At 44.1% G+C, this 64,325-nt stretch overlaps 1 protein-coding gene across 3 annotated transcripts; it reads left to right on the top strand.

The window, feature by feature from the left end:
- Positions 1 to 28,969: 28,969 nt before the first annotated feature.
- Positions 28,970 to 43,428, top strand: LOC124043710 (sodium channel subunit beta-1-like). 3 transcript variants are annotated; one of them, XM_046362585.1, is made up of 8 exons: positions 28,970 to 29,350; positions 30,716 to 31,062; positions 31,210 to 31,431; positions 31,591 to 31,757; positions 36,938 to 37,175; positions 37,368 to 37,509; positions 39,019 to 39,093; positions 43,059 to 43,428. In XM_046362585.1, exons 3-7 carry the CDS (start codon positions 31,383 to 31,385, stop codon positions 39,086 to 39,088), a joined length of 666 nt encoding a protein of 221 aa, XP_046218541.1. In that variant the 5' UTR covers positions 28,970 to 29,350; positions 30,716 to 31,062; positions 31,210 to 31,382; the 3' UTR covers positions 39,089 to 39,093; positions 43,059 to 43,428. The 3 variants fall into 3 exon arrangements, with proteins under 3 accessions (XP_046218541.1, XP_046218543.1, XP_046218542.1); XM_046362587.1 differs by having other exon boundaries at positions 30,716 to 31,051; XM_046362586.1 differs by lacking the exon at positions 30,716 to 31,062.
- Positions 43,429 to 64,325: the final 20,897 nt, after the last annotated feature.

The following is a 64,325-nucleotide window of genomic DNA, read 5'->3' on the forward strand; positions in this document are numbered from 1 at the left end:
AACACAAAATTGACCCAAAATAGTTTTTCCCATGTTGTAAAGGTGCTTTGCAGTCCACCCATAGACTTAGATAGACATCACTCCATTGTATCTGTCTGTCCCATTATGGGGCAGGCATGCTCTTGTGGGGTCAGCATGCTCATGCTCTCTATTACGGGCAGCATACTCTTGAGGCATCTTAATTTTGAAGTAGTCAATTTTTTTCTTCTACTACTTCTATGAGATGGAAAGCAAACCTGCAGTGTAAAGGTATAAAGCAAAATGTTGCAGATTTACTGCCACCTGCAGTTATGGAATGTTTACTCATGAGTATAAAGACTCCTAAAATGTTCCCGTGGTTCCTCAACTTCCTAGTTAATTAAAGTTTACATGATTAGTTTCATCACGTAAGGGATAATTACACATAGAGAATTGATTTGAAAATATAATAGCCTTCACATTTAATGATAGTCATGCTACGACACAGCTTGGGCACCATAAGCCACTTTGTTCTAGTCCAACAGGCTACTATCTCTATCTTGAGTCACACACACACCACATCTTATCTATGAATGCAGGCTCAGTCAGACCGGAGACATATGTCTCACATGCACCACTAATCATAGAATGGAATGTGGCTGTAAAATATTTTATCACCAAGCCATCACTTAATCAGTTGCCAACTCAAACTTCAAAAGACTCCTCAGTTCACTCAGAATGAAAAGAAAGAGTTCTAAGAACCCTACTTTATGTCACATGGAATGACGCTGGAGAGACGAAGCAGGTACGGAGAGTCAAACATTTAATAAAGAACGGACATGGAATTAGACAGGAACAGCGTCAGCAAACAGGTAACATAAACAAAAGACAATCAATACAGTAGCGGGGAACAGAGCAAGGGAACTGACAAATATAGGGGAGGATAAAAATAAACAGATGAGTGAGTCCAGGTGAGTCCAATATCGCTGATGCACGTGATGAGGGAAGGCAAGCGGGCATAATGGATGGAAGGAGTGTGGGCAGCCTGCAGGGCAGCCTGGTGCCCTCAAGCACCGGGGGGGGGGATAGCGGGAGCAGACGTGACAGTACCCCACCTCTTTGGGTGCCACCCGACGTTCCACCTGGGTGAACCGGCCGAGACATGGGTGCTGGGCAAGCCGGTTGGGGCGTGGGAGCCCAACGAACCGGCAGGAGTGTGAGAGCCTCGCGAGCCGGCTGAGGCATGGAAGCCAGACAATCCAACTGAGTCAAGACGCCTGTCGATCCTACTGCAGCGAGGAAGCCCGATGATCCGGTGGAGAGTGATGTGGGATGGGAAGCCACTGAGGCAAGGAAACCTCTTAAGCCAGCCAGGGCGTGAAAGCCCGACGGACTTGGCTTATAGGTACCCCCGGTTCCATCGGCGGCGACCCAGAGCCGATGCCACCATATCAACCGGAACACCAGTACTCCCCGATGCTTCCTGTGATGGTCTTCTGTATTCTGTCACATGGAATGACGCTGGAGAGACGAAGCAGGTACCGGGAGTCAAGCATTTAATAAAGAACAGACATGGAATGAGACAAGAACAGTGTCAGCAAACTAATAATACAAATAAATAATTAAGCCAATTTGTATATTGCTGATTCATGATTTATGTAAGGGTTTGCGACATTCAGGAATGAGACTGATGGGGTAATAATGCATTAATAGAAGACTGTAATCGACAAGATATGAAAATATCTGAAGAGTTCATTCGGGAAATAGAGTCTTTAAATATTTTCCTGTGGTGCCCTGACTTCCTAGTTAATTAAAGTTTACATGATTAGTATAGTCACGTAAGGAATAATTACAGATAGAGAATTGATTTGATAATATAACAGTTGTGAGCGTACCAAGTAATTAGGCGTCACTCTAAAGGGGAAGGTGGAATAAACGAGTCAGGAGTAGGTTCTTCTGATTGAACACGGTTCTCTATTGAGGGTATTTTGTCAACAAAAACATTCTAACATAATCAATGAAAAATCTTCCAAGGAAAAAAACACATCTTCTTCTCCAGATGAAACAAGAACACAATAGGATAATCTTTAAACTACAACAAACATAAATCACGGGTTTGTCACCAACTTTGTGGTTCTTTCAGCACAGCTTCTCTCTCTCGGTGGCCATCTTCCAGAGATAGTTTTCTCCCTCTCTGCTGGTTCCATTCTCTCTTTTATAGGGGAAGGAGAGTATCTCATTAGTACCGTCAGCTGTGCTTAATTGACTCTGGTTACCTTGTCTCCCATGCTTTGTTGGGCTACTATCCATGAGCCCAGTCTGCCCTCTAGTGGTCCTTCCACATACCTTCCCCCCCAGGACCGAACCGGAGGGTCGGTGCGCCAGACGCACCGTCTTGGTCGCGTCGGGACAGCGCGTCTGCATTCCCGTTCCTCGATCCGGCCCTGTGGATGACATGGAAAGAGAACGGTTGTAAAGACAAAAACCATCTGGCTATTCTGTTGTTATTGTTTCTCTTACCACCCATCCACGTGAGGGGCGCATGGTCAGTAACTAATGCAAACCTCCGACCCAGTAGGTAGTACCGGAGATAATCGAGGGCCCACTTGATGGCTAAGGCCTCTTTCTCTACGGTCGCATACCTCTGTTCCCGATCGCTGAGTTTCCTACTAATGAAGAGACTCTGCTTCTCTGCTTCACCTTCACCCTGAGCTAGTACGGCCCCGAGCCCTGTATCCAAGGGGTCGACCTGCACAATGAACTCTTGTGAGAAGTCCGGAGCCTGTAGAATGGGATCAGAACACAGGCCATCTTTTAACAATTGAAAGGCCTCTTCCGTCTCGTCTTTCCACTCTACCTGGTTTGGCAGGTTTTTCCTGATGAGGTTTGTGAGGGGGTTGGCAATGGTTGCATATCCCGGGATAAAACGGCGATAATATCCTGTTATCCCTAAGAAGGCCCGAACGTCTCGCTTGGTCCGGGGTCGAGGCCAGTCACGAATTGCCCTGGTCTTCTCTGCCTGTGGGCGTATTTTCCCATTCCCCACGGTATACCCCAGGTATTCCGCTTCGGACAGGCCCAGGCAGCATTTATTTGAATTGGCTGTCAACCCTGTGGCTTCCAAACTCACGAGCACCGCCCGTAATCGCAGGAGGTGACTATCCCAGTCCTCGCTGTGGATGACCACATCGTCTATGTACGCCGCTGCATACTCTTGATGGGGCCGTAGAATGGCATCCATGAGGCGTTGGAAGGTTGCAGCGGCTCCGTGCAGTCCGAAGGGCATGATCACATACTGGAAAAGCCCCTCTGGGGTGGCGAAGGCAGTCTTTGGGCGATCCTCCGGAGCCACCGGCACTTGCCAATATCCCTTCGTCAAATCCAGGGTAGTGATGAACTTGGCCTTTCCTAAGCGCTCCAAGAGTTCATCCACGCGGGGCATGGGGTACGCATCGAATGTAGAGATGGCATTCACGCCCCTAAAGTCGTTGCAGAGTCTCATACTACCATCGGCTTTGGGGACCAGGACTATGGGACTGGACCACTCGCTCGTCGAGGGCTCTATCACGCCCATCCTCAACATCTCCCTCACCTCTTACTTAGCGATGACTCGGCGAGCCTCAGGAATCCCGTAAGGGCGGATATGCACTTTCTTGCCGGGTTCAGTGTGGATATGGTGGAACAGGACATCTGTTTGTCCTGGGAATGGAGAGAATATTCGACCAAAGTTCATAATCAGCTTGTCTAGCTGTCTTGACTGCTCCGGTAGGAGAGTTTGGCCACGGCGCACCTGTGGTAGAGCCTCTTTTTTTTCTTTGCCCTCCAGGGCCATCAAAGCCACCTCCTCCTCTCGTCCATGGTACGTCTTCAGCAGGTTTATGTGATAGAGTTGGACCTTCTTCCTCCTGTCAGGTTGCTTGATGAGGTAATTGACCGGTGAGACCCTTTTCATTACCTCGTAGGGCCCCCTCCACTGCGCCAGCAAGCGATGTTCGGCCGTGGGCACAAGCACCATCACTTTCTCTCCCACGGTGAACTCACGGGGGGGGGGGGGTCGCAGATTTATCATAGGCCTGGCCTTGGGTCCTTTGGGCCTTCTCCATATGCTCCTTGACTATGGGCCACACTGCTGACAGGCGGTCTCTCATCAGGGTAACGTGTTCTATTGTGGATCGAAAGGGGCATGGTTGGGTCTCCCAGGTCTCCTTGGCTAAGTCGAGGATTCCTCGACAGGGTCTGCCATAGAGCAATTCAAATGGAGAGAATCCAGTGGATGCCTGGGGTACTTCTCGCAGGGCAAACATTAAGTGTGGGAGAAGCATGTCCCAGTTTTTCCCGTCTCGGGACACCACTCTTCTCAACATGCTTTTAATTGTTTTGTTCAAGCGTTCACACAACCCATCTGTTTGAGGGTGGAATATGCTTGTACGTATCTGTTGAACCTGATATAACCGACACAAGTCCTTCATCAACCGGGACATGAACGGGGTTCCTTGATCAGTTAAGATAGTCTTGGGAAGGCCCACACGAGAGAACATCAGGAATAACTCCTTGGCAATTCCCTTTGACGACATGTTACGCAGGGGTATGGCCTCCGGGAACTTGGTAGCATAATCTATAACCACTAGGATGTACTCGTGTCCTCTGGCGGATTTTGGGAGGGGTCCTACGAGGTCCATAGCTATGCGTTCAAAGGGAGTCTCTATGATGGAGAGAGGAATCAAAGGGTTACGTAGGTGTGGCCGTGGGGCTGTACGTTGACATTGATCACACGTCTTACAATACCTGGCCACATCTCGGGTGACACGGGGCCAATAGAATCTCTGCATGATTCTGTCAATAGTCTTGTCTCGTGCCAGGTGTCCTCCTAGGACGTGGGAATGGGCTAACTGTAGAACTGTATCCCTGTATGGTCTAGGCACCATTAGTAATTCCTGGTTTTCCCCCCTTCGTCGTACGACCCAGTATAAGAGACCCCGCCTGATTGCATAGTAAGGAAGAGGGGGCTCACCTAATCCGTCGACGTTCCTCCCGTCGATCACCTTCACCTTCCTCATGGCCTCCCTTAGCTCTGGGTCTCTATGCTGCGAGGTGCCGAACTGTCCCTTTAATTCCTGGGGCAGGTCAACCTCAGTAGAGGGATGTGGAGGTTGTTCCCCATCCCCATCAGGGGAGACCGAGGAGAATCCCTTCCAGGTTCCCTCCTCGGATGGAGCTTAAAATATATCCCTTAGTGCCTGCATCCTCCACCAATGTGAGCGTACCAAGTAATTAGGCGTCACTCTAAAGGGGAAGGTGGAATAAACGAGTCAGGAGTAGGTTCTTCTGATTGAACACGGTTCTCTATTGAGGGTATTTTGTCAACAAAAACATTCTAACATAATCAATGAAAAATCTTCCAAGGAAAAAACACACATCTTCTTCTCCAGATGAAACAAGAACACAATAGGATAATCTTTAAACTACAACAAACATAAATCACGGGTTTGTCACAGTCTTCGTGGTTCTTTCTGCACAGCTTCTCTCTCTCGGTGGCCATCTTCCAGAGATAGTTTTCTCCCTCTCTGCTGGTTCCATTCTCTCTTTTATAGGGGAAGGAGAGTATCTCATTAGTACCGTCAGCTGTGCTTAATTGACTCTGGTTACCTTGTCTCCCATGCTTTGTTGGGCTACTATCCATGAGCCCAGTCTGCCCTCTAGTGGTCCTTCCACACAGTCTTCACATTTAATGATAGTCATGCAACGAGACAAGGCTGGGGCATCATAAGCCACTTTGGGTTCATCGTGTGGTCATCTGCCTCTGGTGTTATTTCCCAGAAGCAAGGATGAGAATAAACAATGAAATGTTTGTCCTATTCATTCAGGCTACTATCTCTATCTCGAGTCACACACACCCCACATCTTATCTATGAATGCAGGCTCAGTCAGACCGGAGACATATGTCTCACAAGCACCACTAATCATAGAATGGAAATTGGCTGTAAAGTTTTTTAGCACCAAGCCATCACTTAATCAGTTGCCAAACCAAGCTTCAAAATAATCCCCTCAGTTCACTCAGAATGAAGACAGAGTCCTAAGAACCCTACTCTATCGCATGAAAACAACCTTTCGGTAAAAAACAGCATCATAACATAATCTTGTAATTTTCAAGTCAGTTCGTCAAATTTCTGCCCATCTAGAGCTGCCCCGGTCAACTGTAAGTGTTGTTATTGTGAAGTGGAAACGTCTCGAAACAATAGGCCACACAAGCTTACAGAATGTAACTGCTGAGTTCTGAAGCCAGTAAAAATCATCGGTCCTCGGTTACCCCCGTGCACAAAGTGAGGTCCATACAGAAATGATTTGTTGATCCGTGTGGAAGAACTTTACTGGCCCGTGCAGAGCCCTAACCCTAACCCCATCGAACACCTTTGGGTTAATTGGAACGCCGACTGCGAGCCAGGCCTAATCGCCCAACATCAGTGCCCGTCCTCACTAATGTTCTTGTGGCTGAATGGAAGCAAGTCCATACAGCAATTTTCCAACATCTAGTGGAAAGCACTGTCCACAGGCATGTGCTGAAATAACATCAAATCTTGAATCGTGCCATAGATATGCTCTCCAAGGTTGTGAATGTCTTTTGCTGCGTTCCCAGGCACAACAAAGATATCATTCAGGCCACTTTAGACGTCCTTATTTACAAATAGTTAGGTCTGTAGGTCTGCATTAGGCTCATGGTCATATCCCTATATATGCCATATAGTGCTGGCACATCGATAGGCAGTGCATATGAAATAATTTTACTTTTCAACCACGTTTTAGTTTTCTCCTTTCATCCAGCAGACGGATTGGCTGGTCAGAATAACACTGGCCTAGACTGAGGCTATGTTCCTATGACCATTATGGTATCCAGTAGTAGGCTCCCCCCCCCCCCAAATAACACACAAACATCCCCACACACCCACCCCTTCATTCTTTACATCCGTCACACCCACCCCCGCCCACTAACAGGCACCACTCTCTGCCTTACTGAACAGGCCTAAAAACATCATGTCAAAGTTCACTTTTTTTTCAATCATTAAATATAAAAAAATACACATTAAAACATTATGAAAATGTAATACATCATTGCATTGTAGGTGCCAATAGTACACCATGCATCACTCCCTGTCTGGTGTTATTTTTACTCCAGTGCAGCTGACTGCAGCAACCAAGCTCAGTCTTTCCTGTTTCATACATCTTTAAGGGTTTGTTTGAACCATCATTAAATGTGAAGACTGTTATATTATCGAACCAATTCTCTATGTGTAATTATTCCTTACGTGATTAAACTAATCATGTAAACTTGATTTAACTAGGAAGTCAGGGGCACCATGGGAAAATGTTTAAAGAGTCTCTATTTCCCGAATGAACTCTTCAGATATTTTCATATCTTATCGATTACAGTCATCTATTAATGTATTATTACCTCATCAGTCTCATTCCTGAATGTCGCAAACCCTTGGATATCTGCACGAACCCTAAATTAAATCATGAATCAGCGATATACAAATTGGCTTATTTATTTATTAACTAACTAATCAATCACAGAATTACATAAACACACACATGATAGTTATACATTGGTTAGTCACATGATACACTGAAAAGTCCCTAGTGGGCTAAACTGAAAAGACTGCTTGGTAGACAAAGGAAAGGGGTGGGGACAGTTCAAGAGCGGGAAACTCAGAGTAGACCCACGTACATATAGTTCACTACACTTATGGAAATGCTAATACTTTGAACATGCACAGCCGCTCATTTGAAAATAAATTGCAATTTACATATTTACGAGTGTATGCCTTTGTTGTCTCTCTCTGTGATAGCTGGATCCGTCTGCTGGAAAGTCAGTCGACAGAAAGTCTCTGGTTTATCCACCAGAGATCAAAGTCTTTCGTAGTTGTAGCTTGTTCTAATGGATACGTCAGGCATATCATTTGGTTGTTCGATCAGTTGCGTTTACCAGACTAAAGTACTTAAACAGCTACAGACTGAATAATTGGTCTTTAGTTTGTAGATTTCTTAACCATTTCAGCGTGGGGATGATCCCCACGTTCTCTGGTCTTGTCCTTCGGTAGAGTTGTTTGCAACATCTGGCTCACACCGTAGTCTGCTTGGTCTATAGAATCAAATCAAATCAAATTTGATTTGTCACATGTGCCGAATAAAACAATGCGGTTTTAAGAAAATAAACAAACAAAAAAAACAGATAAGAATAGCAAATAATTAAAGAGCAGCAATAAATAACAATAGCGGGGCAATATACAGGGGGTAACGATACATGCGAGGGCACAGGTGTCAAGGTAATTGAGGTAATATGTACATGTATGTACAGTTATTAAAGTGACTATGCATAGATAGTACCAGAGGGTAGCAGTAGCATAGAAGGGGGGGAGGCAATCCAAATAGTCTGGGTAGCCATTTGATTAGCTGTTCATGAGTCTTATGGCTTGGGGGTAGAAGCTGTTCAGATGCCTCTTGGACCTAGATATGGCACTCCGGTACCGCTTGCCCTGCGGTAGCAGAGAAAACAGTCTATGACTAGGGTGGCTGGAGTCTTTGACAATTTTTAGGGCCTTCCTCTGACACCGAATGGTATAGAGGTCCTGGATGGCCGGAAGCTTGGCCCCGATGATGTACTGGGCCGTACGCACTACCCTCTATAGTGCCTTGTGGTCGGAGGCTGAGCAGTTGCCATACCAGGCAGTGATGCAACACGTCAGGATGTGCTTGATGGTGCAGATGTAAAACGGATGTAAAACAGATGTAAAACGGGGGGGGGGTGAGCATGCACCCCTGATGGGCCTCCGTGTTGAGGATCAGTGTGGCCGATGTGTTGTTACCTACCCTCACCACCTGGTGGCGGCCTGTCAGGAAATCCAGGATCCAGTTGCAGAAGGGGGTGTTTAGTCCCAGGGTCCTTAGCTTAGTGATGAGCTTTGAGGGCATAAAGGTGTTGAAATCTGAGCTCTAGTCAATGAATAGCAATCTCTCATAGGTGTTCCTTTTGTCCAGGTGTGAAAGAGCAGTGTGGAATGCAATAGAGATTGCATCATCTGTGGATCTGTTGGTGCAGCATGTTAATTAGAGTGGATCTAGCATTTCTGGGATAATGGTGTTGATGTGAGCCATGACCACCTTTTCAAAGCATTTCATGGCTACAGATATGAGAGTCCGGGTTGGTAGTCATTTAGACAGGTTACCTTAGTGTACTTGGGCACAGGGACTGTGGTCTGCTGTGAAGGGAGTAGTACACAGCGTTGTAAGAGATCTTCAGTTTCTTGGCAATTTCTCGCATGGAATAGCCTTCATTTCTCAGAACAAGAATAGACTGAAGAGTTTCAGAAAAAAGTATTTGTTTCTGGCCATTTTGAGCCTGTAATTGAACCCACAAATGCTCCAGATACTCAACTAGTCTAAAGAAGGCCAGTTCTATTGCTTCTTTAAGCAGCATAATAGTTTTAAGCTGTGATAACTCTTTTGCAATTATGTTTTCTAATGTTCAATTAACCTTTAAAAAGTATAAACTTAGATTAGCTAACACCATTGGAACACAGGAGTGATGGTTGCTGATAATGGGCCTCTACTCTACATGTAGATATTACATAAAAAATCTGCCGTTTCCATCTAAATAGTCATTTACAACATTAACAATGTCTACACTTTATTTCTGATCAATTTGATGTTATTTTAATTTGCAAAAAATGTGATTTCTTTCAGAAAGAAGGACATTTCTAAGTGACCCCAAACTTTTGAAAGGTAATATATATATATATATATATATATAAATTTATATATATATTTATATATACATTTATAAATTTATATATATATAAATTCCTGCCTCACACAGGAAGCGGCGCAGGTCCTAATCCAGGCACTTGTCATCTCCCGTCTGGATTACTGCAACTCGCTGTTGGCTGGGCTCCCTGCCTGTGCCATTAAACCCCTACAACTCATCCAGAACGCCGCAGCCCGTCTAGTGTTCAACCTTCCCAAGTTCTCTCACGTCACCCCGCTCCTCCGCTCTCTCCACTGGCTTCCAGTTGAAGCTCGCATCCGCTACAAGACCATGGTGCTTGCCTACAGAGCTGTGAGGGGAACGGCACCTCAGTACCTCCAGGCTCTGATCAGGCCCTACACCCAAATAAGGGCACTGCGTTCATCCACCTCTGGCCTGCTCGCTTCCCTACCACTGAGGAAGTACAGTTCCCGCTCAGCCCAGTCAAAACTGTTCGCTGCTCTGGCTCCCCAATGGTGGAACAAACTCCCTCACGACGCCAGGACAGCGGAGTCAATCACCACCTTCCGGAGACACCTGAAACCCCACCTCTTTAAGGAATACCTAGGATAGGATAAAGTAATCCTTCTCACCCCCCCCTTAAAATATTTAGATGCACTATTGTAAAGTGGCTGTTCCACTGGATGTCATAAGGTGAATGCACCAATTTGTAAGTCGCTCTGGATAAGAGCGTCTGCTAAATGACTTAAATGTAAATGTAAATGTAAATATACACACATACGTATATATACACACATACGTATATATACACACATACGTATATACACACATACGTATATATACACACATACGTATATACACACATACGTATATATATACACATACGTATATATACACATACGTATATATACACATACGTATATATACACATACGTATATATATATATATATATATATATATATGTACATACGTATATACATACATATATATACGTATATATATATATATATATATATATATATATATATATATATATATATACATACGTATATACATACATATATATACGTATATATATATATATATATATATATATATATATATATACATACATATATATACGTATATATATATATACATATATATACATATATATATATATACATACATACATACATACATACATACATACATACATACATACATACATACATACATACATACATACATACATACATACATACATACATATATATATATATACATATATATATATATATATACATACATATATACATATATATATATACACACACATACATACATATACATACATACATACATACATACATACATACATACATACATACATACATACATACATACATACATGTATACATACATACATACATGTATACATACATACATACATACATGTATACATACATACATACATACATGTATACATACATACATATATGTGTACATGTATACATACATACATATATGTGTACATGTATACATACATACATATATGTGTATATGTATACATACATACATACATACATACATGTATACATACATACATATATGTGTACATGTATACATACATACATATATGTGTATATGTATACATACATACATATATGTGTATATGTATACATACATACATATATGTGTATATGTATACATACATACATATATGTGTATATGTATACATACATACATATATGTGTATATGTATACATACATACATATATGTGTATATGTATACATACATACATATATGTGTATATGTATACATACATACATGTGTATATGTATACATACATACATATATGTGTATATGTATACATACATACATATATGTGTATATGTATACATACATACATATATGTGTATATGTGTATATGTATACATACATATACATACATACGTATATGTGTATATGTATACATACATACATACATACATACATACATACATACATACATACATACATACATACATACATACATACATACATACATACATACATACATACATACATACATACATACATACATACATACATACATACATACATACATACATATATATATGTTCAAAATGGCGCCAAAGAACATGGCTGGCGTTTTACATTCTCCCAACCAATTGTGATATTTTGTTAATTTTATGCATTTTGTGTATCTTATTTTTTTACTTATTGTGTACATAAGGCTGCTGCTCCCATCTCGTGACCGAAAATAACTTTGGACGATTACTCACCACGGACTGGAAGAAACTTTTTCCTTTAACGAGTCCGATGATATCCTGCTTTCACTGGAACAGGCCCAGATCCATGCCTTTTGCGTGAAGAAAAGACGCAGGAAAAGGGGCCGCAGATCGTGCAGCCGTCTGAGAATCCGAGCGAGTAAACTCCCACTGCCATCTGTTCTTCGGGCTAACGTGCAATCATTGGAAAATAAAATTGATGACCAACAATTAAGATTATCCTACCAACGGGACATCAAAAACTGTAACATCTTATGTTTCACCGAGACGTGGCTGAGTGACGTTATGGACAATAGAGTTAGCGGGATTTTCCATGCACCGGCAGAACAGAGATGCTACCTCTGATAAGACGAGGGGTGGGGGTGTGTTGCTATTTGTCAATAACAGCTAGTGCACAATGTCTAATTTTAAAGAAGTCTCGAGGTATTGCTCGCCTGAGGTAGAGTACCTTATGATAAGCTGTAGACCACATAATCTACCAAGAGAGTCTCATCTACATTATTCGTAACCGTCTATTTACCACCACAGAATGAAGCTGGCACTAACAGCTCTCAGGCAACATCCGCATCGGGCTAAAGTCTAGAGCTGCCGCTTTCAAGGAGCGGGAGACTAACCGGATGCATATAACAAATCCCGCTAAACCGTCAGATGAACCATCAAACAAGCAAAACGTCAATACAGGACTAAGATTGTATTCTAATCTCTGATGCTCATCGGATGTGACAGGGCTTGAAAACTATTACGGGCTACAAAGGAAACCAGGACGCGAGCTGCCCAGTGCCTACCAGACGAGCTAAATGCCTTTCATGCTCGCTTCGAGGCAAGCAACATTGAAGCATGCACGAGAACACCGGCTGTTCTGGATGACTGTGTGATAACACTCTCGGTAGCCGACGTGAACAAAACCTTTAAACAGGTCAATATTCAGAAGACTGATTGCCAGGACTTGTACTCAAAGCATGCGCGGACCAACTGTCAAGTGTCTTCACTGACATTTTCAACCTCTTCCTGGCCGAGTCTGTAATAGCTACATGATTCAAGCAAACCACCATAGTCCCTGTGCCCAAGGAAGCGAAGGCAAGCTGCCTAAACAATTACCGCCTGTGGCACTCACATCGGTAGCCATGAAGTGCTTTGAAAGGCTGGTCATAGCTCACATCAACAGCATCCTCCCGGACACCCTAGACCCAGTCCAATCTGCATACCGTCCCAACAGATCCACAGATGACGCAATCTCAATCGTACTCCACACTGCCCTTTCTCACCTGGACAAAAGGAACACCTATGTGAGAATGCTGGTCATTGACTACAGCTCAGCGTTCAACAACATCTTTCCCACGAAGCTCATCACTAAGCTAAGGACTCTGGGACTAAACAACACCTTCTGCAACTGGATCCTGGACTTCCTGTGGGCCACCCCCAGGTGGTAAGAGTAGGAAACAAGGATCAGCGTGGCGGACGTGTTAACACTTGGGTCCCTCAGGGGTGTGCACTTAGTCCCCTCCTGTATTCCCTGTTCACCCATGACTGCGTAGCCAAACACGACTCCAACACCATCATTAAGGTTGCTGACAACACAACAGTGGTAGGTCTGCTCACCGACAATGATGAGACGGCCTATAGGGAGGAGGTCAGAGAACTTGCAGTGTGGTGCCAGGAAAACAACCTCTCCCTCAATGTGAGCAAGACAAAGGAGCTGATCGTGGACTACAGGAAAAGGAGGGCCGAACAAACCCCCATTAACATCGACGGGGTTGTAGTGGAGCAGGTCGAGAGTTTCTAGTTCCTTGGTGTCCACATCACCAACGAACTGTCATGATCCAAACATACCAAGACAGTTGTGAAAAGGGCATGACAAAACATTTTCCCCCTCAGGAGACTGAAAAGATTTGCATGGGTCCCCAGATCCTCAAAAGGTTCTACAGCTGCACCATTGAGAGCATTGGCACTGGTTGCATCACCGCCTGGTATGGCAACTGCTCGGCATCTGACCGTAAGGCACCACAGAGGGTAGTGCGAATGGCCCAGTACATCACTGGGGCCAAGCTTCCTGCCATCCAGGTCCTATACAATAGTCGGTGTCAGAGGAATGCCCATAAAATTGTCAGAGAATCCAGTCACCTAAGTTATAGACTGTTTTCTCTTCTACCGCACAGCAAGCGGTAACAGAGCGCCAAGTCTAGGACCAAAATGATCCTCAACAGCTTCTACCCCCAAGCCATAAGACTGCTGAACAATTAATAAAATCATAGCTGGACAATTTATATTGACTCCCCCTCCCTTATTTACACTGCTGCAACTCGCTGTTTATTATCTATGCATGGTCAGTTCACCCCCACCTACATGTACAAATTAAGTCAATTAACCTGTAGCTCAGCACACTGACTCGGTACCGGTGCCCAATGTATATAGCCTTGTTATTTGTTATTTTCTTAACTCTTTTTGAACTGCACTGTTGGTTAAGGCCTTGTAAGTAAGCAGTCCACACTTCTTGTATTCAGCGTATGTGACAAATAAAGTTGGATTTGATTTGATTTAGGAGCTGCAATCAACAAAGTAATGGAGTCCAGGTGAGACCAAAGACGCGCTAGTGCGCGTAACAATTTTACATTTACATTACATTTAAGTCATTTAGCAGACGCTCTTATCCAGAGCGACTTACAAATTGGTGCATTCACCTTATGACATCCAGTGGGACAGTCACTTAACAATAGTGCATCTAAAACTTAGGGGGGGGTGGGGTGAGAGGGATTACTTAACCTATCCTAGGTATTCCTTAAAGAGGTGGGGTTTCAGGTGTCTCCGGAAGGTGGTGATTGACTCCGCTGTCCTGGCGTCGTGAGGGAGTTTGTTCCACCATTGGGGGGGCCAGGGCAGCGAACAGTTTTGACTGGGCTGAGCGGGAGCTGTACTTCCTCAGTGGTAGGGAGGCGAGCAGGCCAGAGGTGGATGAACGCAGTGCCCTTGTTTGGGTGTAGGGCCTGATCAGAGCCTGGAGGTACTGAGGTGCCGTTCCCCTCACAGCTCCGTAGGCAAGCACCATGGTCTTGTAGCGGATGCGAGCTTCAACTGGAAGCCAGTGGAGAGAACGGAGGAGCGGGGTGACGTGAGAGAACTTGGGAAGGTTGAACACCAGACGGGCTGCGGCGTTCTGGATGAGTTGAAGGGGTTTAATGGCACAGGCAGGGAGCCCAGCCAACAGCGAGTTGCAGTAATCCAGACGGGAGATGACAAGTGCCTGGATTAGGACCTGCGCCGCTTCCTGTGTGAGGCAGGGTCGTACTCTGCGGATGTTGTAGAGCATGAACCTACAGGAACGGGCCACCGCCTTGATGTTAGTTGAGAACGACAGGGTGTTGTCCAGGATCACACCAAGGTTCTTGGCGCTCTGGGAGGAGGACACAGTGGAGTTGTCAACCGTGATGGCGAGATCATGGAACGGGCAGTCCTTCCCCGGGAGGAAGAGCAGCTCCGTCTTGCCGAGGTTCAGCTTGAGGTGGTGATCCGTCATCCACACTGATATGTCTGCCAGACATGCAGAGATGCGATTCGCCACCTGGTCATCAGAAGGGGGAAAGGAGAAGATTAATTGTGTGTCGTCTGCATAGCAATGATAAGAGAGACCATGTGAGGTTATGACAGAGCCAAGTGACTTGGTGTATAGCGAGAATAGGAGAGGGCCAAGAACAGAGCCCTGGGGGACACCAGTGGTGAGAGCGCGTGGTGAGGAGACAGATTCTCGCCACGCCACCTGGTAGGAGCGACCTGTCAGGTAGGACGCAATCCAAGCGTGGGCCGCGCCGGAGATGCCCAACTCGGAGAGGGTGGAGAGGAGGATCTGATGGTTCACAGTATCGAAGGCAGCCGATAGATCTAGAAGGATGAGAGCAGAGGAGAGAGAGTTAGCTTTAGCAGTGCGGAGCGCCTCCGTGATACAGAGGAGAGCAGTCTCAGTTGAATGACTAGTCTTGAAACCTGACTGATTTGGATCAAGAAGGTCATTCAGAGAGAGAAAGCGGGAGAGCTGGCCAAGGACGGCACGTTCAAGAGTTTTGGAGAGAAAAGAAAGAAGGGATACTGGTCTGTAATTGTTGACATCGGAGGGATCGAGTGTAGGTTTTTTCAGAAGGGGTGCAACTCTCGCTCTCTTGAAGACGGAAGGGACGTAGCCAACGGTCAGGGATGAGTTGATGAGCGAGGTGAGGTAAGGGTCTCCGGAAATGGTCTGGAGAAGAGAGGAGGGGATAGGGTCAAGCGGGCAGGTTGTTGGGCGGCCGGCCGTCACAAGACGCGAGATTTCATCTGGAGAGAGAGGGGAGAAAGAGGTCAGAGCATAGGGTAGGGCAGTGTGAGCAGAACCAGCGGTGTCGTTTGACTTAGCAAACGAGGATCAGATGTCGTCGACCTTCTTTTCAAAATGGTTGACGAAGTCATCTGCAGAGAGGGAGGAGGGGGGGGAGGGGGCGGAGGATTCAGGAGGGAGGAGAAGGTGGCAAAGAGCTTCCTAGGGTTAGAGGCAGAAGCTTGGAATTTAGCGTGGTAGAAAGTGGCTTTAGCAGCAGAGACAGAGGAGGAAAATGTAGAGAGGAGGGAGTGAAAGGATGCCAGGTCCGCAGGGAGGCGAGTTTTCCTCCATTTCCGCTCGGCTGCCCGGAGCCCTGTTCTGTGAGCTCGCAATGAGTCATCGAGCCACGGAGCGGGAGGGGAGGACCGAGCCGGCCTGGAGGATAGGGGACATAGAGAGTCAAGGGATGCAGAGAGGGAGGGGGGATTGAGGAGGCAGAATCAGGAGATAGGTGGGAGAAGGTTTGAGCGGAGGGAAGAGATGATAGGATGGAAGAGGAGAGAGTAGCGGGGGAGAGAGAGCGAAGGTTGGGACGGCGCGATACCATCCGAGTAGGGGCAGTGTGGGAGGTGTTGGATGAGAGCGAGAGGGAAAAGGATACAAGGCAGTGGTCGGAGACTTGGAGGGGAGTTGCAATGAGGTTAGTGGAAGAACAGCATCTAGTAAAGATGAGGTCGAGCGTATTGCCTGCCTTGTGAGTAGGGGGGAAGGTGAGGGTGAGGTCAAAAGAGGAGAGGAGTGGAAAGAAGGAGGCAGAGAGGAAAGAGTCAAAGGTAGACGTGGGGAGGTTAAAGTCGCCCAGAACTGTGAGAGGTGAGCCGTCCTCAGGAAAGGAGCTTATCAAGGCATCAAGCTCATTGATGAACTCTCCGAGGGAACCTGGAGGGCGATAAATGATAAGGATGTTAAGCTTGAAAGGGCTAGTGACTGTGACAGCATGGAATTCAAAGGAGGCGATAGACAGATGGGTAAGGGGAGAAAGAGAGAATGACCACTTGGGAGAGATGAGGATCCCGGTGCCACCACCCCGCTGACCAGACGCTCTCGGGGTGTGCGAGAACACGTGGGCGGACGAAGAGAGAGCAGTAGGAGTAGCAGTGTTGTCTGTGGTGATCCATGTTTCCGTCAGGGCCAAGAAGTCGAGGGACTGGAGGGAGGCATGGGCTGAGATGAACTCTGCCTTGTTGACCGCAGATTGGCAGTTCCAGAGGCTACCGGAGACCTGGAACTCCACGTGGGTCGTGCGCGCTGGGACCACCAGAGTAGGGTGGCCGCGGCCACGCGGTGAGGAGCGTTTGTATGGTCTGTGCAGAGAGGAGAGAACAGGGATAAACCGACACATAGTTGACAGGCTACAGAAGAGGCTACGCTAATGCAAAGGAGATTGGAATGACAAGTGGACTACACGTCTCGAATGTTCAGAAAGTTAAGCTACGTAGCAAGAATCTTATTGACTAAAATGATTAAAATGATACAGTACTGCTGAAGTAGGCCAGCTGGCAGTGGGTGCGTTGTTGACACTACACTAATCAAGTCGTTCCGTTGAGTGTAATAGTTTCTGCAGTGTTGCTATTCGGGGGCTAGCAGGCTAGCTAGCAGTGTTGTTTACGTTACGTTGCGTTAAAAGAACGACAATAGATGGCTAGCGAACCTAGAAAATCGCTCTAGACTACACAATTATCTTTGATACAAAGACGGCTATGTAGCTAGCTAAGTTGTACTGTAATGAAAATGAAGTGAAAATGTGATACAACCTGTGAATGCGACCGGGTAGTTGAGTTCTATACAGAAGACGTTGGCTAGCGTTGGCTAGCTAGCAGAGTCTCCTACGTTAAGGACGACAAATAGCTGGCTAGCTAACCTCGGTAAATTAAGATAATCACTCTAAGACTACACACTCTAAACCTAAACAACACAATTATCTTGGATACGATGATACGAAGACAGCAAAGACAGCTATGTAGCTAGCTGACACTAAACTAATCAAGTCGTTCAGTTGAGTGTAACAGTTTCTCCAGTGCAGCTAATCAGTGGACGTTAGCTAGCTGGCTAGTGAAGACTAGTGAAGACTACGTTAGGACGGCGAAATACGATAATTACGCAATTATCTTTTGATACAAAGACGGCTATGTAGCTAGCTGAGAAGAAATTGCTAAGATAAGACAAATCAAACCGTTGTGATATAATGAAATATAATGAAAAAGTTATACTACCCGTTGGAGCGACGTGCAGATGCGACCACTCGCTCCAACCGGAACCGGAACAATGATGACAGGTGTGCGTAATGATGGGCAGCCAGGCGCCCTCGGGTGGCAGGGAGGGGGAGCGGGAGCGGGAGCAGGAGCAGGCGTGACCTAAAGAGTTAATCAGAGTATTTTTTCCATAAATAGACAGGTATTTTCCTTTCCACGGTAGCAAGATCTTGTCTATTTTTGCCAACTTTCTATTAAAATGTATTGTAGTGCGATCACTTCTTTCTTTCCAGATACGAATACAGAGTATGTCTTCTTCACAACCTTCTATTAACACGATCCTGATTGAAGATGATAGTTTCAAATACCAGCTGCCGAAGCACCAGCGCTGTGCTTGCCTCCTACTCAACATAGTATCTACAGTCGATGCCCTGAAAGTAACATCCAGTGAGGCTTACAAAAAAGTGTCCCACTCAACATTTGTCAAATACCAAGCACTTTGGAACAAAGGTGGAAGATCCACACTTGCAGCCAAAACAGTTGAAGATGCTTGCGACCTCCAGCTGTTGCGCCCGAATGCTACAAGGTGAAATTCTAGCGTCATGGCTGTAGAAAGACTCCTACTCATCCAGCCATTGATTACTGTAGTTAAATCAGGTGAACTGGTTAGTGGGCCCCATTTGTATAGGGTTATGAAACACAGTGTTATTGTTTTGTTTTTGTCATAGGTTCAATCTCGCTGAACTTGCCGTCCTCACAGAGTATGCTGCCACCATGAGCCCAGTCGCAAAGGCCATCAACATCCTTCAGGCTGAAGCCAAAGTCCAGATGGGGTGGCTACTTCAAACTATCAACCTGCTGATCACAAAACTTAACCAAATCAAGTTGTCCTTGAAGTACTGGTGGATGCGCTACAGCTGGGACTGAAGCAACGCTTCAGCCACATGTTTCAAGGACCTAAGCTGATCGCAGCTACAATCCTTCTCCTCAAATTCACAACAACGTGGACAAAGGATGAAGCCACCATCAGAATGAGTAAGACAACGTGGTTAATGAACAATATTTCATTATTCATAAACAACTGTGTGCAGTGTACATGTTGACACTTCATAGATTTGAGAACCACCCATTTAAACTACAATCCTGACTTTGTGGTTCACTGTGAGTCACCTTGAGGATTGATTATAAACAACGTTTGCCATGTTTCTGTCGATATTATGGAGCTAATTTGGAATATTTTTCGGTGTTGTCGTGACCGCAATTTCCGGTCGAATTCTCAACCAAACGTGAAGAACTAACTAGGAGTTATTTTGGCTACAAAAATAATATTTTGGGAAAAAAGGAATATTAGCTATCTAACTGGGAGTGTAGTGAGTGAAAACATCCGAAGCTCATCAAAGGTAACCGATTTAATTTGATTGCTTTTCTGATTTCCGTGACCAGGTAGCCTGCTGCTAGCTAGGCATAATGCTATGCTAGGCTATCGATAAACTTACTGCATCATTTCAAAATCTGAGATGATAGGGTGATTAACAAAAGGCTAAGCTGTGTTTCAATTTATTTAACTTGTGATTTCATGAATATGAATATTTTCTAGTAATATTTTTTGTCTGTTGCGTTATGTTAATTAGTGTCAGTTGACAATTCTCCCGGATCCGGGAGAGGGAGTTCCAAGAGTTAACGCTAGCAAGCCCAAGGACAGGGATGCCTTATAAGTTTTGTTAATTTATGGTTAAAGTTCCAAAGTTATAAGTGACCTTGTTAAAAAAGCATCACCTGACACTTATTTCTAATACAGTTCCATCAGTGGTGATGTCCTCCTATTCTTGCAGTGAGGTTGTTCTATACATGTACTTTTGATGAGCTAATTTCTACATTTTTCTTTGTTGATATAGGGTTTTATTATAGGATGCCTAAAGCAAAGTGACTTTGATTGTAAGCACTAACATTTACTGGCTATATTCCTTCCTTAAATCTAAGCCTACGGCGTTAGCTGCGCCTGTTCCACATCAGTTCACTCCTGACACATTGTGGGGCATGTGAAAGACCATATTGATTCAGACTATTTACCTTTCATTGCGAAGGGTTTTGTTTCTATGTTAGGAAGTAAGGACCTAGTGCCAGTGAAGATCCTGAGAGACACAGGTGCCTCTGAATCGTTTGTGTTGGAGTCTGTTTTACCCTTCTCCGCTGAGACGGATTCGGGGAATAGTGTCCTAATTAGCGGAATAGGTTTGAACACTGTTAGTTCCACTGCATAAACTGATGTTGGATTGTGGACTGGTGAAAGGTGAGGTTGTTGTGGGGGTGTGTCCTTCGTTGCCTATTGAGGGTATCGATGTTATCCTTGGGAATAACTTGGCTGGTGAGCGTGTGTGGCTTGTCGTGTTTCCATCTCTAGTGGTTTCCACTAAGCCGTCATTTGTAGGGATTCCTGACGCGAGTGCGCAGAGTTTCCCCAGACGTGTTCTCTGTGTGTGCAGTGACGCGTTCTATGAGCAGTGGCGAACTGGTCACTGCGCCGACTAACGAGAATACCACAAAGAAGTCTGTACTGCTTTCCCTGTTATCCCGTTATCTGTATTCCGCTCCAATCTAATCAATGTGCAACGGACTGACCCCACATTAGAAGAGTTGCGTGACCAAGTTGTACCTGTGGAACAGTTGGGAGATCTCGCCCATGGCTATTTTCTCAAAGGCGATGTCCTGATGAGAAAGTGGGTGTCTCATGGTAGTTGTAGCTTATTGTAGAAGTAGAAGTCTCATTCAAATTTCTATAGATGGTTGACATCTAGTGGAACCCCTAGGAAGTGCAAAATCATGAATATCTCAAGGGGATTTCATTGGGAACTGGTGAATACATACCAAGCTCAGATTTCTCACTTTCTGTTTTGATTTCTCTTGCCATATGAGTTCTGTTATACTCACAGACATCATTCAAATAGTTTTAGAAACTTTAGAGTGTTTTCTATCCAATACTATATTAGCAACTGAGACTGAGGAGCAGGACGTTTACTTTGGGCAACTTATTCATCTAAGCTACTCAATACTGCCCCCCAGCCATAAGAAGTTTAACACGATGTCGTGGTCTGTGATGTTTTGAACATCAATGATCACCCGTGGAGGCATCTTTTTCTCAGCTTTACAAGAGTCTTAAATAACTCATTTCCTTCTGCCCACTGTTATTGACAATTTGCTCAATCACACTAAAGCCAATAATGGGATGAGATAGATCTACCCTTCATCATGAACACTGGGATGACTAGTTATTTAATGTCAGTTGACTATGAGGCCAGTTTGGTAGTAATTTCTATCCAACCTACATAGGGCATGTCATTCCATTGGCAGCTACTATCTTTAGTGAGTCAGGTGAATCAATTCTATCTGAAACATTTTGCAGCCTAACCAGGTAAGTTTTCATAATTCCACAGTTCATCAATGGTGAACCAGTGTCCCACAAGGCTTGAGTTCTCTAGGATACAGTCAGACGGCAGAACAAGTTTTTGACAGGCGCTGAAGGATTTGAATATGTTTCTGCTTATAATTTCCAACATTTTGGTAGGCTGTTTGTTAGTCAACTTTACTTTAATTAGATACATGCAGCTTATCTTCTGTCATTATGTTTTTATTTATTTGTATTTAACCTTTAGTTAATAATGCAAGTCAGTTAAGAATAAATTCATATTTACAATGACTGCCTACACCGGCCAAACCTGGACGATGCTGGGCCAATTGTGTGCCACACTATGTGACTCCCAATCACGGCTGGTTGTGATACAGCCTGGATGTTGCCCTAGAAGACAAAAAAAACCTTGCTCACCACAATGTCATAAATCGATAGAATGAATGCTTCAATCTGGTAGACATCTGTAAAGTTCTCTGTGATCTCTGCTTCTTTCAAAGAGCAAAAACGCAAGAACAAAACAATGGGAAAGATTACCTGTGCAAAATTTCCAAATGACAGAGGTAAGAGCCGTAAATCCAAAATGCAAAACAGATTTTATTTGGTTTGAGCTTTCCTGAAAGGTTAGTTATTCTGAAAATTAACAGCTAGTCTTACAGATGCAATAAGTGCTCTAATGGAGAGAAAAAATGGATTCTCAAATATGCAACACTTCAAAATACATCTCTTACAGACACAATATAATTGTAATATGGTATGTGTGTAGCTGTTGTAGAGGAGTCAGGCGCAGGAGAGCAGATGTGAGTAAATAAACATACTTTACTCAAAATCTACAAATGCAATACAAAAAGAGAGCCCACATTAACGGGCCGTACTACATACAAACAATTACTCACAAACAGACATGGGGGAACAGAGGGTTAAATAATGAACAGGTAATTTGGGAATTGAAACCAGGTGTGTAAGACAAAGACAAAAACAAATGGAAAATGAAAAGTGGATTGGCGATGGCTAGAAGGCCGGTGACGTCGACCGCCGAACGCCGCCTGAACAAGGAGGGAACGACTTCGGGGGAAGTCGTGATAATATTTACACCTAAAATTGCTCTAACATAATCAAATCACACAGCCCTTGGAAAGTCATAACTGCAGAGGCGGAACATCAGTGATTAAACTGTGAAGATTATTCTCGCGCAAACGCAACATGAGTCTGCTTATCATCCTTTTGTAAAGTTCTAAATCGTTGGCTGTAAGCCTCAGTAACCAATTTGTAAATCTGGAACACAGCCATTTTAACCGTATCATAACTGACACTGTCGGGTACACTAAGAGCTGAATATGCTTCCTACGCTTTACCAGTCAGCACACAATGCAACATTAAAGTGCTGTCAGAATCAGGCCAACTCCTAGCGTCAGCAACACGCTCAAACAACGAAATAATGTATCAGGGTCCTTTTCATTAAATTGAGGCAACAACCGTAAGTTCCCAACAATATCAAATGTGTCCGAGGCACGACCAAAAGAGGAACGACCCCTAGGTAAATCTGGGTCACCTCCCGAGAGCAAACTCTCGCCTTAGCTTTCCTTCCCTAACCAACTCTAGCCGCTCTTGTTGCAGCTTGATTTAGCACGCGCCATATCCTGTTTAAATTATTTTTCATATTTTAACCGATCAGCACACTCCAAATCTTGTTTACATTCCAATTCCTTTTCATACTTTAGCTGATCAGCATGCCTCAAATCTTGTTTAAATCCCAGTTCCTTTACATACTTTACACGATCATGTTCTAGCTTCTCACGATCAATGCTCTAGTTTCTCACGATCATGCTCTAGTTTCTCACGATCATGCTCTAGCTGTAACAGAAGCAGTTCTTTCTGCTGTTCAAAAAGAAGACTACTAGGACTAACCGATGGAGCGGTCATTGTGACGTTACGGGGAGACGGCAAGTCCTCAGCAGAGGCTGCCCCAGTGGTAACTTCAAGAATACCACTCTCCATCAAATTTGTCTTCAATATCAACCTAATAGAATTTTAGACTTTTATCACTAATTTCAACCTTGTAGTGTTCAGCAACCTTCAACAGCTGTTCTTTAGTACATAATTCTAACAGTTCCTCTCTACGTAAGACACCATATTCACAAGAAAAAAAAATCTCGCTCTTCTCCTCTGCTGAGCTCACCAGACCACAACCAGAGAAATTACAATCACACTGGGCACCACAGAAACCTACAGTAACTCAACCCTAGTCTTTGTGCGGATTTGTGGTGGGTAATTACACACTGTAGCCCGCTGGCAAGGAAATAAACCCCCCAGCATGCTGGCAGATTCCCCCAAGCCACAGATGTGCCCCCGAGACCACTGCTCAGTCCAGACACCACACAAAAATAACAAACAAAATAACCATGCCCAACGTATTCCAAAGTGAAACACGTCGCTAAGCCTAATAGAGGATTTTTTTTATATAGCTCCGGGTAGCTAGTGTCACTACCCTACCCAGATCTCCCACTGAGGTACACAACTGATTGTACTCACCTCCTCGGACCGATGTCCCAACAGCGAGTAGAGCAAGAGCCCAGCTGTGTCCCATTTCTCTGACGGCTCCGCCCACCGACATCCTGTTAAGGAAAACAAGAGCAAAGAGACAGAATCCGGCAGACAGAGTGGGAGGGTGTAGATCGCACAACTTTGCTGATATGAGACAGGTTCTTGTGGCCGTACATGCAAAGAGAGATAGAGCATCGTGTCATGAGAAGCTGCCTGAAAGAGAAAAAACCTAGTGGGCTAAGCAGCAGCATTAGCAATGTCTTTCAAAATGAGACAACTCACAAATGTCGAAACTTAATGACAATGATTCTGAATATGTCAGTGACAGTGAGGATCTGTCCCCAAACCTTGTGGCCATTGAGAACCCTGAATCTGAGGACCCCTTACCTACCGACGAACTCCCAGATCCCTCTGAAGATACTGGTAGTGATGTAGGCAGACCAACAGTTGGTGAAGTACAGTAGGTCTGTAGAAGAAGGAAGTCCTTCAGCCATTTCACCCTTCCTGGCGCTGATGTTGGCTTTGATGAGTCCCAGTCTGGACTGCAAAGCTCCTTTTTTTGTAATTGGACATAGAGTTCACATACAAATCAAATACGAACAGCGTTATGCAATTATATTGACAACATCTCACCCACCTCACCACTCCCTCAGAGTTAATTTCTGCAAATGTATATAGTTATGATATTTAAGAATAGGAAGTTAGGATAGCCTAAACATGTGAAAGTTGGTTTGGTGTCTCTAGCAAGAACGGTTCAATAGTTACTGTTGGTGAGTTAATTTATGCACATTTATATAATTGTAGTTTATAAAAAATAAAATAAAAATGGAAGTTAGGATTGCCTGAACTTGTGAATTTGGTTTGGTGTCTCTAGCTTAAATAGGTTCAAGAGATACTGTGGGTTGGTTATTGTATGCTAATTTAAGCAAAATTATATAATTATAGTTAATTTATGTAGTTATAGTTGTTAAAAGTATTTAAGAATTGGAAGTTCGGATAGACTGAACATGAGAATGTTGGTTTGGTGTCTCTAACTTGAAGAGTTCAAGATTTACTGGGAAATGCTGGGATGTGTTTTTCTACTAAAATGATGTTTAATGTAATTATGATGCAACTACGATGGTGATACGATATGGATTACAATTATTATGCTGAATATTAAGGCCATATTCACTTCATGTTACAAACATACACACTCAACCATGCAAATTGGCTTGGTAATGATTTATTTGGACATCACACATATAATCGTACTCTTATCCAGAAATCATACACACATCCAATATCACACACGTAGTATCCTGACCCATATTTGTTGTTTTACATCTGTGGCACTGGCTCACAGGCAAACAGCCAAGGGAATAAAAAAAGATCCAAAATAACAAAAAGAGTTGTGTTTCCAGCAAACTGACTTTTTGTGGATAAAAGGCTGTGCGTGATGACGTAGTGCACATACAAAATACTTTTACCATTAAATTCCCATGAATGAAAAATACAAGTTAAATGGGTTTCCATATTTCCATCTCTACTGATGGTTTGTCACAAAAACTGTGCCCACTCTGGTCTTGGAATGACGTGTAACAATATTACACATCATGAAATGGTTGGATGGGAACGTGGTTTGTAGCTACGCCAAGTGATTTTTTTGTCGACATTTCGTTCACATAGAAAACAGAATCGACAATTGCCTGCTAGGGTGTGTTTCTATTTATGCCTAACTGTCTTGTGTCAATAAAAAAAGAGCTGGACATAATGATGTCACACCTAGGAAAAAGAACAGCTTAAGCAAAAACCTACAGTGTCAAATAAAAATGCAGTTGTTGAAGTGTTTCCATTAGGCCTACCCATTTAGACAAATTGCGCATTATTAAATTGGCGACAGCCTGTATGCCCTCCCACCAATCTGTTTCAAGTCTTAGGTAGCCCGCAAAAGCCAGCATGGATAGAATGCAACAATTGGCTAATATTTGCAATATTCTAATAATTATCATGTGCCAACATATCGCCAAGGTCCATGCCATTGTGAAACTTTCACTCCTGTAGATCTGGAATAATTGGATTGTTAAACTTGCCAGCCACCAAGACAAGCAGGGAAGCAATTCAGGCATTTTTGAAAGGCAGGACAATTGTTGTCCTGCAAAGAAACGTCATTTTTATAGTTGACATTTTTTATTTTGCTATAGCAGTAGGCATTTAGAATTAAATGGGGAGTGGAGTTTATAGTTACGTGATTACATCATGTGCCCTGCGAAAAACACATTTTCGCCATAATTTGCCTCAGTAAAAAAGTTTGACAAAATAAAAATTCACACTTGTCAAATGGATTAAAATGTTTTCGATCTTCAGAAAATGTCTCCTATATCTTTGTTTCCGTTACAAGTCGCAATGATTCATTTTTGGGGGATCAATTGGTCAATGGAAACCTGCCTGCAGCTTCCATCCAATTGGTGATAGATTTTCATGTGAATACTTTAGAATCCGCATAAAGAAAATATGAGCATTTCCAACCGTTGGTATTTCCACAAAATTGACTTGTTGTGGATAAAAATCAGTGAGTGATGACATAGCACACACAAAATGTAGCCTATTTTTTCGCTGAAGTATTCATGTACTGAATAAAAATCTAATGTTCAATGGGTTTTCATCGCATTTTCAACTCTACAATAGTTTTGTCATAAAAACTGTTGTGTTAAATAGAAAATGTTCCTACTCTGGTTTTGGAATCTGCGCTCTAACTAACAGCTCACAGATACAGTGCGGTGTGGTTAGGCTGTGAAGGTTGTCTAGTCTACATTATGAGATTATTATGGATAAGAGTGATAATATTTGTATTTGTCAAACAGCAGTCATAAGACCCCAGAATAAGACCCTCCATATTTATTGATTAAGGTATTCACTTTTTGAGCCCCACATTTTTAGCAAAATATATATATATGTATATAATGATACTTTTTTGGGGGGGGGGCTTGCTTATTTTGGCGTAAAAAATATGTATATCAATGAGTTAATAAAGCCGCATACACTCTTTTTTTGTTTTCTTGAGTAAGGCAGCTCCAAAATGCCGGTGTTTTAGCCTAGCTCAGTGCTTTCTGTGGTAGTGGGGCGAGCCAGCAAAAAATAGGAGCGTAGCGCCGTGATTGGCTCTGTGTTCTGTCACTCATGGGGACACTATGTCATTGCGAAGTTAATGTCCTTAGTAAGGGTAGACATCTTTGGGTCCTGCCATAGAGTTGTATTACAAGTGCCCTTACAAGAAGCTTCAAGGTCATTGGCCACAGATAAAATTACATCAAATCGCATTATATGTACAGTAGCTTTGATTGGACTGATCATGTCAACATCTTACTTAGCTAGCAGTCATCATGAATCAGTTTGACAATCTACTGTCAAATAATTTTTAATCCTTGTCATATGAAGAGAAATAATGAAGAGAAATTATAGATAAAAGGTATCGGTGCTCATCGACCATTGGACATAAAGATTACCCAACAAGTTGGAAATTGCAAATTCAACAATGAGCCGTTTGGAAGGAATCAGTGGCTAACTGCAGTCAGTGCAAAGCAACCGGTAGCCTGCTATTCAATTGAATTTTTTTTCTTCAGAGTTCCACCCCATAAATCGAGAGAATGCCAGACTTTGATGACAAAGTTTGATGACAATGTTATGCAGGTGAATGAGGACCCAAAAGCGACTTGGCGAAAACAGAGTCTTTAATCCAGTAAAGTAAAAATACAATCATAAAGCACAATTCCACTCGTAATGACGAGAACAGACTGGAGACTCGATCTTGAACTGCAGGTTGCCTCGGGAAGGCACTTGAACGTAGCAGACTCAGACACCTGCTCACCACGCAGCATCTGAGGGAAACACGACACGACAGGGCGATACACAGACACAGCACGGTGAACAATAGACAAGGATCCGACAGGGCAGAAACGGAAAACAAGGGGAGAAATAGGGACTCTAATCAGGGGAAAAGATAGGGAACAGGTGTGGGAAGACTAAATGATTGATTAGGGGAATAGGAACAGCTGGGAGCAGGAACGGAGCGATAGAGAGAAGAGAGAGAGGGAGGGAGAGAGAAAGAGGGGAACGAACCTAAAAAGACCAGCAGGGGGAAAACGAACAGAGGGAAAAGCAAAATGACAAGACAATATAAGACAAAACATGACAGACAAAACCCCCAAGTCAGAACAGTAGGCAAAATGAATAGATGAAAATAGACCAAATTATTAGGGTGAGGCACATGGGCTACTAACAGCTTACTACACAACATACGGTTAGTATTACTTTCTTAGCTACGGTATACATATCTCCCTGGCATATTATATCATTTATACTGCAGCATACAATACATTTTTTAACTCGCCTTGTTGTGCTGTGCTCACTTGAACAGGACGGTGACGTGGCATATATTTTTTTTAAGTCAGTAAAAGAGGCTGTAAGAACTGTTTCGCTGCCAGACCAGGCTCCGCTGATAGCCAGTTGTAGCAGTGGTAAGGTGTTGGGACAGCTAGGACTTTTCTTGTGAAGGCGAACCTCATTCAACTATTGTGGCTATTCCTTGTGGCTAGCTTCACACAGTTGTCCTGCTCAGTTTGGAAGATGCTGCAGTCAGATGCACTGCGGTAAAAAATAACGCCAGACAGGAGGGAGAAAGAAGTCTGTATTATTCGCAATGCCAGCCCGTGAGAAATATCCAGAGTCCTTTGATGCGTGGGATAATTTTTGCCTCTCAAAAGAACAACGCTTCATTAAATAATTTGTTGATCCTTCAGAAGGAAAGGATATCCCACATTTTTCCCCGGAGAACGGACAAATCGGGATAAGGAGGATATTTTTTTCAGAAGGGACAACGTGAGGGCAGTAAAATGTGAGACAATGCTAAATATGATTATTTAAACCAAATAGTGCAATAAAACATTTACAGTGTTCCTAAAAAAATGTAGATATATAATTGGTATGTAGCTTATGTAGCCTAGGTCGTCTTTCATATGGCATGCAATTAATTATTAATGTAGCCTATTCTGTGGCATGTGATTTTACATTAGCCTATTTAGCAATAGACCTACAGTATCGACAGATTATTCAAATAAGCATAATATATAAACTAATTTCAAAGCTATGCCATCTTTAGTGGTGCACTGCCTTTATAACCATGTGAATATCATTTAGAACTAGGCCTATTATTCTAATAGAACATCAGACTACAGTTGGTATAAATAGCCTGTAAAGATAATAATAGCTCAGTGTAATTGATATTAAGACTTCAGGGAACTGATAATCCCAGGGTGTAGATTTGTAAACACTTTGTGTCAACAAAGATCTGGAACAATAGAAAAATATAACCATAATCACAGCTATAGTTTAGCGATACACTGAGCTCCAAAAGTATTGGGACAGTGACTCATTTTTTGGTTGTTTTGGCTTTGTACTCCAGCACTTTGGATTTGAAATGATACAATGACTATGAGGTTAAAGTGCAGACTGTCAGGGGTATTTTCATCCATATCGGGTGACCCGTTTAGGAATTACAGCATGTTTTGTACATAGTCACCCCATTTTATGGGACCTAAAGTATTGGGACAAATTCCCTTATATGTGTATTAAAGTAGTCAAACGTTTAGTGTTTGGTCCCATATTCCTAGCATGCAATGATTACATCAAGCTTGTGACTTCAGATTATTTTGTGTCCCTATATAAATTAATGGTGTGTGTAAATGTGGAGTCCCTTTTATTGTAAATAAGAATATAGTATGTTTTGTAACCCCTTCTACATTAATGTGGATGCTACCGTGATTACAGAGAATCCTGAATAACTATGTATAATTAAACGGTTCACCTGATTTGGATGAGAATACCTTCAAGTTAAAGCTGACAGACTGCACTTTAACCTCATAGTCATTATATAATTTCAAACCCAAAATGCTAGAGTACAGAGCCAAAACAACAACAAATGTGTGCTTGTTCTTCTGCTTGTTCTCCAGAAGGTCAGTTCTTAGCCTATTGGCGTTTAATAGTTTACACTTTATTAGAGTGAGTAATCATCCACTCAAAGGAACATTATTTAATTAAAATCAACAAGCTCCAGAGTCTTCCAATAACACTTTAATTGTAAACAAATATTCATGATAATACTTGCATGTATCCTCACTGTGCATGGAAACAGTAGCCTATGTAACAAAGTAAATTAATTAATGCAATAGTCTTTGATGAAAAGTTTTTTTCCCATTTAAAGAGAAGAGCATGGCACCAAAAGCATGGCACCAAGAACATGGCACCAAGAGCATGGCACCAAGAGCATGGCACCAAGAGCATGGCACCAAGAGCATGGCACCAAGAGCATGGCACCAAGAGCATGGCACCAAGAGCATAGCACCAAGAGCATAGCACCAAGAGCATAGCACCAAGAGCATAGCACCAAGAGCATAGCACCAAGAGCATAGCACCAAGAGCATAGCACCAAGAGCATAGCACCAAGAGCATAGCACCAAGAGCATAGCACCAAGAGCATAGCACCAAGAGCATAGCACCTGCAATGCCAGGATGGTGGGTTCCATTCCCGGGACCACCAGTGAGTAAAATGTATGTATGCATAAATTGCTTTGGATAAAAGCATCTGCTTGATGACAAATATTTTGATTATTATTATATTAAGTGTTAGTTTAAGTATTTTATCATGTCAAATGTAGTATTGAAGGTGTTGGGACTTCTATTGTTGTTATTTCTAAGGTAATTTTGGAGGAAGCAACTTCAGTCCCTACCATTTCTTACTTTGCTCAAACAACGTCTTCCTGGATAACATCCCAAAGGAATATCTTACAATCAAGTGTTCAAAGAAGAGCCTTTTTTAGGCTTCTCAGCCCTAGGATCTGTACTTTCATTGCTATATTACACTTAAGGACATGTCTGCTGTGCGACTGCTGCTCCTATTTCTGCTTTGTTCCCATTTTGGTAAGTGGAGTTGACCACCGTTGTGGATTGACCATATGTGTATAGTCACATCTTTCAGTATATGGATATTCTTCAGTGTACTATTGAATTATGAATCTACCCATTTCTACAACCAAAATGTTAAGCACTAATAACATGTCTTCTCTATTCTGTATCAAGTGTCCCTGTGCCATGGGGCCTGTTCAGAGGTGGACTCGGACACTGAGGCCGTTGCAGGCAAAGGGTTCAAACTGGGCTGCATCTCCTGTAAGATGAGGCCTGAGGTGGAGGCTTCTGCCACGGTCAACTGGTATTTCAAGGCCAAAGGGGAAGCTGAATTTGCTCATGTGAGTATCTGAGATGGATTATGATTGCTATAGTAGTCCAAATTGCTGCCACAGCAGTAGATTGTAGGATTACGCTTCAATCACACCGACAGCGTCATTGCAGATTGGTTTACGTTGTCCTTTAGACAAACCTGTCTGACTCCGTATGGTCCAGAGCCCATCCTTAAGCACACAACCACAAGGCACAACACACAAAGGTTTGCACGCTTACATGCACATGCACACACGCACGCACATACCACAATGCCAAACCACATAATATGGCAGTTTGCTGCGTGCATTTCAGATAGAATCAATCTGGATGACATTTTAGATCTCAGAGATCACTAGGGCCACTGGGACAGCCGACAGGCAGATACAGTGCATTCGGAAAGTATTCAGACCCCTTGACATATTCCACATTTTGTTACAGCCTCGTTCTAAAATGTATAAAATATTTTTCCCCCCTCATCAATCTACACACAATACCCCATAATGACAAAGCAAAAACAAGTTTAGAATATTTTTTGCAAATGTATAAAAATGTTTACATAAATTACTTATTTATTCAGACCCTTTGCTATGAGACTCGAAAATGAGATCAGGCACATCCTGTTTCCATTGATCGTCGTTGAGATGTTTCTACAACTTGATTGGAGTCCACCTGCGGTAAATTCAATTGCTTGGACATGATTTGGAAAGGCACAAAACTGTCTATATAAGGTTGACAGTGTATGTCAGAGAAAAAACCAAGCTATGAGGTTGAAGGAATTGTCCATAGAGCAAAACACCGGTCTCAAAGTCAATAGTGAAGAGGCGACTCCAGGATGCAGGCATTCTAGGCAGAGCTCCTCTGTCCAGTGTCTGTGTTCCTTTGCCCATCTTAATATTTTATTTTTATTGGCCAGTCTGAGATATGGCTTTTTCTTTGCAATTCTGCCTAGAAGGCCAGCATCCTTGAGACGCCTCTTGACGTTGAGACTGGTGTTTTGCGGATACTATTTAATGAAGCTGCCAGTTAAAAAAATAATAATGTATTTCGCCTTTATTTAACCAGGTAGGCTAGTTGAGAACAAGTTCTCATTTACAACTGCAACCTGGCCAAGATAAAGCAAAGCAGTGCGACACAAACAACAACACAGAGTTACGCATGGAATAAACAAGCGTACAGTCAATAACACAATAGAAAAATAAGTCTATATACAGTGTGTGCAAATGGAGTGAGGAGGAAAGGCAGTAGTAAATAGGCCATTACAATTTAGCAAATTAACATGGGAGTGATAGATGAGCAGATGGTGATGTGCAAGTGGAAATACTGGTGTGCAAAAGAGCAGAAAAGTAAATAAAACAATATGGGGATGAGGTAGTGAGATTGGGTGGGCTATGTACAGCTGCAGCGATCGGTTAGCTGCTCAGATAGCTGATGTTTAAAGTTAGTGAGGGAGATTTAAGTCTCCAGCTTCAGTGATTTTTGCATTTCGTTCCAGTCATTGGCAGCAGAGAACTTGAAGGAAAGGCGGCCAAAGGAAGTGTTGGCTTTGGGGATGACCAGTGAGATATACCTGCTGGAGCGTGTGCTATGGGTGGGTGTTGTTATCATGACCAGTGAGCTGAGATAAGGAGGAGCTTTAGATGACCTGGAGCCAGCGGGTCTGTCGACGAATATGGAGCGAGGGCCAGCCGACTAGAGCATACAGGTTGCAGTGGTGGGTGGTATAAGGGGCTTTGGTAACAAAACGGATGGCACTGTGATCGACTGCATCCAGTTTGCTAAGTAGAGTATTGGAAGCTATTTTGTAAATTACATCGCTGAAGTCGAGGATCGGTAGGATAGTCAGTTTTACGAGTGTATGTTTGGCAGCGTGAGTGAAGGAGGCTTTGTTGCGAAATAGGAAGCCGATTCTAGATGTCATTTTGGATTGGAGATGTTTAATATGAGTCTTGAAGGAGAGTTTTACAGTCTAGCCAGACACCTAGGTATTTGTAGTTGTCCACATATTCTAAGTCAGAACTGTTCAGTGGAGTGATGCTAGTCAGGCAGGCGGGTGCTGGCAGCGAATGGTTGAAAAGCATGTATTTGGATTTTACTAGCATTTAAGAGCAGTTGGAGGCCATGGAAGGAGGGTTGTAAATGAAGCTCATTTGGCGGTTAGTTCAAATCAAATCAAATCTAATTTTATTTGTCACATACACATGGTTAGCAGATGTTAATGCGAGTGTAGCGAAATGCTTGTGCTTCTCGTTCCGACAATGCAGTAATAACCAACAAGTAATCTAACTAACAATTCCAAAACTACTGTCTTATACACACAAGTGTAGGGGGATAAAGAATATGTACATAAAGATATATGAATGAGTGATGGTACAGAGCGGCATAGGCAAGAGTACAGTATATACATATGAGATGAGTATGTAAACAAAGTGGCATAGTTAAAGTGGCTAGTGATACATGTATTACATAAAGATGCAGTAGATGATATAGAGTACAGTATATACGTATACATATGAGATGAATAATGTAGGGTGTGTAAACATTATATTAGGTAGCATTGTTTAAAGTGGCTAGTGATATATTTGTTATAATTTCCCATCAATTCCCATTATTAAAGTGGCTGGAGTTGAGTGTTGGCAGCAGCCACTCAATGTTAGTGGTGGCTGTTTAACAGTTTGATGGCCTTTAGATGTTGTTTTTCAGTCTCTCGGTCCCAGCTTTGATGCACCTGTACTGACCTCGCCTTCTGGATGATAGCGGGGTGAACAGGCAGTGGCTCGGGTGGTTGTTGTCCTTGATGATCTTTATGGCCTTCCTGTAACATCGGGTGGTGTAGGTGTCCTGGAGGGCAGGTAGTTTGCCCCCGGTGATGCGTTGTGCAGACCTCACTACCCTCTGGAGAGCCTTGCGGTTGTGGGCGGAGCAGTTGCCGTACCAGGCGGTGATACAGCCCGCCAGGATGCTCTCGATTGTGCATCTGTAGAAGTTTGTGAGTGTCCAAAGAAGGGCCAGATATATACAGAATGGTGTCGTCTGCTTAGAAGTGGATCAGGGAATCACCCGCAGCAAGAGCGACATCGTTGATATATACAGAGAAAAGGGTCGGCCTGAGAATTAAACCCATGTAGTACCCCCATATAGACTGCCAGAGGTCTATTTTTGTTTCATCAGACCAGACAACATTTCTCCAAAAAGTACGATCTTTGTCCCCATGTGCAGTTGCAAACCATAGGCTGGCTTTTTTATGGCGGTTTTGGAGCAGTGGCTCTTTCCTTGCTGAGCGGCCTTTCAGGTTATGTCGATATAGGACTCGCTTTACTGGGATATAGGAAACTGCCTGTTTCCTCCAGCATCTTCATAAGGTCCTTTGCTGTTGTTCTGGGATTGATTTGCACTTTTCACACCAAAGTACGTTCATCTCTAGGAGACAGAACGCGTCTCCTTCCTGAGCGGTATGATGGCTGCGCAGTCCCATGGTGTTTATACTTGCGTGCTATTGTTTGTACAGATGAATGTGATACCTTCAGGCGTTTGGAAATTGCTCCCAAGGATGAATCAGACTCGTGGAGGTGTCCACTTTTTTTCTGAGGTCTTGGCTGATTTCTTTTGATTTTCCCATGCTGTCAAGCAAAGAGGCACTGAGTTTGTAGGTAGGTCTTGAAGTACATCCACTGGTACCCCTCCAATTGACTCAATTGATGTCAATTAGCCTATCAAAAGCTTCTAAAGCCATAACATCATTTTCTGGAATTTTCCAAGCTGTTTAAAGGCACTGTCAACGTAGTGTATGTAAACTTCTGACCCACTGGAATTGTGATACAGTGAATTATAAGTGAAATAATCTGCCTGTAAACAATTGTTGGAAAAATTACTTGTGTCATGCACAAGGTAGAAGTCTTAAACAACTTGCCAAAACTATAGTTTGTTAACAAGAAATGTGTGGAGTGGTTGAAAAACTAGTTTTAATAATGACTCCAACCTAAGCGTATGTAAACTTCTGACTTCAACTGTAGGTAAACAATTAACCATAATCCCAACTCATGATGTTACTACCCTGCATGAATTTACAGGTAGCTAACCATCCAGGTCCAATGTTAGCTACCTATAAATAGCAAGTAAATTGCTCAGAGATACAAATAATAAGATTATGCATGTAATGTTATTGAGTGAACCAGCTAATGTTAACTAGTCAGTTAAGAACAAATTCTTATTTTACAATGACTGCCTACCCTGGCCAAACCTAGACAACTTTGGCCAATTGTGCACCACCCTATGGGACTCCCAATCATAGCTGGTTCTGATACAGCCTGGGATTGAACCAGGGCCTGTAATAATGCCTCTAGCATTGAGATACAGTGCCTTAGGCCGCTGCGCCACTGGTTGCCCTTAATTTGAAGATGTAATCCGGAGACAGGTGTTTCCTCCATCTCCTTAGCTATCATACTCTAATTCCACTGATTTCAAAACTCAGTCTTCCAGAAAGTGGAGTGCCATACTTATGCAGTTCTACTACGCAATATATATATATTTTTTAAGCCTCGTTAGACCGGATTACCTACACATACTGATCAGCTCAAATAGACAGAAACATGCTATGTTGCAGACCAATCTGAACTCATCTCTCGGCATGTCCAGCCCACTCATTATCTCAGCCAATCGTGGTTGCTGTCTTTTTCTGTGACTAAACCAACTAGACTTGTAATTTAACAATGTTATTCTTATTTACAGATGGCATACAACTTTGTTTTTAAGGCACATGGAAGTTTACATGTTTCAGAAAGCATTTCTCAAAAAAAAATGCATTTTGATAAAATCAAAAAGTTGACATTCAAATGGCTCTCCTGTGAAGTAGTGACCCTTCAACATATCCCTAGTTTCCTGAAACGAGTCACAAATGTGCAAACTTTTCTAAAAACCTGTTTTGCTTTGTCATTAAGGTGTATTGTGTGTAGATTGATGATATATATATTTTTTTAATACATTTTTGAATAAGGCTGTAACAAAATGTGGAAAAAGTCTAGGGGTCTGAATACTTTCCGAATGCTCACAGCTACTGTATGTAACTTTGGGTATACTTTCCTAATCAAGGGACCTCTCTCAAAACACAGCTGTATCCTTTGGATGTTGCCAGGTATGGGTGGGGATCTAGGAAGTGAACCGAGAGATCTTCAGTGCCAGGGGAACAACCCAGATTTCATTGTGTCATTAGATATATAATTACGATGAGGAGGGCCCCCACATTGTGGATGAGCGCTTTGAGGAGCGCGTCGACTGGAACGGCAGTAAGAGGAGCCAAGACATACAGGATGCATCCATCTACCTCTTCAATGTCACCTTCAATGACTCGGGCACCTACAGTTGCCACTTCCACCGGCTCTTGACGTATGAGTTCTACGAATACCAGACTGTTGTCAGCAAGCTTGTGCACCTGAAAGTGGTGGCTAAAGGTTCAGTATTACAATACAGACATGCTTTTTGTAAGCAATTTGAATTCCGATGTCAATTATCCCGATTGTTAGGAAACATTTAGGATTTGAAATGAAGCTTGTAAGTGTTTTGTAAGTGCTAAGAGCCTATGTGGTGCCTACTGAGTGCTTTGACTCCCCCCTCTTTCTCCCATTCTCTCCCTCTCTCTCTAGCCACCAGAGGGACAGCCTCTATAGTCTCTGAAGTGATGATGTATGTGTCCATCATCGGGCTACAGGCTTGGCTCTACATAGAGATGGTATACTGCTTCAGAAAGATCTCAGCTGCAGGAGAGGAAGCATTAAGAGAAAGCGCGTGAGTAACACTGTAACCCTACTTCCTCTCCTGCAGCTGTATCCTTTCGTTTTAGGTCCTCTATTACGGTCTCCCTACGTAAAATCTCACTGCCCTTGTCTGTTATGAACCTGTCCATCCTGTTGATTTGTGTTCTCTCCTCTCTCTTCCATAGTGCTGAGTAGTGCAATTCCTCTGTTCCTCCTTATTCAATATTCTCTCCCTGTACTCTTGTCTGTCTTTCTCTCGATCTTCGTCTTCCTTGCCACTCCCATTCTCTCTCATTCTTTCCATCTCTGTGTCTCACAATCATCACATTTTCCACTCTCTAGAAAAGCCAAAGAAGGTACTTTTCCTGAAAAACGTTTGCTTGCTTGCTTCAGCAGTCTAGAAGTATGTTTAAATAGCTTAAAAGCTCATGTAAAATTCAAGTTTAAAAGACGTTGGAGTTAAATATAGTGTCAGGAGGGGAACTCATGTATTCCGTTGACATCACATTTCATTGAACATAAAATGTGTATGATACAACATTTGTCCTTGGTGTTTAGGCTGTGCTCTGTGGGGTGCTGCCAATGTGGGAAAAGTGCTCAATTAATGTATACAATCAAAAGCAAGCTATAGGTAGGGAGCAGAGTATCTGCCATGCCCCGCCTAGATAGAATAACAGAACCAAAGCGGGTGGAGGCTGGGGAGCTGGATGGCAAAAGCACAGCAGTTGCAAGCGATGGTGCTTGCTGAATGGCGAAACTGAATAAGCTGCCATTTAAATAATGATATTCAGTCTCTGATTGAATGTTAGCTCAGTCGACACTGCTTGCTTCGCTTTGCTACATTAAAGTAATACATCTGGTTACTTAAGTTGGATGCATGGTTGCTTGATAGAAGGATAAAGAAAGTTATTATGGATGGATGGAGTGATGAAAGAAGGTTAGACGTGTTGTTGTATGGATAGAGAGGTTAGAGGAGTACGTGGATTGATAGAGGATATGAATGAATAGATAAAAAAGAGTGGAATAGACATAGGAATAGTAGGAGATATGCAGTGTAGTTTAACTTATTGAAATGCTTTAAGTAATGAGAGTGGTTTGAATGGTTATAGATGGATAGATGGAGGGATAAATGATTAAGGTTAGGATGAAAACATAGAGATAGTTAGGATGCAACATTTTATCTGTCCCACTATGAGTTAATAAACAAACTGAAAGGGTGGAGTGTGTTTGTTGTTTGAACAGTTATAGAGCAAAGCCTAGCGATTTAATGCCACCTGTAGTTATGGAATGTTTTCTCACACGTATAATTCATTGGCTGATCCCTCCTGATGACCTGCATGGAATTATGTGATCCTTCCTTAATCCATAGGAAGTTGACTATGACAAAATGGTGTAAGTCCTTAATGGCTCTGCCTATGCTAAAACAGGTATTTGGGCACTAGAGTCCTCTATCAATCTCCATGAGATGAAATATCAGGTTTTTAGGTAATAAGCGGATGATGATATTCTAACCATTTCTATCTTTCTCCTTTCTTTCCAGGAATGCAGAATATTTAGCTATAGCCTCAGAGAGTAAAGATAACTGTGCAGGGGTGCAAGTGGCAGAATAACCCAGGTATGTCATGAAAAAAACTACTATCAGCAAGTAAAAAGATAAGTAAACTCAAAGTATGAACAATGTAAATGCAGCACAGCACATAGTAGCCTACACAATTAAACTATCAGATTCATGCACATTGAGAGGCATTTTCATCTAACAGAGTTCAACTCTCCTTGACCTCTCTCTTGGCGCAGGATACAGTGCCTTCAGAAAGTATTCATACCCCTTATTCCACATTTTGTTGTGTTACAGCCTGAATTCAAAACTGATTAAATAGATTTGTTTTGTCACCCATCTACACACAATACCCCATAATGACAATGTGAAACATATATATTTTATTTTTTAGCAAATGTAATGGAAATGAAATACAGAAATATCTCATTTAGATAAGTATTAACGGTAGCTCACTCCAGTAACCACGAGCACAGCTGTTCCCTGGTGGCTTTATTCTGTAGTTTTAGTCAGAATTATCACCCTCCGTGAGAACAATAAAGTAAATGAAAATACAGTTAAGCACACTTTTACAACTTTCTTGTCTTACGAGTGACTTATTAGCTTGATATAACTCTGAAGTGCTTACACACAAACAGCTTAGCCAGAGTTATAGCAGTATCAGATTAAACACATGAATAAAGGAAAAATACCTCACTGTCTGCTTATTGCAGAAGGGAGGAAATCAAAAACGTATTATTCCTGGCATGAATTCACGCTTCATGCTTAATTATTATAACGTTACCGTCTTAACATACACACTTCAACCTTTACTAGCTTTACTACCCCCGAAGACATGGACACTTAGCTAACACAGCGCAGGATTGCCTTCAACGATAATAATCCCCGTTACAACAGTTCTTAGCCACGTAGTTCCACTTGTCTTATCATTTTCCCCTCATACCGAACACGTAAACAATTCAAACAAAAAAACAACGACTTAGACTTACTGGTTAAACTGTTAGTTACATTAACACCCCTGAGTCAATACATTTTCAAATCAAATCAAATTTTAGTTGTCACATGCGCCGAATACAACAAGTGTTGGCTCATTGTCCTGTGGAAAAACAAATGATAGTCCCACTAAGTCCAAACCAGATGGGATGGTGTATCGCTGCAGAATGCTGTGGTAGCCATGCTGGTTATTTGTGCCTTGATTTCTAAATAAATCACAGACAGTGTCACCAGCAAAGCACCCCTACACCATAACAGCTCCTCCTCCATGCTTTACAGTGGGAAATACACATTCCAGAGATCATCTGTTCACCCACACCGCGCCTCACAAAGACATGGCGGTTGGAACCAAAAATCTACAATTTGGACTCTAGAATAAAGGACAAATTTCCACTGGTCTAATGTCCATTGCTCGTGTTTCTTGGCCCAAGCAAGTCTCTTCTTCTAATTTGTGTCCTTCAGTAGTGGTTTCCTTGCAGCAATTCAACAATGAATGCCTGATTCACACAGTTTCTTCTGAACAGTTGACGTTGAGATGTGTCTGTTACTTGAACTCTGTGAAGCATTTATTTGGGCTGCAATTTCTGACACTGGTAACTCTAATGAACATTCTCTGCAGCAGAGGTAACTCTGGGTCTTCCATTCCTGTACCGTTCCTCATGCGATCCAGTTTCATCATAGCGCTTGATGGTTTTTGTGACTGCACTTGAACTTTCAAAGTTCTTGAAATGTTCCATATTGACTGAACTTCATGACATAAAGTAATAATGGACTGTCGTTTCTCTTTGCTTATTTGAGATGTTCTTACTATAAGTTAGGGAGAACGACTTTATCTTTGTAGTGACTGTGTGTATTGATACCCATACACTGCTCAAAAAAATAAAGGGAACTCTAAAATAACACATCCTAGATCTGAATGAAGAAATATTCTTATTAAATAGTTTTTTCTTTACATAGTTGAATGTGCTGACAACAAAATCACACAAAAATGATCAATGGAAATCAAATTTATCAACCCAGGGAGGTCTGGATTTGGAGTCACACTCAAAATTAAAGTGGAAAACCACAGTACAGGCTGATCCAACTTTGATGTAATGTCCTTAAAACAAGTAAAAATGAGGCTCAGTAGTGTGTGTTCTCCACGTGCCTGTATGACCTCCCAACAATGCCTGTGCATGCTCCTGATAAGGTGGCGGATGGTCTCCTGAGGGATCTCCTCCCAGACCTGGTCTAAAGCATCCGCCAACTCCTGGACAGTCTGTGGTGCAACGTGGCGGACGTTGGTGGATTGAGCGAGACATGATGTCCCAGATGTGCTCAATTGGATTCAGGTCTGGGGAACGGGCGGGCCAGTCCATAGCATCAATGCCTTCCTCTTGCAGGAACTGCTGACACACTCCAGCCACATGAGGTCTAGCATTGTCTTGCATTAGGAGGAACCCAGGGCCAACCGCACCAGCATATGGTCTCACAAGGGGTCTGAGGATCTCATCTCGGTACCTAATGGCAGTCAGGCTACCTCTGGCGAGCACATGGAGGGCTGTGCGGCCCCCCAAAGATATGCCACCCCACACCATGACTGACTCACCGCCAAACCGGTCATGCTGGAGGATGTTGCAGGCAGCAGAATGTTCTCCACGGCGTCTCCAGACTGTCACGTCTGTCACATGTCTGTCACATGTGAACCTGCTTTCATCTGTGAAGAGCACAGGGCACCAGTGGCGAATTTGCCAATCTTGGTGTTCTCTGGCAAATGCCAAACATCCTGCACAGTGTTGGGCTGTAAGCACAACCCCCACCTGTGGAAGTCGGGCCCTCATACCACCCTCATGGAGTCTGTTTCTGACCGTTTGAGCAGACACATGCACATTTGTGGCCTGCTGGAGGTCATTTTGCAGGGCTCTTGCAGTACTCCTCCTGCTCCTCCTTGCACAAAGGCGGAGGTAGCGGTCCTGCTGCTGGGTTGTTGCCCTCCTATGGCCTCCTCCACGTCTCCTGATGTACTGGCCTGTCTCCAGGTAGCGCCTCCATGCTCTGGACACTACACTGACAGACACAGCAAACCTTCTTGCCACAGCTCGCATTGATGTTCCATCCTGGATGAGCTGCACTACCTGAGCCACTTGTGTGGGTTGTAGACTCCGTCTCATGCTACCACTAGAGTGAAAGCACCGCCAGCATTCAAAAGTGACCAAAACAGCCAGGAAGCATAGGAACTGAGAAGTGCCCTGTGGTTATCACCTGCAGAACCACTCCTTTATTGGGGGTGTCTTGCTAATTGCCTATCATTTCCACCTGTTGTCTATTCCATTTGCACAGCAGCATGTGAAGTTTATTGTCAATCGCTGTTGCTTCTTAAGTGGACAGTTTGATTTCACAGAAGTGTGATTGACTTGGAGTTGCATTGTGTTGTTTAAGTGTTCCCTTTCTTTTTTTGAGCAGTGTACATTGGGATAGTCAATCTACCAATAGGTGCCCTTCTTTGTGAGACATTGGAAAACCTCCCTGTTCTTTGTGGTTGAATCTGTGTTTGAAATTCACTACTCGACTGAGGGACCATACATATAATTGAAGTAGTCAAAAAAATATATGTTTAACACTATTATTGAGAGTGAGTGAGTTCATGTAACTTATTATGTGACTTTTTAATCCTGACCTTTTTTGGTTGAATATTCACTCAAGACATCACTTCAATATGTTAATGTTGCCTTTAATTTGACACTACAGTATATGGTCTTCCACACATACAGTAACGGAACTTGACATTCATTGATTTAAATTATTTTTAAACCTATATTTCTACAGGCCTATAGTACGTTGATGTGCTCTTTTTTATTCATTTGTAAACATTTCTAAAAACAGAACTCCATTATGCGGCATTGTGTGTTGGCCAGTGACACAAAATGTTAGTTTACTCAATTTTAAATTCAGGCTGTAACACAACACAATTTGGAAAAAGTCCATGTGTGCGAATACTTCCTGAAGGCACTGTATGCCATGTGTAATCTATTGATGTTTGCTTCTGCTTTCAGGAATGCAAAGGGATTCGATCTATGTACTGACCGCAACAGCTATACGACCCCTTGGATCGCATGAAGACATCCTGAAGATGCACAGTATCTACACTTTCTGAGTTTTTATTACTTTTCCTGTTACGTTAATGGATAAATGTGATATGATGACATCATTACTTTGAAAGTAGCATGATATCAGCACCTCTGTATGTATTACACACAAAAGCATGTAACTAATTCAACTAATGAATCCTTATGTGTATGAATCCTTCATCAAGGTATTTTTTGGGTTGTATCGATCTCTCTCTAAAGTGAATGTACATTTATATTAAGAGTTATTGTGAGAGAATTAATCTGATTAAATGGTTATCAAGAGAGCTTTATCACACACTGTATTTAAGTTTTCATTGACTTTTGTGCAATTTTCACGAGTACAATATGTGGTACATTTTCACAACTCTAAGCACAAAAATCAAAACAGATAATCAAAATGGCTCATGTTTCAAAACTAAGTACATTTTCAAATGACTGAGTACAACAAAACAAATTCACAAAGCCACTTGTAACACTGCATCAAATCGCTCTTTTAATTTGAATATATATTCAATTTAAGTATCTGTTCTTCAAAATGCAATATTCACTTTACTTTGATATGATTTTATTGTAATTTTTTAACAATACAATTAACTATCACTTAATCAAACTGCTCAAAACTACTTAACCAAAATGATGTAGTGCCTAGTTAACATATACAGTTGAAGTCGGAAGTTTACATACACTTAGGTTGGAGTCATTAAAACTAGTTTTTAAACCACTCCACAAATTTCTTGAAACTCTGGGGGCGGTATTTTATTTTTGGATAAAAGACGTTCCCATTTTAAACAGGATATTTTGTCACGACAAGATGCTCGACTATGCATATAATTGACAGCTTTGGATAGAAAACACTCTAACGTTTCCAAAACTGCAAAGATATTGTCTGTGAGTGCAACAGATGTTACAGGCGAAACCCAGATAAAAATCCAATCAGGAAGTGCTCCATATTTTGAAAGCGCTGCATGCCAATGACTCCTTATATGGCTGTGAATTGGCTACGAATGAGCTTACGCTTTCTACGTATTCCCCAAGGTGTCTACAGCATTGTGACGTATTTTTACGCATTGGGCATTTTACCACCTTGCCTGGGAGATGAATGACTCATAGGGAGGCCAGATGTGGCAGGGCCCATATCAAGAGCTGTTGTGCCACCTGTAGGGACCGTAAAGACCTCGTTCCCCCTTGATGGTTGATGTGAAACACTGCCAATGTATTGTCTGATCGTATCAGGACATGTTTATGTTTGAGAACAAGGCAGAAAGTGATTCAGGGCTAGGTAAACTGAAGTTCTAGTACGTTGATGTGCTCTTTCCTACAGCGGGGGCACCTCTCTTCCCGTACAGACCTGTGTTACCACACTGCTCCCCAGCCTGCTAGTGAAGCTCCGGTCGTCACTACTTCCCGCCTTGCTGGAATCTGAGAGGGACACCTGCAGTCAGGTAACTCTTCCTCTACGGCACGAAGAGTAGGGTAGCATGACCTTGTAACCCGTATTTTGGTATTTCTGTCCCGCTTGGAGTCCGAGCATGCCCATCAGTTGTTGGAACTTTCGTACCTTCACCAATGCACTCAACTGGAATTGTTGCAAAAGAAGAAGAATGCTATCCATGCACTGGGGTGTTATACATGCCCTAATAGTGTGGGATTTCAGAGACATGTCAAAAAAGTAGACCTTTTGGCTTGGTGTGAAGTTGTTCTTTTTGTTGTTCACAATAAGACCCAGTGCGGTGACGTGGGTCAGTGTCAGCGCTGTGCACTTGGCCGCACGCTCGTGAGAGAGGATGCAGATGAGCCAGTCATTGAGGTAAGGAGGGATCTTGATTCGCTGTAGGTGGAGGGAGTTCAGAGCTGCGCTCACACATCTTGTGAAGACACGAAGAGCAGTGTAACACAGGAACGTGAAAGTAAGCATCCTTTTAAGTCAAGGGACGTGAACCATTAACCTGTGGCTACGGTCTGGGGAACGTGTGAAAGGGGAGAACTTTTAGGAAAACATTGAACCATTTTAAATCCAGAACTGGACCGAAGCATCCGTCTTTCTTCAGAACCAGGAAATTGGATGAGTAAAAGCCATTTTGCGTTTCGGCCTGAAGCTCCGTAAGAAAAGCCGGTCAAGGTGGCACACTGAACAGTGTAGCTGCCCGGGCCTTCTTAAAGAACAGGTTAGCTGCAGGGGCTGTGGCCATCAAGCTCTAGCCTAGCTAAGGCTGCTCGCAGGACAGCGCATAGTCAGGCAGAGCTTTCTTCTGACTCCGTGTGATCAGAGCCTGGGAATGATTCCTCTAACCCATCTTTAGCATTGAGACTGAATGGGTCCACAACACTAGTTGGCACCTCCTTCACCATGTTGAGGTGAAGGAGGTTACATCCTGGTAACTGAAGTGGTGGTTGGATGCCCGAGTGGAGAGCAGGTCATCATGACTATCTGAGTCGCACTTCCCTTAACTTCACAGGCAGGATGTCGCAGTAATAGCAGGGGTAAGAAAGGGCCTCAGGCAGTTGCCCAATGCCTAGGCAGGCGGGGCACAGGTCATGATAATCTTCTACTTGTAGTTCAGATCCACAAGAGGAGCAGCCATGCATGCCCAGCATCATGGTGATGCAGTGTTCTCTCAGCTCAGAATGTGAAGAAAAGTATTTCTTATGCAATATAGTGACTCATCAAATTAACTAATGTAATAGTAACCGGAGACTGTATACAACAGCTACCACAGGGCTGGAGCAGGAGCAGGAGAGATATCATTTTTAAAAGTAGGCTTATTCATGTAAAACACGCACGAATGGCTGTCGTTTGGTAAGCCAAGCTAACAAATACACAGTGGCAGCTAGGTTGAGTTGGTAAACTAGGGGAGGGGGATGCCTAGGGGAGGCAATCTGAAGCTGACAACCTTCCTAGAAGTGGTTATGTAGGGAAGTGATTTGTTCGAGTTTTAAATAGTCGAAAGATGACTAGTGCCCTGTGGCCTCGATAACGTGCATAGCAGTGTAGGATATCTTGACAAGGTTAGCCCCGGAGTATGGTGGTCAACACACACACTAGCTGGTGGGCTAATTCCGCACAAGAAAAAGAAGCCCGATATCTTCCAATAAAATGGATAGGTAGGGGCGAGCTGAATTTTGCACTCTGACCCACAGGTCACAATCTGTTGATGACAGACTGACAGTACACACAACTCACACAGAGTTTAGCTTACCCTACCGGGACCTGGGAAGATGCAATCTGAAAAAAAAAACAGGAGCAGTTAACTTGTGTGACACAACTAAGCTAATTTTGCAAGAAGAAATAAGAGACCGTGTGCGGTCCTCCCATGCTATCATGTCACCGGCGTGACTTTGTTGTTATTATTACTCAACCTGCGCAGAGCACGAGGGATATAATTCATACTTTCAACTGTATTGAATGTCTGAAATGAATGAAGTAGAAACCATTGTTCGTGAACCCAAGAAAGCAAAGGTAACTGAATTAAATGACAACCGCCCCATAGCATTCACTTCAGTCATCATGAAGAGCATTTTAATATATACTTTTTTTATTTAACCTTTATTTAACTAGGCAAGTCAGTTAATTAAGAACAAAATCTTATTTACAATGACGGGCTACACCGGCCAAATCCGGACAACACAGGGCCAATTGGGCGCTGCCCTATGGGACTCCCAATCACGGCCGGCTGTGAGACAGCCTGGATTCAAACCAGGGTGTCTGTAGTGACGCCTCTAGCACTGAGATGTAAATGCCTTAGACCGCTGCGCAACTCGGGAACCCTGAGAGCTTTGAGAGAATAGTTAAGGATCATATCACCTCCACCTTACCTGACACTTTAGACCCACTTCACTTTGCATACCTCCCCAATAGATCCACAGACGATGCAATCGTCGATGCAAACTGCACACTGCCTTATCCCATCTGGACAAGAGGAATACCTATGTAAGAATGCTGTTAGTTTACAGCTCAGCCTTCAACACCAAAGTACCCTCCTAGCTCATCATTAAGCTTGGGGCCCTGGGTCTGAACTCCGACCTGTGCAAATGGGTCCTGGACTTCCTGACGGTCCGCCCCCAGGTGGTGAATGTAGGAAACAACACCTCCACTACGCTGATCCTCAACACAGGGCCCCACAAGGGTGAGTGCACAGCCCCCTCCTGTACTCCCTGTTCACCCATTACTGCGTGACCACGCACGCCTCCAACTTAGTCATCAAGTTTGCAGATGACACAACAGTAGTAGGCCTGATTATCAACAATGACTAGACAGCCTACAGGGAGGAGGTGAGGGCCCTGGCCGAGTGGTGCCAGGAAAATAGCCTCTCCCTCGAAGTCAACAAAGCGAAGGAGCTGATTGTGGACTTCAGGAGAGAGCAGAGGGAGCACGCCCCCATCCACATCGACAGGACTGTAGTGGAGAAGTTGAAAAGCTTCAAGTTCCTCGATGTACACATCAATGACAATCTGAAATGGTCCACCAACACAGACAGTGTGGTGAAGTCAGCGCAACAGGAGGCTGAAGAATTTTGGCCTGGCCCCTAAGACCCTCACAAACTTTTACAGATGCACCATTGAGAGCATCCTGTTGGGCATCCTGTTGGGCTGTATCCCCACCTGGTATGGCAACTGCACAGCTCTTAACCGCAGGGCTCTCCAGAGGGTGGTGCAGTTTGTCCAACTCATTGTCTGCCCTTCAGGACACCGACAGCACCCAATGTCACAGAAAGGACAAACACATCATCAAACACATCATCCACCCGAGCCATCTGCATGTGTGTGTGACCAATGCAATTTGATTTGATTGAACTAGGCAAGAAAGCACCAGGTTAAGTTACAACCAGTATAACTGCTGTTGCAATTAGAGGCCTAGCAAACAACCTCCTATATTATCTTTCCCCATCCACACGTGATGAAACAGAGGAGAGCTGTCTCCCTGGCTGGTGGGCTCCTAAGGCACAGTGGCAACACAATGCCTTGTGAAGTAGCAGATTCTCAGATTCTCAGCTGCTACCCTAGGTGGGTGTCTTGGTCTCTGGATCTACATTCTTCTCGTGGTTCAAGGTTATCTTCCTCCATGGCCCATATTGTTTCCCCCGCAGTCTCTCTTAACCTTCAAACTGGAGGGACAAAGCCAAGAGTCTTCTGGACACGAGGGCACATGCAGTGCAGTCAACCCACTCCATGCATTCCTACTCTCTATCTCTGTTCATAGACCCTCCCTGACAAAACAGATGGACTACTGTAGACATTAGATAAATGTCAAACATGTCTCCCTCCAAGTGTACTCCATTTATAGAATGGCCAAAAGCCATTAAAACCGTGCTACTATTTATAAAGAAAAGCAATGTGTTCACCTATGAACAGCATAACTCTATTGTGCAAGCCACAGTTCTCATTGAGTTTTGACTCTCATCACCTGCATTGTGCAGATTTAATTTGACACATCTCCTATGTTACGTTTATAGGCCTATGTGTCAGGCTAAAGTATAATAGCTTTTTGTGACATGGCATACAATGTGTAGTTCACACTTTCTGGCGAAACATTCTCTTTTAAGTTCCTTCTTATTGTATTGGGGGAAATGAAGCTTGCTGCAATTTTACACTTAGACTAGTTGAGATTAGTGTGTTTCTCTCATAACACTTCCATATTATTTTAGCTCATCTGTTCTTCTGATGTTTCAAAGCAGTCTGAGATTCTACTCTCATGTTTAATCTCACTTTGTCAGCGATATTATCTGTACTCTACTTTGGTGTGCAGAGCAGAGGTCTCTGAAATAGTCAGAAAACAGAAACTTTAGACACCATCAATCACTGGAGTGAGTTCTGTGAAAGTACTATTTGGAATGTCTTTGAGGCCATTGCAGGTTAATCCTACTAAGTCAATATTTTCTGTTTAGCTTTAAAATGGTATTAAATATTTGGAATTCACCCCAACCTATCATCGTAAAATTAGAGTTTTGCAAAGTTTATTATTTTGCTCTGAAAGTTACCTTCTTTACATAGCTTTGTTTGCTCAACAAAAATAACCATCATAAACAAAAGGCATCTGTTCCAAAATATGAATATGCTAATTTTAGGATATTTTATAACACAACTCACCACGCTACAGAATCAGATTTGTTTCACAACTGCTGCAGCTTCTATGGGTAAAAATGACACAATAAAGTTTGATAAACATTATTTGGTAAACTTCAATATTGCATTGACAAAACAGCATTCATAAATATTGGCTATAATTACTATTACCTATAAAATGCATTGAACATGATTAATTATGAAATAATTAAGTAGGTATGGTTTTGTGTCTGTTCAGATTTGAGGGGGAGAATATTGTAGTGGGGTAATATTTGATATATCTATATTATATTTACCTCACATGTGACCTGTGATAAGACTACGCAATTAGCCTATTAAAATGTTTATCTGACTATGGAGACTATAGTTGTGACACAGTAATAGACAATCAAGAAATGTCTGTGAAAGGAATTCTAAATACAAGTGTATTTAATTACTTTGTAAAATAAATAGATTCACATAGAAGGGATACAGCTTAAGTTACAAAGCATTACAAGGCATTATTCTAAGCATGATCAGAGAAAGAGAGAGCGAGAGAGAGAGACAAAGAAACCATGACTTGAGCCATGGCCCATACATAGCTCATGGGATAGGGAGAGAAAGATGGAATAGAGAGATACTGCAGTATCTTACCACAGCAGTTCAGAAACAACAACAAAAAGAAAGAGACAATGAATCTAGACCCTTTTATAACATTTTGGTTCTTTGGATTCAAAATCTGAGTTGTTGACCAATAGCATTACTGTAAAGTTAACCTCCAATCAAATATCAAACCTACAGACCTGTATGCTATAGGCCTATTAAGGAATCCTCAAGGTTTTGTTCACCTGAAGTAGAGGACATCATGATGAGCTGTAGACCACACTATATACTGAGAGAGTTGTCATTTATATTTTTCGTAGCTGTCTATTTACAACCACAAACCAATGCAGGCATTAAGAACGCACTCAACAAGCTGTGTAAGGCCATAAGCAAACAAGAGAATGCTCACCCAGAAGCGATGCTTCCAGTGGCCGAGGACTTTCATGTAGGCAAACTTAAATCCGTTTGACCTCATTTCTACCAGCATGTCACATGTGCAACTAAAGGGGGAAAAAACTCTACACCACCTTTACTCCACACACAGAGACGTGTACAAAGCTCTCCCTCGCCCTCCATTTGGCAAAACTGACCATAATTTTATCCACCTGATTCCTGCTTACAAGCAAAAACTCAAGCAGGAAGTACCAGTAATTTGCTCAATACAGAAGTGGTCAGATCAGATGTTAAGCTACAGGGATATGCCACATCAGTCACCGGCTTCATCAATAAGTGCATCAACGACGTCGTACCCACAGTGACTGTACGTACATATCCCAACCAGAAGCCATGATCCGCACTGAGCTATGGGCTAGAACTGCTGCTTGCTAGGAGTGGGAAACTAATGAGATACATTATAAGAAATCCCGCTTTGCCCTCCAACGAACCATCAAACAGGCAAAGCGTCAATACAGGACTAAGATTGAATCCTACTACATGAGCTCTCATACACTTCAGATGTGGCAGGGCTTGCAAACTATTACGGATTACAAAGGTAAACCCAGTCAGTCACGAGCTGCCCAGTGACGCAAGCCCACCAGATGAGCTAAATGCCTTTTATGCTCTCTTCGAGGCAAGCAACACTGAAGCATGCATGAGAGCACCAGCTGTTCCATCCATGCTTTCCGTAGCCATAGACGATGTGAGTAAAAACATTAAACAGGTCATCATCATTCACAAGGCCGCAGAGCGAGACAGATTACCAGGACACGTACTCAGAGCATGCACTGACCAATGGCAAGTGTCTTCACTGACATTTTCAACCTCTCCCAGACTGAGTCTGTAAGACCTACATGTTTCAAACAGACCACCATAGTCCCTTTGTCCACAAAGCTAAGGCAACCTGCCTAAATGTCTGCCGCCCTGTAGCACGCATGTCTGTAGAAATTAAGTGCTTTGAAAGGCTGGTCATGGCTCATTGCAACACCATCATCCAAGAAACCCTAGACCAACTACAATTTGCGTACCGCCCTAACAGATCCCAACTGCCCTTTCCCACCTGGACAAAAGGAACACCTATTTGAGAATGCTGTTCATTGACTACAGCTCAATGTTCACACTATAGTGCCCTCAAAGCTCTTACTAAGCTAAGGACCCTGGGACTGAACACATCCCTCTGCAACTGGATCCTGGACTTCCTGACGGGCCGCCCCCAGGTGGTAAGGGTAGGCAACAACACATCTGCCAAAGCTGATCCTCAACACGGGGGCCTGTCATTCCAAATAATGTCCCCCGGCCAAATATAGTGTCCCCCTCTGCATCACAATGGGATTCGATAAACTATAAACTAAACGTCCTAATGATTAGAATTTTGGAGATCATTACTGCCTAAATGACGTTCTTTTCATCATCAATTTCGCTGTTTAAACATGTTTGGTTTAGCTAATAAAATTAAAACAATAATTCAAACTACTTTTGGGTACCTTGTTAACATTACAACATGAAATCCAAGTCTTAAACTTCTACTTTTAAACTTGGACAAAACAGAGATGCTTGTTCTAGGTCCCAAGAAACAAAGAGATCTTCTGTTGAATCTGACAGTTAATCTTAATGGTTGTACAAATAAAACTGTGAAGGACCTCGGCGTTACTCTGGACCCTGATCTCTCTTTTGACGAACATATCAAGACTGTTCGTCTTGATACATACCTACACGTACGCTATGGTCACAAGACGCAGGCCTCCTAATTGTCCCTAGAATTTCTAAGCAAACAGCTGGAGGCAGGGCTTTCTCCTATAGAGCTCCATTTTTATGGAATCTTCTGCCTACCCATGTGAGAGATGCAAACTCGGGCTCAACCTTTAAGTCTTTACTGAAGATTCATCTCTTCAGTGGGTCATATGATTGAGTGTAGTCTGGCCCAGGAGTGTGAAGGTGAACGGAAAGGCTCTGGAGCAACGAACCGCCCTTGCTGTCTCTGCCTGGCCGGTTCCCCTCTTTCCACTGGGATTCTCTGCCTCTAACCCTATTACAGGGGCTGAGTCACTGGCTTACTGGTGCTCTTTCATGCCGTCCCTAGGAGGGGTGCGTCACTTGAGTGGGTTGAGTCACTGATGTGATCTTCCTGTCTGGGTTGGCGCCCCCCCTTGAGTTGTGCCGTGGCGGAGATCTTTTTAGGCTATACTCGGCCTTGTCTCAGGATGGTAAGTTGGTGGTTGAAGATATCCCTCTAGTGGGGCGGGGACTGTGCTTTGGCAAAGTGGGTGGGGTTATATCCTTCCTGTTTTGCCCGGTCCGGGGGTATCATCGGATGGGGCCACAGTGTCTCCTGACCCCTCCTGTCTCAGCCTACAGTATTTATGCTGCAGTAGTTTATGTGTCGGGGGGCTAGGGTCAGTTTGTTATATCTGGAGTACTTCTCCTGTCTTATCCGGTGTCTTGTGTGAATTTAAGTATGCTCTCTCTAATTCTCTCTTTCTCTCTTTCTTTCACTCTCTCGAAGGACCTGATCCCTAGGACCATGCCTCAGGACTACCTGGTATGATGACTTCTTGCTGTCTCCAGTCCACCTGGCCGTGCTGCTGCTCCAGTTTCAACTGTTCTACCTGCGGCTATGGAATCCTGACCTGTTCACCGAACGTGCTACCTGTCCCAGACCTGCTGTTTTCAACTCTCTAGAGACGGCAGGAGTGGTAGAGATACTCTTAATGGTTTGCTATCAAAAGCCAACTGACATTTACTCCTGAGGTGCTGACTTGCTGCAACCTCGACAACTACTGTGATTATTATTATTTGACCATGCTGGTCATTTATGAACATTTGAACATCTTGGCCATGTTCTGTTATAATCTCCACCCGGCACAGCCAGAAGAGGACTGGCCACCCCTCATAGCCTGGTTCCTCTCTAGGTTTCTTCCTAGGTTTTGGCCTTTCTCTGGAGTTTTTTTCCCCTAGCCACCGTGCTTCTACACCTATATTGCCTGCTGTTTGGGGTTTTAGGCTGGGTTTCTGTACAGAACTTTGAGATATCAGCTGATGTACGAAGGGCTATATAAAATTCATTTTATTTGATTTGATTTAAACATTGCTAATTTTTGGAAATGGCAAAGAAAATGTGTAATCTTCGTGACACATTAAAGTTACTTACCTTACAGATCACAAAGTCAGCTAATTCCCAATCCATGCATATGCAAATCCATTTGATTCATACACTGGCTTGTCTCGCTGTCATGTTTTTAGTTTAACCTGGCCTTCGCTTATCTAAACTGAAATAATATAATTTCAGAAGTCCTCTATTATGATCATTTTTCCCTATCTTACATAGCACATTAGTACACCCTTGTGGTTGAATATATACAGAGTTTTTCTTTATTTTCTGTCATGTTTTGTCATTTATTATCATGTCTTGTCCCTGTGCTTCCCATTCTATTCGTTTCCCTCTGCTGGTCTTATTAGGTTCTTTCCCTCTTTCTATCCCTCTCTCTCCCCCTCCCTCTCTCGCTCTCTCTTCTCTCTATCGTTCCGTTCCTGCTCCCAGCTGTTCCTATTCCCCTAATCATCATTTAGTCTTCCCACACCTGTTCCCGATCCTTTTCCCTGATTAGAGTCCCTATTTCTCTCCTTGTTTCCCGTACCTGCCCTGTCGGATCCTCATATATAATTCACCGTGCTGTGTCTATGTTTTGCCCTGTCGTGTCGTGTTTCCCTCAGATGCTGCGTGGTGAGCAGGTGTCTGAGTCTGCTAGGTTCAAGTGCCTTCCCGAGGCAACCTGCAGTTCTCGATCAAGTCTCCAGTCTGTTCTCGTCTTTACGTGTAGTATTATGCTTTTTGTTTTGTAAAGTTTATTCTGGATTAAATACTCTGTTTTCGCCAAGTCGCTTTTGGGTCCTCATTCACCTGCATGACAGAAGGATCCGACCGAGGAATGGACCCAGCGACTACAGACGCTCGTAACACTGCCGTCGAGATCCAAGGAGCCATGCTCGGCAGACACGAGCAGGAATTGTCTGCTGCTCGCCATGCCGTGGAGAGCCTGGCCGCTCAGGTTTCCGACCTCTCTGGACAGTTCCAGAGTCTTCGTCTCGTGCCACCTGTTACTTCCTGGCCTGCCGAGTCTCCAGAACCTAGGGTTAATAACCCACCTTGCTACTCCGGGCAGCCCACTGAGTGCCGCTCCTTTCTCACCCAGTGTGAGATTGTGTTCTCTCTCCAACCCAACACATACTCTAGAGAGAGAGCTCGGGTTGCTTACGTCATTTCACTCCTTACTGGCCGGGCCCGAGAGTGGGGCACAGCTATCTGGGAGGCAAGGGCTGATTGTTCTAACAATTACCAGAACTTTAAAGAGGAGATGATTCGGGTTTTTGACCGTTCAGTTTTTGGTGGGGAGGCTTCTAGGGTCCTGGCTTCCCTATGCCAAGGTGATCGATCCATAACGGATTACTCTATAGAGTTTCGTACTCTTGCTGCCTCTAGTGACTGGAACGAGCCGGCGCTGCTCGCTCGTTTTCTGGAGGGACTCCACACAGTGGTCAAAGATGAGATTCTCTCTCGGGAGGTTCCTTCCAGTGTGGACTCTTTGATTGCTCTCGCCATCCGCATAGAACGACGGGTAGATCTTCGTCACCAGGCTCGTGGAAGAGAGCTCGCATCAACGGTGTTTCCCTGCTCCGCATCGCAACCATCTCCCTCCTCTGGCTCTGAGACTGAGCCCATGCAGCTGGGAGGGATTCGCATCTCGACTAAGGAGAGGGAACGGAGGATCACCAACCGCCTGTGCCTCTATTGCGGATTTGATGGACATTTTGTTAATTCATGTCCAGTAAGAGGCCAGAGCCCATCAGTAAGCGGAGGGCTACTGGTGAGCGCTACTACTCAGGTCTCTTCATCTAGATCTTGTACTACTATGTCGGTCCATCTACGCTGGACCGGTTCGGGTGCTACATGCAGTGCCTTGATTGACTCTGGGGCTGAGGGTTGTTTCATGGACGAAGCATGGGTTCGGAAACATAACATTCCTTTCAGACAGTTAGACAAGCCTACGCCCATGTTTGCCTTAGATGGTAGTCATCTTCCCAGTATCAGATTTGAGACACTACCTTTAACTCTCACAGTATCTGGTAACCACAGTGAGACTATTTCTTTTTTGATTTTTCGTTCACCTTTCACACCTGTTGTTTTGGGTCATCCCTGGCTAGTATGTCATAATCCTTCTATTAATTGGTCTTGTAATTCTATCCTATCCTGGAACGTATCTTGTCATGTGAAGTGCTTAATGTCTGCCATCCCTCCCATTTCTTCTGTCCCCACTTCTCAGGAGGAACCTGGCGATTTGACAGGAGTGCCGGAGGAATATCATGATCTGCGCACGGTCTTCAGTCGGTCCCGAGCCAACTCCCTTCCTCCTCACCGGTCGTATGATTGTAGTATTGATCTCCTTCCGGGGACCACTCCTCCTCGGGGTAGACTATACTCTCTGTCGGCTCCCGAACGTAAGGCTCTCGAGGATTATTTATCTGTGTCTCTTGACGCCGGTACCATAGTGCCTTCTTCCTCTCCGGCCGGGGCGGGGTTCTTTTTGTTAAGAAGAAGGACGGTACTCTGCGCCCCTGCGTGGATTATCGAGGGCTGAATGACATAACGGTTAAGAATCGTTATCCGCTTCCCCTTATGTCATCAGCCTTCGAGATTCTGCAGGGAGCCAGGTGCTTTACTAAGTTGGACCTTCGTAACGCTTACCATCTCGTGCGCATCAGAGAGGGGGACGAGTGGAAAACGGCGTTTAACACTCCGTTAGGGCATTTTGAGTACCGGGTTCTGCCGTTTGGTCTCGCCAATGCGCCAGCTGTTTTTCAGGCATTAGTTAATGATGTTCTGAGAGACATGCTGAACATCTTTGTTTTTGTCTATCTTGACGATATCCTGATTTTTTCACCGTCACTCGAGATTCATGTTCAGCACGTTCGACGTGTTCTACAGCGCCTTTTAGAGAATTGTCTCTACGTAAAGGGTGAGAAGTGCTCTTTTCATGTCTCCTCCGTTACTTTTCTCGGTTCCGTTATTTCCGCTGAAGGCATTCAGATGGATTCCGCTAAGGTCCAAGCTGTCAGTGATTGGCCCGTTCCAAGGTCACGTGTCGAGTTGCAGCGCTTTTTAGGTTTCGCTAATTTCTATCGGCGTTTCATTCGTAATTTCGGTCAAGTTGCTGCCCCTCTCACAGCTCTTACTTCTGTCAAGACGTGTTTTAAGTGGTCCGGTTCCGCCCAGGGAGCTTTTGATCTTCTAAAAGAACGTTTTACGTCCGCTCCTATCCTCGTTACTCCTGACGTCACTAGACAATTCATTGTCGAGGTTGACGCTTCAGAGGTAGGCGTGGGAGCCATTCTATCCCAGCGCTTCCAGTCTGACGATAAGGTTCATCCTTGCGCTTATTTTTCTCATCGCCTGTCGCCATCTGAGCGCAACTATGATGTGGGTAACCGTGAACTGCTCGCCATCCGCTTAGCCCTAGGCGAATGGCGACAGTGGTTGGAGGGGGCGACCGTTCCTTTTGTCGTTTGGACAGACCATAAGAACCTTGAGTACATCCGTTCTGCCAAACGACTTAATGCCCGTCAAGCTCGTTGGGCGTTGTTTTTCGCTCGTTTCGAGTTTGTGATTTCTTACCGTCCGGGTAGCAAGAACACCAAGCCTGATGCCTTATCCCGTCTGTTTAGTTCTTCTGTGGCTTCTACTGATCCCGAGGGGATTCTTCCTTATGGGCGTGTTGTCGGGTTGACAGTCTGGGGAATTGAAAGACAGGTTAAGCAAGCACTCACGCACACTGCGTCGCCGCGCGCTTGTCCTAGTAACCTCCTTTTCGTTCCTGTTTCCACTCGTCTGGCTGTTCTTCAGTGGGCTCACTCTGCCAAGTTAGCTGGTCATCCCGGTGTTCGAGGCACTCTTGCGTCTATTCGCCAGCGATTTTGGTGGCCGACTCAGGAGCGTGACACGCGCCGTTTCGTGGCTGCTTGTTCGGACTGCGCGCAGACTAAGTCGGGTAACTCTCCTCCTGCCGGTCGTCTCAGACCGCTCCCCATTCCTTCTCGACCATGGTCTCACATCGCCCTAGACTTCATTACCGGTCTGCCTTTGTCTGCGGGGAAGACTGTGATTCTTACGGTTGTCGATAGGTTCTCTAAGGCGGCACATTTCATTCCCCTCGCTAAACTTCCTTCCGCTAAGGAGACGGCACAAATCATTATCGAGAATGTGTTCAGAATTCATGGCCTCCCGTTAGACGCCGTTTCAGACAGAGGCCCGCAATTCACGTCACAGTTTTGGAGGGAGTTCTGTCGTTTGATTGGTGCGTCCGTCAGTCTCTCTTCCGGGTTTCATCCCCAGTCTAACGGTCAAGCAGAGAGGGCCAATCAGACGATTGGTCGCATACTACGCAGCCTTTCTTTCAGAAACCCTGCGTCTTGGGCAGAACAGCTCCCCTGGGCAGAATACGCTCACAACTCGCTTCCTTCGTCTGCTACCGGGTTATCTCCGTTTCAGAGTAGTCTGGGTTACCAGCCTCCTCTATTCTCTTCCCAGCTTGCCGAGTCCAGCGTTCCCTCCGCTCAAGCGTTTGTCCAACGTTGTGAGCGCACCTGGAGGAGGGTGAGGTCTGCACTTTGCCGCTACAGGGCACAGACTGTGAGAGCCGCCAATAAACGCAGGATTAAGAGTCCTAGGTATTGTTGCGGCCAGAGAGTGTGGCTTTCCACTCGCAACCTTCCTCTTACGACAGCTTCTCGTAAGTTGACTCCGCGGTTCATTGGTCCGTTCCGTGTCTCCCAGGTCGTCAATCCTGTCGCTGTGCGACTGCTTCTTCCGCGACATCTTCGTCGTCGCGTCCATCCTGTCTTCCATGTCTCCTGTGTTAAGCCCTTTCTTCGCACCCCGTTCGTCTTCCCTCCCCCCTCCCGTCCTTGTCGAGCGCACCTATTTACAAGGTACATAAGATCATGGACATGCGTTCTCGGGGACGGGGTCACCAATACTTAGTGGATTGGGAGGGTTACGGTCCTGAGGAGAGGAGTTGGGTTCCGTCTCGGGACGTGCTGGACCGTTCACTCATTGATGATTTCCTCCGTTGCCGCCAGGATTCCTCCTCGAGTGCGCCAGGAGGCGCTCGGTGAGTGGGGGGTACTGTCATGTTTTGTCATTTATTATCATGTCTTGTCCCTGTGCTTCCCATTCTATTCGTTTCCCTCTGCTGGTCTTATTAGGTTCTTTCCCTCTTTCTATCCCTCTCTCTCCCCCTCCCTCTCTCGCTCTCTCTTCTCTCTATCGTTCCGTTCCTGCTCCCAGCTGTTCCTATTCCCCTAATCATCATTTAGTCTTCCCACACCTGTTCCCGATCCTTTTCCCTGATTAGAGTCCCTATTTCTCTCCTTGTTTCCCGTACCTGCCCTGTCGGATCCTCATATATAATTCACCGTGCTGTGTCTATGTTTTGCCCTGTCGTGTCGTGTTTCCCTCAGATGGTGTCTGAGTCTGCTAGGTTCAAGTGCCTTCCCGAGGCAACCTGCAGTTCTCGATCAAGTCTCCAGTCTGTTCTCGTCTTTACGTGTAGTATTATGCTTTTTGTTTTGTAAAGTTTATTCTGGATTAAATACTCTGTTTTCGCCAAGTCGCTTTTGGGTCCTCATTCACCTGCATGACAATTTTCACTATTTTCTACATTGTAGAATTATAGTGAAGACATCAAAACTATGAAATAACACATATGGAATCATGTAGTAACCAAACCAAAAAGTGTTAAACAAATCAAAATATATTTTATATTTGAGATTCTTCAAATAGCCAGCCTTTGCCTTGATGATGTCACGCCTTGGTCATTGTATCTTGTGTTTTTGTTATATGTTTGGGTAGGCCAGGGTGTGACATGGGTTTATATGTTGTATTTTCGTATTAGGGTTTGTATTAATTGGGAGTGTGTATTATTAGGGGTGTGTCTAGTTAGGCTTGGCTGCCTGAGGCGATTCCTAATTGGAGTCAGCTGATTCTAGTTGTCTCGGATTGGGAACCGTATTTAGGTAGCCTGAGTGCGCGTTGTATTTGGTGGGTGATTGTACCTGTCTTTGTGTTAGTCACCAGATAGGCTGTAATTTGTTTCACTTGTTTGTTGTTTTGTATTTTCAATTATTTCATGTACCGCTTTATCTTTATTAAAGGTCATGAGTAACCTACACGCTGCATTTCGGTCTGCCTCTCTTCTAACAGCAGACGAAGTTAGTTACAGAATCACCCACCACGATTCACAGACCGAGCAGGGTGTGAACTGGCAGGAGCAAAAGGAGGAAGATATGGACGGCAGAAACAGGGATTATACGACGTGGGAAGAAATCGACAGGTGGGCAGCCGACCCAGAGCGAGTGCAAGAGCCCGCCTGGGATTCCCTACAGCAATGCGAAGAGGGCTATACACGTATGGAATCGAGAAGGAAAGCATTGCTATACAGAGCGAAAACTGAAGGTAACAGGGGAAAGCGCAGAGAGAGAGTGGCTGAGTCAGGAAACAGACCTGAGCCTACTCTCCCTGTTAATCGTGAAGAGAAGTTGCAATGGGAGAGAATGCATCATTTGGAGATTTGGACATGGGAGGAGGAATTAGACGGTCAAGGACCCTGGGAGCAGCCGGGAGAATATCGCCGTCCCAAGGAGGAAATAGAAGCAGCTAAAGCGGAGAGGCGTATGTATGAGGAGGCAGCACGGCGACGCGGTTGAAAACCGGAAAAACAGCCCAAAAAAATTATTCGGGGGGAGCTAGAAGGGAGAATAGTTATGCCAGGTAGGAAACCTGCGTATACTCCCTGTGCTCACCGTTGGGCTAGAGAGACCGGGCAGGCACCGTGTTATGCTATGGAGCGCACGGTGTTTCCAGTGCGGGTGCAGAGCCAGCTGCGACTCATACCAGCCCTTCCTATTGGCCGGGCTAGAGTGGGCATCGAGCCAGGTAAGCTTGGGCAGGCTCGGTGCTCAAGAGCTCCAGTGCGCCTGCACGGTCCGGTCTATCCAGAGCCACCTCTACACACCAGTCCTCCGGTAGCAGCTCCCCGCACCAGGCTTCCTGTGCGTGTCCTCGCGCCAGTACCACCAGTTCCAGCACCACGCACCAGGCCTCCAGTGCGCCTCGCCTGTTCAGCTCAGCCAGAGCTTTTCTCCTCTCCTGTGCTGCCGGAGTCTCCTGTCTGTCCAGCGCCACCAGTGCTCCCAGTCGGCCCAGCACGTCCAGTGCGCATAGCCTGTTCAGCACAGCCAGTGCTTTTCTCCCCTCCTGCGCTATCGGAGTCTCCCGCTTGTTTAGCGCAACCAGAGCTGTTCTCCTTGCACCGGTCTGCCTCTCTTCTAACAGCAGACAGTTCATTACCCATTCTTCTCCTGCGCTGCCGGAGTCTCCTGTCTGTCCAGCGCCAGCAGTGCTCCCAGTCGGCCCAGCGCGTCCAGTGCGCCTCGCCTGTTCAGCGCAGCCAGAGCCTTTCTTCTCTCCTGCGCTGCCGGAGTCTCCTGTCTGCCCAGCGCCGCCAGTCGGCCCAGCGTCACCAGTCTGCCAGGATCCGCCAGAAGTGCCAGTCTGCCAGGATCCGCCAGAAGTGCCAGTCTACCAAGATCTTCTAGATCGGCCAGACAACCTTAATCATCCAGGTCCACCAGCCAGCCAGGATTTACCGGAGCCTACTACCTGCCTGAGCTTCCTCTCAGTACTGAGCTTCCTCTCAGTACTAGGCTCCCTCTCTGTACTGGGCTCCCTCTCAGTACCGAGCTCCCTCTCAGTACCGGGCTTCCCCTCAGTACCGGGCTTCCCCTCAGTACCGGGCTTCCCCTCAGTACCGAGCTTCCCCTCAGTACCGGGCTGCTTCGGTCCCGGGCTGCCCCTGACGTGAATTGCGGACCTCTGTCTGAAACGGGACGGGAGGCCTGTCCCGGGCTGCCCCTCTGTCCCGGGCTGCCCCTCTATCCTGAGTTGCCCCTCTATCCTGAGTTGCCCCTCTATCCTGAGTTGCCCCTCTATCCTGAGCTGCCCCTCTGTCCCGAGCTGCCCCTCTGTCCCGAGCTGCCCCTCTGTCCCGAGCTGCCCCTCTGTCCCGAGCTGCCCCTCGGTCCCGAGCTGCCCCTCAGTTATGTGGGGATCAGGGTGAGGACTATTAGGCCATGGTCGGCGGAGAAGGTGGATTATCCTAGGACGCGAAGTGGAGGAACTAGGACATTGATGGAGTGGGGTCCACGTCCCGAGCCAGAACCGCCACCATGGACAGACGCCCACCCGGACCCTCCCTATGCTCTTGAGGTGCGTCCCGGAGTCCGCACCTTAGGGGGGGGGGTTCTGTCATGCCTTGGTCATTGTATCTTGTGTTTTTGTTATATGTTTGGGTAGGCCAGGGTGTGACATGGATCAAAAGCTCCTGGGGCGGAACCGGACCACTTAAAACACGTCTTGACAGAAGTAAGAGCTGTGAGAGGGGCAGCAACTTGACCGAAATTACGAATGAAACGCCGATAGAAATTAGCGAAACCTAAGAAGCGCTGCAACTCGACACGTGACCCTGGAACGGGCCAATCACTGACAGCTTGGACCTTAGCGAATCCATCTGAATGCCTTCAGCGGAAATTTATATGTTGTATTTTCGTATTAGGGTTTGTATTAATTGGGAGTGTGTATTATTAGGGGTGTGTCTAGTTAGGCTTGGCTGCCTGAGGCGATTCCTAATTGGAGTCAGCTGATTCTAGTTGTCTCGGATTGGGAACCGTATTTAGGTAGCCTGAGTGCGCGTTGTATTTGGTGGGTGATTGTACCTGTCTTTGTGTTAGTCACCAGATAGGCTGTAATTTGTTTCACTTGTTTGTTGTTTTGTATTTTCAATTATTTCATGTACCGCTTTATCTTTATTAAAGGTCATGAGTAACCTACACGCTGCATTTCGGTCTGCCTCTCTTCTAACAGCAGACGAAGTTCATTACAGATGACTGCTTTGCACATTCTTGGCATTCTCTCAACCAGCTTCATGAAGAATGCTTTCCCTTGTTGGCTGTTTTTCTTTCACTCTGCGATCCAACTCATCCCAAACCATCTCAATTGGGTTGAGGTCAGGTGATTGTGGAAGCCAGTTCAACTGATGTAGCACTCCATCACTCTCCTTCTTGGTAGTAGCCCTTGCACAGCCTGTAGGTGTGTTGGGTCATTGTCCTGTTGAAAAACAAATTATAGTCCCACTAAGCGCAAACCAGGTGGGATGCATATCGCTGCAGAATGCTGTGGCAGCCATGCTGGTTAAGGGTGTTTTAAATTCTAAATAAATAATTGACAGTGTCACCAGCAAAGCCCCCCCACACCATCACACTTCCTGCTCCATGCTTCACGTTGGGAACCACACATGCAGAGATCATCCGTTCACCAACTCTGCGTCTTACAAAGACATGGCGGTTGGAACCAAAAATCTCAAGTTTGGACTCATCGGACCAAAAGACAGATATCCACCAGTTTAATGTCCTTTGCTCGAGTTTCTTGGCCCAAGGAAGTCTCTTCTTCTTTATTGGTGTCCTTTAGTAGTTGTTTCTTTGCATCATTTCGACCATGAAGGCCTGATTCACGCAGTCGCCTCTGAACAGTTGATGTTGAGATGTGTCTGTTACTTGATCTGTGTGAAGCATTTATTTGTGCTGCAATCTCACGTGCAGTGAACTCTAATTAGCTTATGTTCTCTGCAGCAAAGGTAACTAATTCCATTCCTGTGGCGGTCCTCATGAGAGCCAGTTTCATTATAGAGCTTGATGGTTTTTGCGACTGCACTTGAAGAAACTTTCAAAGTTCTTGACATTTTACGAATTGACAGACCTTCATGTCTTAAAGTAATGATGGTAATGACTTGGTATTTTACCAAATTTACTACCCCTACCATGTCACAACACAACTGATTGGCTCAAACTCTTGAGGAAAGAAATTACACAAATGAACTTTTAAGAATTCACACCTGTGAATTGATATGCATTCCAGGTGATTACTTCCATGAGTGTGCAAAGCTGTCATCAAGGATAAAGGGTGGCTGCTTTGAAGAATCTAACATCTAAAATATATATACTTTTTTGGTAACTTACATGATTCCGTATGTGTTTTTTCATAGTTTTGATGTCTTCACAAATATTAGACATGTCCAAACTATCCTAGGATACAATAATTAATAATGTGGAACAAATAAAAGTATACTTTCATGGTATTTATTTGTTCCACATGATTAATTATTGTATCCTAGGATAGTTTGGACACATCTAATATTTATTTTACTATTTTCTACTTTGTAGAATAATAGTGAAGACTCAAAACTATGAAAAAACACATATGGAATCATGGAATCACAGTAATGAATACCTTGTGAAACAGCTCTGATTTTAATAAATACACTTTTGTGTTTTTGTGACACAGGCTTGTCATTCATTTATTTTCACTGATTATTTTTGATATTTTTTTTTGTCAGTGGTTCTCAACAGGCAGCTAGTCTCGGATGGGGGACTTGAAGAGGGAGACTACGAAGTCCATGCACTGCTGCTCTCTTTGTTCTGTGTTTGCAGTGCTAGTGCTAGTTTTTTTAGTTCATCTGTGTATCTCATATGTTATGTGCCCAGTACGATACGGTTAGCAAATGTTTTTAGTAGATAATGACATGACATTAACAGATTTAGATGGTTTGATGAGATGGAGGGAATGGGATGGGCAGAGTAGGCAGATTGTTGGGCAATCAGACGGCACTAGATGCAGAATTTCATCTGGAGAGACAGGAGAGAGGATGAGGAAAGAGGCAAAATCAAGAGACAAGTGCTGCGGCAAGTTCTTCCTGTGTCCTCGACAGGCAGCCACTCAAGTCAGGGGTGGTGGGATGGAAAAGCAAACAATGGATACTTTATTTTCAATAACATTGGCTTGGTGTAGATGGAAGCCCTCTCACCACGTCAAGGTATGCTGCTCTGTATCATCACTCATTCATATATCCTTATGTACATATTCCTTATCCCCTTACACTGTGTATAAGACAGTAGTTTTGGAATTGTTAGTTAGATTACTTGTTGGTTATCACTGCATTGTCGGAACTAGAA

This window comes from Oncorhynchus gorbuscha, linkage group LG09, assembly GCF_021184085.1.
Source record: "Oncorhynchus gorbuscha isolate QuinsamMale2020 ecotype Even-year linkage group LG09, OgorEven_v1.0, whole genome shotgun sequence".
NCBI lineage: Eukaryota > Metazoa > Chordata > Actinopteri > Salmoniformes > Salmonidae > Oncorhynchus > Oncorhynchus gorbuscha.

Bases quoted from the DNA above. Each gene is read 5' to 3' on its own strand.
- LOC124043710 (XM_046362585.1), top strand. From the start codon at position 31,383: ATGTCTGCTGTGCGACTGCTGCTCCTATTTCTGCTTTGTTCCCATTTT. The intron at 37,176-37,367 runs GTTCAGTATTAC...CTCTCTCTCTAG, and splicing joins CCTGAAAGTGGTGGCTAAAG to CCACCAGAGGGACAGCCTCT. The intron at 37,510-39,018 runs GTGAGTAACACT...CTTTCTTTCCAG, and splicing joins GAAGCATTAAGAGAAAGCGC to GAATGCAGAATATTTAGCTA.